The sequence below is a fragment of the Rhinolophus hipposideros genome (assembly GCF_964194185.1).
Source record: "Rhinolophus hipposideros genome assembly, chromosome: 7".
In the NCBI taxonomy this organism is placed as follows: Eukaryota; Metazoa; Chordata; class Mammalia; order Chiroptera; family Rhinolophidae; genus Rhinolophus; species Rhinolophus hipposideros.
The window spans coordinates 14,360,140-14,428,731 of record NC_138053.1 but is presented as its reverse complement, the minus strand read 5'-3'; the positions used below and the strand labels follow the sequence as shown (position 1 = coordinate 14,428,731).

At 37.8% G+C, this 68,592-nt stretch overlaps 1 pseudogene across 1 annotated transcript; it reads right to left on the bottom strand.

Moving 5' to 3' along the window:
* Positions 1-28,552: 28,552 nt before the first annotated feature.
* On the bottom strand, positions 28,553-47,652 carry LOC308499495 (elongation factor 1-alpha 1-like; annotated as a pseudogene). The gene is made up of 3 exons: positions 47,118-47,652; positions 45,992-46,914; positions 28,553-28,599 (listed from the first exon to the last, which is right to left on the bottom strand). The product of its transcript is annotated as an elongation factor 1-alpha 1-like (transcript).
* Positions 47,653-68,592: the final 20,940 nt, after the last annotated feature.

The following is a 68,592-nucleotide window of genomic DNA, read 5'->3' as shown; positions in this document are numbered from 1 at the left end:
AAAAGCAACAAATCTCATCCCTTTCATGCCCAGAAGTTCTAGAGAACGCAGCAAAATATTGCACGACAGCACATTCTTCTAAAGGAAAACAGTTGTATACTGCTCACATTGAGAGAACTGCAATGTAGGTCAGTGTTAAGTGTCTGAAATCTAACCTCCACGTGGCCCAGGCCCTTGTGGTGTGGTATGCACTACTATATCTGAATGGGTGCCCAAGCAAGGTCTGCGAATTGGTTAGCAAAGTAAGGCAATTTACATCGCATGTAATGAAACCATTTCAGGAAAAGGATTTTTCTTTTATGCCAGTGGAGACGGGGTGCGTAAAGAAGATCAAAACACAAGCTACATTTTTTTAAAGCTACTTATTGGAGATTGCTGTTGCTGGTTTTATTACAATATGTATTTTACAGATTTAGGTAATAGCCCTGATTTTTCAAATCGACCTCTGTTTAGACACGTTTCACTTTGGGCTGTTTCTTGTCTGCAAAATTACAGTCATTTGCACGTTATTACAGTGAGTAGGAGACAGATTGTATTTAGCGTTGGGTGGGGGAAGGGTTATTATGGGAAGTGATCTGCTAAGGTCAGCACATAATTTCAGCCTGAAGAAAATTGCTTCTGAATGGCTGGTCTGTTAGCTAGCCAAAGAATGGTCACTGGGAGAGACTGAAAAATACTCCTGCTTAATCTGCATTATAGAATTATTCTTATTTTCAGAAAGATGGTCTGTGGAAAGAATGATTGTAAACTAAATTGAAAAACTTGTAGGTGAAATGTTGTCACTGCTCTATTTGGCTCTAAAACAACAACTACAACAACCACCAAGCAGGAGAGGGCCAAAAGGCAGCAGGATACAGCCTGTATGTTCTACTCCTTCTTTCTTCCTTGCCTCCCTTTCTCTACTTCCCCTTTGGTCATTTTTTGAAATCTCTATGACGTAATGACAGTGGGTTTTTGTATACCAGGGGTGCCAAAAAAATGTATGCACATACTTTTGTTCATCTATTGTTATCGGTATATTGAGTATTACAATTTTAATACAGCTTTCTTCCCTTTCTTAAAACATGTATACATTTTTTTGGCACTTGTATATGTAAAAATGTGTGAGAGTAATACCAAATGCATTTCTAATTATATCTGTAGCTTTCACACATATATGACTGATGACTGCAAGGAAAAAAATTCCTTATATGACTTCTTTTGGGAGGGTAACGGAACCCCCTTCATTGTGAAAGTATTTCATATACTATTGGCACTACAATTTAAGGATTTTTCCACACTTTATAAACTACATTCTATTTGTAAATATTTTCACAAAGCTGACAGATTAATAGAGCAAAAATAGTAACTCCTAATTTATAATTTAAATCAAAACCCTTATACATCTCCTACGATGTCTTAACATATTTGGTTGAAAAAAATCAGGAGACTAAAGTTTATTTATTTATTATTTATTTATTTATTTATTTATTAAGTTTATTGGGGTGACAATTGTTAGTAAAATTACATAGATTTCAGGTGTACAATTCTGTATTACATCAACTAAAGTTCATTTTAAAGAAAAATTAAAGAGTATCATTATACGCAGCTTCTTTGGCTGCTAAATATCACTTTTGTTGAGAACAACTGTGCTTCTTTTGTTTTCAAAACAAGCTTTCCTAAAGGATGAATCATACAATCATTTGGAGAATATGCAATAAACAACAGAAAGGCAGAAAGTTGTTTTGCTATTTTCTCAGCCTCACAGTTCCTCCCCATCCTCTCAGCTCAGCTGAGCCTCCAGTCCACCAGCCAATCATCATTAGGGAAATGTGTTTCTCAGTGTCTTGATTGGCTGACTCCTGGGCCATTATGTTAAGGTTTCTACAGCTCAAAGTACTCTCCATGCCAGCCTGTTCTGTGACCTTCCAAAATTATTTTAATCACTTTTCTTTTTCCTCTTTTCCTTTTCCTTTCTTCTCTTTTCCCTTCGTTTTGTTTCTCTTTTTGCCTTCTGTTTTCATTTTTAAATATTTTTTAAATCAGCTAAGGAAGCACCTTATATTTTTTTAAGGCACCTTTATGGGGACATTTCTTCTAACCATATTTTAATATTTTCTGCTTTTTTGGGTTCTCATGGTATTTCCTTGGATTTTAGAGGAATCCCACAAAGGTTAAATGAACAAATTGTTCTAACACATGCTTTAAAGTTTATATTCTAAACATTCTTTCCCAACTAGAATTTCTTTTTCTCTTAGATTTTAAAAATTTAGAACATTCCATTAGGACACTTTTAATGGAATATTGAGAAACAGTCATGTCAGACCATTTTTAGGAGCACAGCGGACAATGTATTTTTCTTTATAATTAAGATGTTGCATCATATCTATAATTTTAAAAAGTGTTTTAAAATTTTAGATTGTTATCCTTAAAGAGCAATACCTATCTTAAGGATGCATAAGTCTTTCAAACTTAAAAGAGGTTTGTAATTCAAGAAAATAAATAATGGGAAATATGTGCGTGACTTTCTATGTTCCAGAAATTCTTCTTAATTCTTCATATGTATCCACTCATTTAATCTTCATAGCAGCCCCATGAGATAAATACAATTATCATCAGAAGAGAAAACTGTGACACAGAAATGATAAGTAGATTTTTCAAGGATCACAACAAAATGTTGGTGGAGCCAAGAATTAATGCAGAAAGCCTAGCCTGTGCCTAGAAGCTTACCACTGCACTGGACTGCCACTAAAACATGACTCCAGACAACAGTTCCATCCATTTTGTCCAGCACAGAAACATTAGCAGTTCACTGATGACTTCTCTTCCTTAAAGAATAATGAACTTAACTGCTTTTCAAAGAAAAGCCATGTGGTCATTTTCCATCAGAGATAAATACTATGCCAAGAAAAAGTGGCATTTAAGACTCAGGATTTTTAAAAAATCAGTTTTTGTTATTACTCAATTGAAAATTTTTACACATAAAAAAATTACCATAATGGGTAGCAGAGCAAAGTTAAAAGGGACATGAATGGTCATTATTAACACTGTTAGTATGTACATTGGGATCATAACATATTCTTCACATAATACACACATATCTATTTGGAAAATTCTACATTAAAAATTGCAAAGAAAAAGCTACTAGGTCTTAGAGAAGGAAGTAGTTATTCAGAAACACAATTTATCCCTTGGCTTTGGAACATTTTTGGCATTAGCCCAATAGGGTAAAATTGTCTCAAATGACATGCCTGTGTATATAAACAAGCAGCAGATTACCCTTGCTTCCTACCATGTGTTTACTCCAGGTTTTATTTGTTTATTTGTTTGTTTTAGTTCAAATTCACTCACTGACCATATATGGTGAAAATCTGTAATGTTCTATTTATAGTTTCAATATGTACTTAGGAGACTCAATTGAACACTTCATAACTTTCTGATATAAACTATATTTCAATCAAGAAGGAAAAAATCAATCCCATGTAGAAATATATTCAATAGAAATTAAGGAATGAAGATTCACTATTTCATTATAAGTATATTACACGTTGGAAGAATGAAAAAATATTTAATAATTTAGATTTCCTCAGTGTATGTTTTGTCTTATTCAAAGAAAGAGTTATAGAAATGAAACTAACATTTCAGACACAGTGAAATGTTTTTAAATTTATTAAATTTTTTATATAAAACATACAGTGAAAAACACTATGTAATATAAGCAACATCGAACAAAATTAGCTTAACTAAAGAGAAAAAAATGTTTAATCTTTTTACAAAGAAGGCTATGACACTGAGATTAAAAAGAGCATTAAAGTAGATGAAATCATGGTAACAGTTACTATTCTTAACAAATAGGATATAATTTTGTGAAATAATGAGATTATAACACAAGCAGTCACTGATAAAACTGTTATAGCAGAAAATGGATAAATCATTAAATACAATGAGATTTAACTATCACTGTGAGAGAAATGATATGTAATTAGAAAAAGGAATACAGTATAAAAAGAAAGCAATGTTTCTGTCCGTGATTCCACATTACTAAAAGTCTAGTGATAAAAGAGGAAAGTATTTCTGAGTCTATTAATAAATTATGGACACAATTACCATTCATTATAATAACAATAGTCCTCTCAAATCCAAAGTCATGTCCTATCAACCTTTCATTTTATTTAACAAACACCTGTATAGCATTTATTCTGTGAAAGGGACCTTGTTAAGTATTTTACAAATATTGACTCATTTCCTGTGATTAAGCTGAGATTTTTCATTCAACAAACCTCTATTGTGTTCACATGTTCACAGAAGATACCAAGAGGACTAAGACATGATCTCTGCTCTCGAGATGCTTCAACTTTTGTAGTTGAGATAAGACACTTGCCAAACTCAAAAAGGATTTGATTTATGATAATAAGTATAAAGAGTATTACTTTGAGAAAGTAGAAAAGCTAACTTTATCTAAGGAATCAGTCAGTATAGGCTGTAGGGAAGAAGTAGGTTAAATTGTTGGGTCACATTTGGATGGAAATAGAAGGAAGGTCACGCCAAGCAGAGGAATGAGCACAGGTGTGGAGGTAAAAAAAATAATAGGTCAGCGAGGTTGGTTCAGCTTAGGTAGATCATAGGGACCCTGAAGAGGGAAGAATGGTGGTCAGGCCATAAGATGAAGTTTTATTGTAGACAGGGCCATTAGGAAACCTCACAAAGGTGTTTTGGTGAGGGAACAATGGAAGCTGACATCCTGCCCATGCTCTGCTCACCAAGCTATGTACCCTGGCTCTGCACTGTATCAGCCTAAGAAAGGGCGGCCGTTTATAATGTATAAAAGGGTGCTCTCAGCCTGAATGGATTAGAGAGCTATCTTTATCCCCTATGAAGAGGAGTTTGGTTTTATTACAAGGCAATGAATGGACTAGCTCTAGTAGGACTAAGGAAAACTTTTGAATCTTTTATAAGTTAATTTACAGCTATATATATATATATATATATAGGACCTTTTCTGATATAATATATATAAATATTTATATATATAAATATTTTATATATAAATATTTATATATTTATATATATAATATATATAAATATATATAAATATATATATAAATATTTATATATATAAATATAAATATATATATTTTATTTTTAGGAGGTTTAGGAGATAGTAAACCTCCTAAAAGGTTTAGGAGATAGTAAATGAATTATATCATCTATTCATCCATGCCTGGCTGAGTTCTTGGAAATTGTAATGGTCAAAAATATTTGTTAAATTAATGAACTTATATTGAAAGTCCCTGTATGAGAATAATAGAAAGGAGTTCCCCAAAATATAGGGGACAATAATGGTTAATGAGCAGCTCAAGGTGTATTGAGATACGATGTTTCCCCGAAATTAAGACCGGGTCTTATATGAAGGTTTGCTCCAGAAGACGTATTAGGGCTTATGTTCAGGGAATGTCATCCTGAAAAATCATGCTAGTGCTTATTTTCTGGTTAGGTCTTATTTTCGGGTAAACATGGTAATATTCAAGCCAACAAGTATATTGAGTGGACAAGCAATAACAGTAAACATGTAATAACCCAACTCAGAACTCAGAAACCCTCAACTTAGAAAGAACGAATTCTACATGAATATTCTACAGCCAAATTAAATAAACTAACCAGAGCAGTAAGAGGTCTTTATGAATGAAAACCTGTTGAAAGATAGGTCTTTATGAACAAAAACATGTCAACTGAAGCAAAAGTTAACATCAACAAACAGAACATAGGGTCAAAAATGGGGTCCCTGGAGAACACCAACATCTAAGTTTGGAACAGAAAGTATAACTACTTGAATGATGAATGAGTGAACACAGAGATTAAAAAACAAAAACAAAAAACCAACTAGGTAAGGGATACCTCTAAGAAGGAGAGAGTAATCAAACAATTCCAACTGCATCAGGGAAATCAAGTAAGTTTAGACTGAAAAGCCTCCATTGGTTTTTATTGGGGGAGAGATTCTGTGATCGTGCAGGGAGCAACGTAAGTTAAATGGCAGCAAAAACCAATGAGTTCAAGGTTGACACAGAGGGGAGCAAATGGAGAGATGAAATTACACTCCTTAGATGCTTATTGTTGAGAAGGAACAGAGAAGGGTAGTTTGAAGAAAGAGTCTGGGAGGAGAATTTGTTCATTTGTATTTTTCTAATATGAAACAGCCTTCAACATACATTTTGAGAGAAAGGAGTCAGTAGACGGAGTAATTGAAGTTTTAGAGTTTAATTGATGAACAAGGATCCTAGCTGAGAATGGTGAGAAAGGGAAGAAGATCACTCAGTTGTGTCTACAGTGAGACCATTCAGTCATGAACGAGCATTTCTAACATAGGAAACCCAAAATGGAGGGAGTAAGTGGAGACTTAGGGAGCTGCTTCAACAGAATGACTGCCCTTCACGCAGTAGGAGCATAAGGACAGCGGTGAAACCCCAAATAATTTCAGCAGACAGAAGTGAGATAGCTAATATGAATAGAGATCTAGATAATTAGAATTTTTTTTTCAGACACCTAACGCTCTTAATAATTCAGTATATCCAGTAACTTTCTGGAAAGCGGATGCATTAAAGGGAAAGAAACTTAACTTGGGATATTAGAACAGATTTATCTTGTTGAAGTATTAAAAAATTGAATGTTTTGGTCTAAACAGGTTTTAGATGACAAAAATAAGAAGGAAATTCAGGGGGTTTCTTTACTTTGTAACTTTACATCTCACTAGGTCAAATTTGTCTAAGGTCAAATGTTTCTGTTTTACCCAGATAGCTATATGTAAACCAAAAGTGAATGTTCATCATTGATCCACATTTGAGGCACTTGCTTCAGTGCAAAGTGGAGCTGCTCACATTAAAATCTCATTTTATATCATTATTTTATTCATTCACTTAAATAAGATTTATTAAACACCAGTGATATTCCACATACGGTGCTAGATTTGATGATACAAAAGAAAAATCTTTATTGGTTAGTTCTTGAAAAGGACCCACTTTATATATTTTATTTTCAATGTATTTTTTTAAGTTGGATAGTCACTTAGGGATGAATGTAATTCTACAAAGTCATTAACCTTTCACTCCAAAAACAAGAAACTAATTAATGGACTTCCTGCATCCCTTAGCTTAGGCATAGGTCAATATCAGAAAACAAGGTCCAGGATGTCCAGTTTCAGGATCCAGGTTATCAAAACCTCAGGTAACCCCAGGTCACAAACAAAACTTCCAAGATAAGAGCGTTTCAAGAAGAAAACAAAAATATTTGTAACCTCAGCAGCCAATCTCAGAAATTTAATTTAAGTTCAATAGAAGAAATAGTAAGAAAGAGAAATTTCTTCGGATGATAAATATCATTTTGCTGTCAATAGAATCGAACTATATACTAAAGATGATTATGCAAATATTCTAAAACTCTTTTTCAAAACATTCAGATATTCTAATGGAAAAAATAATTGGGAGTGGTATATTATTCTCAAGAGGAATCAAAAAAGATTTATGGAAGTCATGAAATACTGTAGCTCTACAAATATAGTATACAAAGGAACAATATACGGACTGGATATATATGTAATATCTGATAACAGCATTAAAACTATTAAATGAATTAGCAGTGGAAAACAGGTTATCTAGCATTTTTCAGACCCTTGACTATATATCTATTTTTCCATTTAAAAAGTTTAACATATGATTAGTGTCTGATTTCTTTTTAAAGTTTATTGGGGTGACATTTGTTAGTAAAGTTACATAGGTTTCAAGCGTACAATTCTGTAATACATCATCTATATATAGTGTCTGATTTTAAGAAAAAACTTCATCAGGATATAATTTCTGTACTATAAGATTTACCCATTTCAAGTGTACAATTGAATAAATTTTAGTGTATTTAGAGAAGTTTGTAACTATCAGCACATCTAATTGTAAAATATTCCTATCACTCTAAAAAGTAAAAGGTATAGTTACTAATGGGGTTTTCAATAATAATTTTAGAAGCAACATTTAATGATTTGGTACTCTACAAAATGGTATTCACATAAAAGTCATGATTGGAAAATGAGTTTGATATTTAAACATATGACCATTACCATCTAAAATATTCACCTTTTACAAACATCTGATAATCCGTTACAGAAATTGATATTAGACATTCAAGATATGATAAAGTGAAATCCTGATATATAGTAAATAGTAATTATGACAGTTATCTAGTCATCTTTTTTCTTTTTTTTGGCCCCTCATCTCCGAATTCACCCTTTTGGCCTGCTTTGTAAAAGTGTATCTGATTGCTTTAATTACTTTTCTTTGCCAGCTGGCACAACGTTCGTTAAACTTTGTTAGTAGAGGGCACTAAAGAGACATTGCACAAGGAAAGGGTTTTGCACCCTGGTTCTGGTATCTTTACTTGGTAGGCTCCTGCAGCATAACACTCTATTCCTGTAGTATATAGTGACAAGTGACTTCCTTTGGCACCCCTTTGGCCTGTATTGCAGCTAAATGTCTCTTATGAGACACCTCCCAGTGTAAAGTTTTCTCCAACATACTAGTGGGCAGATTTCCTACAGTTTCTGAGGGGATTTTCCTGCAAATTCTGCCAGCATTGCCCCACAATGACTTCTTTGCCATCCAGTGATCCAAGACCATATTGTCTCCAAAAAGGTCTGGATCTCATTTCGGGATGTGTGCGGGAGACAACTCTTCCTTGGGTATTTTATCTCTGCACTAGGAATAGTGGTTTTATTATATTGTATTATTCTGATATGATAGTAGATACCTGTTATTCCTATATTCCTTAAAGTTCTCTTCTTACTAGCCAGTCCCTCATTACTAGGACCCTCTGTTATACTTAATAATTATTTATATTAAACTTTCCCTCTTCAAATTACTATTTGGTTTCTCTCCCTGATTAGATGCAGACTGATATAAAAATATACCGTAAGCCAGAAATACCTGCTTTTAACAAAACCTTTATAACCATCCCCTTATCAAAAGACAGTTTAATATCCACTTGCTATAGACCTATAATTTTATGTGATATCTAGAAAGCTATGACTCAGTTCAGGAAAAGAATTTACACTAATTTTGAAAGAAAAAAAAGAATGGTAATGCTGAGTCATGGTAGACCAAACATTGGAGCAGAACTGAACTGACCTGAGAATCTTGATCATTTCAGCCAGTGTTCTAATTATCTACAGCTATGTAGCCAGCAACCCCTAACTGAGTGGCAACCAATTGTATATGTTTCCTGATTTGGAGGGTCAATAATAAGAGCAGGCCCTGCTGATGAATCCTTCTGCTCCATGTGGTATCAACAGAGGTCACTTGTGGTACTCAGAGGGAACATGGGCTGGTATATACGGTCCAGGACAGCTTCACTCACATTTCCGGCACCTTGGGGAGATGCCTGGAGGGCTGAGCTCAGCTGGGACTCAGCTGAAATACCTACACATGGCTGTTCCAGCCTGGTAGCTTCAGGACAGACTCTTTATGTGTTATCTCTGCACTCCAACAGTGAGTATGCTAGTGCCCAAAATGATAGCTGCCTGGCCTTTTATGATCCAACCTTGGAAAGGCACATACCTCACCTTTCTGATAATCAACGGTCCTAGTTTGTCTGGTTCTGAGGACCTTCCTGAGGGACTTGTGGTACTAAAATCAGGACAACTCTGGAAAACCCAGAACAGTGGGTCACCCTAGTGCCCTACTGTATGTATCAGTTAAAAAGGTCATAGCCCACCCAGATTCAAGGGGAGGGGACACAGACCCCTACCCCTATGAGGTCTATGGGAGAGTGTCAAATATTTTGAAACTATGTTTTGAAAAACACCCAGCCAGTTAGTCTCGCTGAGATTCATTTTCCTTATTTCAAAGGAATAAGTGATTTATAGAAAGCAGCTTCTAAACTTCCATCCAGTTCTGAACTTTGATTCCATCAAAGGGAAACAAAAAAGGCAGCAAGAACTATCGTTGGGCTGGAACAAACTCACTGTGCATTTAGGTTGCAAATAGATGATTGTATTTTCAGATTTGTTTATTAAATTTTGCAATGTGTGTACTGGTGGATCTTTTTAAAAAATGAATCTCGCTCAGCAAACCTGAAATTCTTTTAATTAGCAGTTTGTCTTCAGTTCTGGGAATTTTTCTTCATTATATTCTTTCTTCCATTATTTCTGTTCTACCTATCTAGAGGTGTTACTGAATAAATGTTAAAAATTCTGGATATATCTCCTGTGTTTCTTAACTATTTTCTCATACTTCCCATATTTCTGTCTGTATTAGTTTGCCAGGGCTGCCATAACAAAATACCACAGACCAGGTGGCTTAAACAAGAGAAATTAATTTTTTCACAATTCTGGAGACTGGAAGTCCAAAATCAAGGCCTCTCTCCGTGACTTTCAGATGGCTGCCTTCTTGCTGTGTCCTCACATGACCTTTCCTTTGTGGGCATGCTTCCCTTCTATGTCTTTTTGTGCATCCAAATTTCCTCTTGTTATAAGGATATCTGTCTGATTTCATTAGGGCCCACCCATATGACCTAATTTAACCACAATCACCTCATTAGAGGCCCTTTTTCCAAATATAGTCACATTCCAAGGTACTAGGGGTTAGGGTATCAACATAAGACTTTTTGAGGAACACAATTCAGCTCATCACATTGTCCTTTTGCCCTACATTCTGGTAGAAACACTGGGCTCCGTTTTCCTGCCCATTGATTGAATCATATCATATCCACTCTGCCATTTCTATTGAGGATTTTTCTTTCAATAATCATAACTTTTACTTCCCAAAATTTGAATGTTTCTTTTTCATGTCAGCTTATTCTTTCATGTACACAATATTCTCTTGACCCTTTCACAATAACATTTTTTTTCTAGTTTAAATACATGATTCTATTACTTGAGACTTTTCCCTCCTGACTTAGTTCTTCTGCATCCTGAATTTTGAGCCCCTTTCTCAAGTGTTTTTCTTCAAATGTTTGGTGGTAACTCGCCATCTGAGAAGGAAGAGTGTCTCCTGGTTTATTTTCTGGGTTGGGAGCTCCCCTTGGCATTTGTAAATTATTGGGAGGCTGCCTCCACTGCACACCTGTAAGAACCCCCACTTCAGAGGCCCGTATTCAAGGTTTTATCCTAGAAGTAAATGCTACATAAGAGGGAATGAGGACAATTGAATCCAGCAGATATTCCCCCCAGTAGACCTTGCGTCACATTGGGCTCCTCTCCAACTTGAACTCATATGCTAGAGGCCTTCACCATTCGCTTTTTATTTTGTTTCAGAAGCAGTTAGGGTAATAATCTGAAAGTGGAAAGAATTTGCTCTGGCTATTCAGATAATGTGGCAAAGGAGCAAGGAGTTGGACTCTACTAGTACAGCTTTTTAAAATGTGGTTCTTCAGGTACCCTGAGGGTTACACTGGGACCCCTGTTGAACTTGATACACAGTAGACCATTGTTGAGATTACCAATATCACCTTTTTAGTAGCTCTCTTCTATCCACGTTTTTCTCCACTGGTTTCTATCTTCCAGAAATTTCTCAAAATATATGGTAACTGACATTGTTTTGTAGCACGCTTAAAGGTGACTTTCTGGCACTTCAGTGGCGTTTTGGGTGTAAGGGGCATTACATAAGTATGATTAGGCCAATATCTTGCTATAATTCCTATTGAGTTTTAAATGGAAGAAATTAAAAGAATCATGCTCATCAAAAAGTGCTTTTTAAATAAAAGGATAAAATACATACGTACATAAAGCAAAAAGGCATAAGCTTCCTGTCACTCTCTTCCTAATCTCACTTTTTCTCCAGTAGAAACTTCTCCTGATAGTTTATTATGTACCTTTCCATATATTTTTACCATGCATTTACAAGCATATACATGATATGTAGAGTTTCTTTCTTTCTAAAACTTGCATTGTACTATTACAACTTTTTTGCAATTACTTTTTCACTTAAGAATAACTGATAAACATCTTCTCAGGTCAGTACGTATAAATGATCTCATTCTTTTTATGGCTATATAATATCTTGAGGATGGAAACACTATATTATTATGTCAATTCTCCAATTGATGGGTACTATGGACTGAATATTTATGTCCCCACCCTCAAATTCATATGTTGAAATTCTAATGCTCAATGTGATGGTATTTGGAGATGAGATCTTTGGGAGGTGCTTAGGTCATGAGAATGGAGCCCTCCTGAATGGTGTGCCCTTATAAGTGCCCTTATAAGAGAGACCCCAGAGCGCTAGCTAGCTCTGTGAAGTTACAGCGAGAAGCCAGCCATCAGTGAGGAAGCACTTCAATGAGGAAGTGAGCTCTCACCAGACACTGAATCCGGTGGTGCCTTGATTGTGGACTTCCAGACTCCAGAACTACAGGAAATACATTTCTCTTGTTTATGAGACACATAGTTTATGGTAGTTTGAACAGACTAACAATGGATATTTAGGTTGTTTTCAAAAAGCTTATGGTTTGATTTCAAGATCTCGGAGTTATTATATGTAAATTGGGAGTATTAAATAATATTTTATATCACTACATCAAATATTCTGAAAGCACTATTAAATATGGAAAATGGAGATGATTCCAGGAAAAGTAATTTAGTTGTCTCTCATATGCTTGGGATTAAAATTATTAGACAGAAAATACTAACAGTGACCATGAAAGTAAATATCTCATCAAATATTTGCTTTACATGGGTCATTTGAAGTTGTGTCGACTCTGAACACATTGCCTTAAACTGTTGAAAATCCAAAAATAGTGTACTACTGCTCTCCTTATCGTTTCTTATTCAGCCCGTATCAGTTTACTGCTGTGAGCTGTTTTGTCCTAATATTTATTTAAGTGCTCTCTGTGTGCCAGGCATTGTACTAAACCTTTAGCCAGAGTATTTCATTTAACCCATAATGAACCCAGAAAAGTATTAACCCCATTTTTAAATTAGACAGACTTTGTTCAAATCCCAATTTTACTCTTTGTTAGCTGTGTGGCTTTGTGCAAGTAATTATAACTTCTTTGAGCCTTGGTTTCCTTATAAATAAACTAAGGACCATACTTCAGTATTAAATAATTTAACAAACATTCACTGAGCTCTTACTACGGACCAGGCAGGCATTCTCTCAGGCACTAAATAACAAGGTTGCTTGGAGGATTAAATGGAATAATCCGTGTAACATAACACCTGGCACAAACAAGGCATTTAAATGATAACTACTATTATTGAGGCTAGAATGACACCAAGTTTGAATTTGAACCCAGGTCTTTTGACATGTGTCCAAAGTCCCTCCTCTTGCCCTTTTTTTAATGGCTCCATGCTATCTTCCTAAAACTTCCTAATTATATGACTGTACCTATAATTCACTATTCCTGTCACTGATTTCTGCAATCCAATTCATACAATTCTCCCAAGGTTAAAAAGTAAACCTAAACCTACCGTAGTTCCTAGCTCAAATAATTTTTTATGTCTCTGATTTCATTGTATCTTTGCACTGTGTACTGCGTGATCTAGTTTTCCATAGGTTGTTACCTATTTTTTCTCTAGTGCCTTCTTAAATGTACCTGTCTTTCAAAACTTCAAGTAAACAGATGGTACTTTCTACTTCTGTTATGTTTCTTTTACATACAGGTCTTAAGCTGTGACTAGACACATGGTAATATACAAATGAAATATACAATATACAAATGAAATCTGATTTTACAAAATTTACAAATCAAAAGGAATAGGACAATCAGTATGACACAGATTTACCTGTGTGAAAGAGGTGAGTGATGAAAGATTGAAGAAGAGACAAAATTTAAAACATGTAGGTGTTTTGAAGTTGAAGGAGAATAATACCAATGCCTGTGAGGTTACAGAAAAATTGGGAAGTGCAAGTCAGCAAGAATAAACATCTAACGTAATAGTTTATTTAGGGTTGTAAACAGAAAGAACTTCATGGTTCAAATGGTAAGCATTTTTCACTGCTTTCCATAAGCAACAATGTTACTCACCTTTCACTAGAATCTTAGAGTTTGCTTCTTAGGATACACAGCAGAAGGGAACATAGGGTAATAAATCCAAGCATACCCAGAATTTTTATCTCCAGCAACACATCACATATAAAACTAAAAACTGGAAATACCTATATTAGCTTTTCATGTGTATGTATACATATATATTGCTTATATAAACATACACACGTATACATATACATATGCTTTGTCTTTTAAGACGTCAAGTGGACAGATGGTACTTTGTACTTCTTTTTTTTTTAAATTTATTGGGGTGACAATTGTTAGTACAATTACATAGATTTCAGGTATACAATTCTGTATTACATCATCTATAAATCCCATTGTGTGTTCACCACCCAGAGTCAGTTCTCCTTCCATCACCATATATTTGATCCCCCTTACCCTCATCTACCACCTCTCCCCCCTTACCCTCTGGTAACCACTAAACTATTGTCTGTGTCGATGAGTTCTTGTTTCTCATTTGTCTTGTTCTTTTGTTGTTTTTGGTTTATATACCACATATCAGTGAAATCATAGGGTTCTCTGCTTTTTCTGTCTGACTTATTTCGCTTAGCATTATACTCTCAAGATCCATCAATGTTGTCACAAATGTTCCTATATCATCGACTTTGTACTTCTTTTATGTTTTTTTATAGCGCTTAAGCTGTGACTAAACACGTTATATATATATATATATATATATATATATATATATAAAACACATTTTATATATATAAATTATATACATATAAAATATATATATATTTATGTAATGAAAATATATATATATATATTTTCTACTTTTATGTAATAATTCCTTGACTAATTCTGCCCAAATGAAGCAATGTGGTTAATGGGTAGATGAGACGTCTTACAGCAGTAGAGGATTTGGTGATTTGCACTTAGTGGAATGAGAAAGCTAACTGAGGATGGGGCAGACACCATGAAAAGAACCCTAGATTCAGAGTTAGAATCCTGAGTTCTTGTCCTAGATGTCACTAATCAACTGGGGTGCCTAGGGGAAGCCACTTAAATGTTCTGCTGTGCCCTAGTTTTTCTTGTTATAAATTGGGACCATAAGGCTTGCTCTACTTACCTCATTAGTTTGTTGTGAGGGTCATAGGAGTTAATGTGTATGAATGTACTTCTAAAACATAAAGCCATCGGCAAATGCAATGCATTTTCATTTTGTATCTTGACTAGTGAAACTATCAAATATATATATTTCTGTAGCTGGATCTTGACTGTTGTGGATCTTACAAATAGGTATAATACATTTGCTAATATTTACATTGAAATTGTATTTCCAGTATAAATTGATAGAGGTATCAAAACAGTTGTATACATATAAGCCTAAGAATATATTAGAAACCGATGTATCAGGAACTGATAGCTATAGGAGACGTTGGGATAAAGACATAAGAGTAAATGTATGAGCTAGATCAGTTAGTTTACCATTTGATAAAATAATAACGAGGTTGAACATTTTGCTATAGTAGTAATTCTTTGAAAATGTAACCTGAGCAGGTATGGAAGAAAATATTGCATAATTCAAATCAAATATTATTACTTGGAAAAGACCTCAGGGAACATTCTGATCCAACTCCCTTAATTTTGAAGCTAAATCATGGAACCTCAGCTTGCATGTGTTTTGTCCAAGACCAGAAATCTCAGATGTGCCGAGATTACTCAGAGCTACCTTTGAAACCATTTTCAAGTCTAAAGGGAGAGACTGGCTCAAGGTGGTGGCTGGATTAAGAATCTGGGGTCCCAGAGATGGGCAAAATGGATAATGCTGCTGATAATGATAATGTTAGGAGACTAAATGAAGCTCATGGATAGGCATGAGTAGAGGTAGATTTGTTGAATGATCCATTCTAATAGAAGAGCAGAAGTGAGCCAGGCACATTCTAGAGGAAAGAACAGGCCACTTGAAGGGACACTTTGAGCTGGAGATAATGTAGACACATGAGTAGATTCCAGAAGTTAAGAGTGGCTAACCAAAATGTGCTTGGGAATAAATAAGAGAATAACAATATCACCCCAGTCGCTATGATCACTACTACCACTTATAGCTAACTTTTATTCAGTGCTAGATACCAGGCATGGTGCTAGGTGTTTTACATAATTCTCTTTTTTAAAATCTCTCTTACACGCACAATTGAGGTAGAACTATTATCCCATTTTAGGAAGGAGGAGATGAAGGCATAGTGGGAGAGTTGGAGCTTCACTTGCCTAAGTCCCAAGTCCACATGGTCAACTGCTGTGGACCATGACCTCCAAAGGAAAAGACAGTAAGAGGACATGTGCTGGATTTAGCAATGCCAGTCCTTGATTCATAGACTAATGGGTAGGGGTGCAGTGTATGATTTCCACAAACTATCAATGAATTTAAATACAATAAACTACCCAGAACTTACACTTAAACTTTGTTTCAGAACTATAACTTCACTTTAGCATCTTGTGCTAATTCTGTGTCATTCATATGTACACGATTTTTCATTTTACTGTAGTTATGATAAAGTGGATCTAGAGAGTCAATGGACATTAGCTTACAATTAATTCTAGTGGATTGATTTTATACCAAACCATAATCAAAATAATCAGGTCATTTATATACTAGGTAAATATTTATGGAATTATAGAATCAGAAATCTATAAAATGTTGGCACATATATTTAGAAAAAGCTATTTTTGACATTCACAATATTACCAATGTTCATTTATTAATTCATCCCTTCAACAAATATTTATGGAGCTTCCATTGTGTACCAGGGATATCTGTTACATACACACCAAAGTCCTGCTGTCATGGAGTTTATATTCTAGTGAAGTTGAAAAATAAGTAAGTAAACAGGTAAACAGATATGATAATTTCAGATAATGAAAAATGCCATGAGGATAAGAGAAGAGGTTGATATGAGGGAGCATGATGAGGGCAGGAGGAATTTTAACTTTCTGACTGCCTCTACTCCTTCATTAAAAATCAATAAAGATCTCCTTTCCTAAATGTAAAATATTCCTCTCAATTGGGTTTAAAATAAGCACCAAAATATGCTTGCATTAAAGGGAATAGTAACTAAGCAGTGCCCTTTGAAACAGAGCCAGACCCAGAAAAATCATGTCCTGGTTCTGTGTGACCCAGGGTTGCACAGGAATAAGGCTCCCCGGGCATTTTCCAATCCATCCTTGGCCACTGGCTGCAGTCTCTTTCAGGGTAACACAATGCCAAGATTCCAGTCAGCTATTAAAGATTGATGAAATAACTGACTGTTGTGGTCTGGTTAGTTCACAAATAAAGGTACAGTACATACATTTTTCCTTTTTTTTTTTTTTATCATATCCATCAATAACATTAGGCTAAGTTGATAATACAAACTGGCATTCTGAAGTTATCAAGAAACTCCTGATATTGGCTGTATCCATTTCATAACATTGCTATTTCATTTTCTTAAGCCAAGAGGCTCCATCTGGGAAATAATGCCTGTTATGCCTTATTACATACAGTAGCCCCCACTTATCCATGGGGGTACATTCCAAGACCCAAATGGATGCCTGAAACTGCAAATAGTGCCAAACCCTATATCTATATATCTATATATCTATATATATATAGATATATATATCTATATATATATTGTGTTTTTTCCTATACATAAAGATCTATGATAAAGTTTAATTTATCAATTAGGCAGAGTAGGAAATTAACAACAATAACTAATAATAGAATAATTATAACAATATACTGTAATACAAGGTATGTGATTGTGGTCGTTCTAGCTCTCTCAACACATTTTATTGTACTGTGCTCACCCTTCTTCTTTTGATGATGTGAGATGATATAGTGCTACGTGAAGAGATGGAATGAGGTGACATAGGCCTTGTGACAAAGCTTGCATGCAAACACTGCGATACCACCACCGTCAATCTGATAACCAAGATGGCTACTAAGTGACTAACCGGTGGGGGGCGTGTACAGTGTAGATACTCTGGAAAAAGGGATTCACTTCAAGAGTAGGGATGGCACAGGGCTATGCAAGATTTCATCATGTTACTCAGAATGGCCTGCAATTTAAAACTTAGGAACTGCTTATTTCTGGAATTTCCCATTTCATATTTTTGAACTGCGGGTAACAAAATGCAGAAAGCGAACCCACAGGTAAGGGAGGACTATTGTCAATGAACACCATCACTGAAATTCAGAAGCATAATGCTATGGAAATGTGAACATCTTATCTTTATAAACTGATAGCCCCTAGTGTGTCTATATGGTTAATAGGGAAACGATGAATGCAAACTTTATGATCTTATTTGAGATAAACTGCAATAAAAAAACTGGCTCAAGATATTGTTTTGCTGAACAATAATCTTTAAAAATCCACCATTTGGGAGAATAAGAATGGAATGGGGACAGAGAGTGTGAGGTCGGAATAGGGTAGAAATGTAAAGAGGAATACAAAACTCAGCAAAAATCAGGGGACTGTCAGGAGGTGAAGTTAATTACTCCAACTGGAGGCCGTGACCATGTACACATACATCTCTTACGATTAGGGAAGTCTCCATGTCAGATTTACATAGAAATCCTGACGGGTACTACAGTCTTCAATGGAAGCTGCTCCTCCTACTCACAAAAACTGAACTCACAAGGATTGTCCACTTTGAAAGATTTCATTTGGTTTGGGCCCAAATCACCTAGGCTCCATTAGGAGAACTGTCCCCAGTGTTTTTCTTCAGAACCAGCACAAGAAATGTATTTTCTTTCAGTCAGTCCAAACTCCCTATGGGACGCAGCCACCATCAAATGGGGATTGACATCTATTTGTAGCACAACTAGAAAAGGCAGTTTCATTCTGCATTATTTAACATGGCAACATTTTGCACATATAAATCATGTCCAGCTTTATTAGATTAGGCCAATTGAAGAAATATATACACCTGCCTGTCATGTAAAGCCCTTCATCTTGGGGAATAGACTCCCCAGGGGGACATCTCAGGAGGTAAATTGAATACTGAGTGGTTTATCTTGTGATGGGGTCTGAGTTGGAAATTGAAATTCCTGCATGGACACCAAATTTCACATCAAAAATGAGAACCTAGTTTATCTCTGGTGGTTACCAGGGTACTAATCACTCTAAAAATTTAGATTTACATGACTATGGCTGTCTTGTGTCCTTTATGTTGGGGGGGGGGGACTGTCAGTGTGATAGGCTCTTTGAGGTCTTCAGATGAAAGGCATTCTACAAACACAAACTATCACTTGCATAAATCAGCCAAGTAGCTGGATATTATTTCTCTCCATCTCTGGGTTTGCCAGAACAGGACAGGAGATAGCAAATAGTATACAGTGAGATGAAAGGATAGAGATTAATAGGCGACTGCTTTTTAATCAGATAAGGCCTGATGATGCAGTTGATCAGCCTGATTTCTATTACAAGAAAAAAAAAATACAACAACCCAGGGTTGTTCTCATTGTACTTAAAATCTCAGCGGAAAAATGTCTTTCATAAAAACAGGCTGCAATCACAAATGCTCTTCCTATTTTAAGTTCAGGGGGAAAAAAAATCCCTTAGTGCCACAGATGGGGATAGCACTAAGAAAATGGGATTGCATTCCTTCTTCTCCCCCGTGGTCCCCCTTCCCCCCCTTCCTTTTGAACCTTGTTAAAGGGGGAAACTATACATCTGAAAAGAAAAACATGATGAGGAGATCCAGTGCCATTACTTTGGAGAGCTGAGAGGTGGAGAATGAAAAAGCCATTGGTCTCAGTTTTACTGCCACAATGGCCTTTTATGAGAGGGATTAGATACGCCAAGAACGGGTGCAGCATTCACTGGTGCCCCAACGACAATCTGGAAAAAGGACGATAAAAATCAGTTTGTCGTAAGGTTAAATCACCAAAGACTTCCTAGATTGTCTTTTCAGATTGTTTTTCCTTTGGAAAGAAGATGAAAAAAAGGAAGAAATATGGGCAAAAGCTGATTTTTTTTTTTCTCCTTTCCCTTTTTTCCCCTCAGTGCAAGATGTAGCATTCAGAAAACATGTTGAGCGAGTTGAGGCATTAAAAAGATCAGTCTCTGGCTGTTGAATGAAAGGCTGTTGTGCGTGTGACTCACATACTAAATGGAAACCTGCCTTCAAAGCCTATTTTACTGCCTAATTATATATACACAAAATGTAGCTGTCTGTTTCAATCAAATCATAGGAAAAGGAATAAAACTCCTCTAAAGATGCAATTTTCATGGTTTGTCATAACCTTAGAAACACTGCTAATGCAAAAGGAGGAAGTACAGCTGCATGGTCCAGATAAGGTTCCAGTAATTGTTTTTCTTTTAATTATTACTTTATAAAGACATTATACCTCCTACTCCGCAGAAGGAAAATTAGTGTCCTCTGTCTCCTCTTTTTTCCCCCCTCCCTTCCCATTATCACACCAAGCTTGTTGATATGCATTTCAGCTGTGGCTAGAAGCCAGCGTAGCTATGGAAATAATATTTAAGTAACCACCATAACTACAGCTTTCAGAGGGTTCCAGGGAGGAAGCCGTTTCCAAATTTATGTTTTGAATTGAGTAGAGCTTTCCAAAGCACAAAATAGAGTGCCAGGGATCAAGATAAAGTGCTTAGACCTAAACAACTATTTGTACTCGGCTTTCAGGGAAATCGGTTCTATTCATAATAACTAACACATTTATTTTTTAAAGTTATTAATTGCATGAACATTTTTATTGTTGTCATTCTCACTGAAGAATGATGTCATAAAATACACAAAAGCCTTTTCTCCCTAACATTTTATATGTACAGATCTTTTTTGTACAATAATCCGAAACTGTAGAGTTTAATAAGCCATTACTAATTTACATATTTTCATAGATTTAAATCATTAAAATGCAATGATATTTTAATGGCTTAATATATATCTAATTGCGGATTAAAACTTTCTAACACTGGAGATGGCATTGAACACACCATCAAGGGATTCCAAGTGCTTAATTCAGGAAGCATTGGCAGCTACTAACATTTCTGAGGGAAACAGAGTTTATCAATGGACGAGCACATTGATTATCTTTTAATGTGTATGTTTTTTAAAAATCATAATTTTAATTACACCTACCACTCTTTTTCTTAATCTCTTCCCACCTACCCCCGGTTCTATCTCCAGCCTACTGAGTTTTGAAACCGCTGTATGACTCTATAGAGTAAATCTGATCATGAATTTTATGAGGATTAAGCAGGTATATACATAAAGCTACTCTCAATGACTCTGAGAAATCCTGGGACATGAGAAATACGTAGAAAATCAGAAACAAGCAAAAACAGAATAAGGCTTATGCTCTAAAAATCACTGTGTATATCCCAAATTCCAAAATAAATGGAACTCGTGACTTGTCAAAAACAAATGTGCACAATTGTTCGTAGTAGCACTATTCACAATAGACAAAAAGTAGAAACAACTCAAAGTCCATTGATGAATGGATAAACAAAGTGCTACACAGACACACACACACACACACACACACACACACCAGAAAACTATTCAGCTATAAGAAACAAAGTACTGATACATGTTACATTGTGAATGGACCTCTAAAATATAGTAAGTGAAAGAAGCCAGACACAAAAAGTCACATAAGGTCTGACTCCATTTATATGAAATATCAAGAATAGGTAAATCCATAGACACAGAAGGCAAATTGGTGTTGGTGGTTGTCAGGGGCTGCAGGATAGGGGGAGAGAATGGGATGTACCTGGTTAATGGGTAAAGGGTTTTATTTTGCAGTGATGAAAATGTTGAATGAGATAGAGGTGGTGGTTAACAACATTGTGAATATACGAAATGCCATTGAATGATTCACTTTAAAATTATTAATTTTATGTTGTGTGCATTCACCTCAGTGGGAAAAAAAAACCTATAATTGTATTATTCACTCAGCTCACTCATTTGTGACTTCAAGAAACATCTATTTACCACCGACTATGTGTAGGCATGAGGAATGTAAGGTTGAATCAGATAGGCAAGCTGGCATGGCACTTGCACAGTGGTTGGGGAGGATGAAGAAAACAAACAAAGCAAACAATCTCAATAATTACACACAGCGTTATCTGACAAAGAATGAGCCAGTCAGTGGTGTGGGTACTTCAGCTGGAGGGGTTCGTGAAGGCCTTTCTAAAGAGAAGACATTTAAGTTCAAACTTGAAAAATAAGAAGTCATATATGGGAAGAAAATTACTGGAAAAGAGAACACTATACAAAGGCATGACTTATCATGTTACAGGAACAGAAAGCAGTCCAATACGGTGGCCAAAGTGAGTTGGGTAAATGTACAAGGTAAAGTCAGGAAGGGAAGCAGGAGCCAGGTTATGCAGCACCTCGTAGGCCACATTCAGAAACCTGGATTTCATTCTAATTGTGATAGGAAGGTACTGAAGAGTTTAGAGCAGAGAAGTGATGTGCATTTTCCAAAAGATCACTGTCACTGACAAATGGAGAATCAGTTAGAGGGGGTGCCCGTGTAGAATTTAGCAGGCTGCTGCAGTATTCCAGATATACGATGACGAAGACCTAGACTAGCCTAATGGCAGAGAGAGTGGAGAGAAATGGGCAGATTCTCTCCAAGATGAATTTTGGAGGTAGAACTGTCAGACCTGTTGCTGGATTAAGTGCGTAGGAAGAAGATAAAAGGGAAACATAAAGAATGACCCCTAAGGTTTGGCCAGGGCAATTGGGTAGATGTTGGTGCCACTTTCAGAGATGAGAATTGTATTACGTTTCTATTGCTGCTGTAACAAATTAGCACACATTTAGCAGTTTAAAACAACACAAATTTATTATCTTACAGTTCTATAGGTCCGAAGTTCAACATGAGTCTCACTGGGCCAAAACCCAAGTGTCATCAGCACTGTGTCCTGTTGTAGAGGCTCTAGGGGAGAATCTGTTTCCTTGCCATTTCTAGCTTCTAAAGACCATCCACGTTTCTTGACTCATCTCATAAGGTCCTTTCGCACTGCATCTGTCTGAGCTTCCTTCTATCATCACATCTCCCACTGTCCACGGCTGGGAAAGTTTCTCTGCCTTTAAGGATTAGACTGAGCCCACTTGGATAATCAGTCTCTATATCTCTAGTTTCCTTTTCCATGACCACACCTCTCTTCTGACTCCTTCTTTCACTTGAAAGGAAACTTGGGAATCTGTTGGGTTCAACTAGATACTCCAGGAAAACCTTTCCATCTCAAGGTCCTTCATCTTAATCACATCTGTAAAGTTCCTTTTGCTACATAAGGTAACATATTCACAGGATCCAGGAATTAGTATGTAAACATCTTGGGAGGCCCTTAATTCTTCTTACCGCAGGGATAATTGGGAGAGGACTGAGTATAAGATGACAAATAAAGATTTAAGTTTGAGATGATTGAGAGACATCCAACGTGGATGTTGAGTGTCCACTTGCATATACGTCTAAAGTTCAGGAGAGAGGTCTTGGCTGATAGGTATAGATGTGGAAGTTGTGGTATTTAAAACCATGTCACTAGGTAAGACCACCTAGGGAGAGAATGAGATAGAGAAGGAAGTCTCAATGCAAACTGTGAAGCACTCCAGATTTTAGAATTTGGGTAGTGTAGGGGGAGCTGGCAAAAGAGATTAAAAGGTAACCAGTGAATTAGGAGGCAAAGCATAAAAGAACATGGTATCTTGGAAAGTCATGGAAGAAGAAAAGCATTTTAAGAAAGACCTTCTTAGTGTAGTGGAGAGGTAGAATAAGAGTGGAATAGAGTAGAATAAGATAAATGACCTTTGGATGTGGCAACAAGAAAACCATTGGTGAACTTGCTAAAAGATGTTTCCATGGTGTCACAGGGAACACGAGGTGAGAAACTGAAGCCTGCAAAGTTAGATCAAGTTCTGAAGAAGTTTGGCAATGAAGGGGAAGAGAGTAGTAGAATACCATTTTGGGGGATGTTTGTGAAATCAGAGGAGAGTTTTTGTTTTTTGTTTTTGTTTCTAAAAGAGATGGAATATATTAGGTTAATGGTTCTCAAATTGTGGTCCCCAGACCAGCAGCAGCATCAGCTGGGAACTTGTTAGAAATGCAAGTTATTGGCTCCTACCCCAGATCTGTTGAATAAGAAATTCTGGGGGAGAGCAACCTGTGTTTTATCAAACCTTTCAGATGATTTTGACACAAAATCAGGTTTAAGAACCACACTGGCTATGATCTAATGAAGAAGGAAGGCTGATGTTACAGAAGAAAGGGAATGCCTGAAGATTATAGGAAGATATGAGGAAATAATAGATGTCCTAGTAGAAGGATGGAATATTGATTGAATTAGGAATGTTTTCCCTTGGAAACATCCTCTTTATAGAGGTAAGGTAAAGAAGATGGGACCTACCTGGTGGCTCAGGTGGTTGGAATGCAATATTCCTAACACAGAGGTCGCCAGTTTGATTCCCACATGGGCCAGTAAGCTGTGCCCTCTACAGCTAAGATTGTGAACAATGGCTCTCCCTGGAGCTGGGCTGCCATGAGCAGTCGGAGGTCAGTGTGAGCTGCCACGGGCTGCTGTGTGCTGCCAGGAGTGGCCAGTGGCCAGTATGAGTGGCTGGCAGCCATCGTGAGTGGCCGGCAGCCAACGACAGCTGCCGTGAGCTGCTGTGAGCAGCCGACCAATGAGTGGAACGCAAGGTTCATAATACCAACATGGGCCAGGGAGCTGTGTCCTACACAAGCAGACTGAGAAACAACGGCTTGAACCAGAGTAGGGGGGTCGGGGAGGCGGAAGAAGGTGGGGAAAAAAAAGAAGATGGATCCAGGGGTAGGTAGGGCTGCAGATCAGACAAGAAGATGAAAACAAGACATGACCAACTATTTTTTTTTAATTAAAAAAAAAAATAGGATTGGTTAAATAGGTAAGTTATAAAATGGAATGCTAGGGCCGGCCCGGTGGCTCAGGCGGTTAGAGCTCCATGCGCCTAACTCCGAAGGCTGGCGGCTCGATTCCCACATGGGCCAGTGGGCTCTCAACCACATGGTTGTCAGTTCAACTCCTCGACTCCCACAAGGGATGGTGGGCTGCACCCCCTGCAACTAGCAATGGCAACCGGACCTGGAGCTGAGCTGCGCCCTCCACAACTAAGACTGAAAGGACAACAACGTGACTTGGAAAAAAGTCCTGGAAGTACACACTGTTCCCCAATAAAGTCCTGTTCCCTTTCCCCAATAAAATCTTTAAAAAAAAAAAAATAAAAAATAAATAAAATGGAATGCTATAAACAAACATTTGATATCGTAATTTCAGCAAGACATATGACAAATTGCCAATATCATGCTCAGAAAAAATAGAGATATGAAAACTGGAGATGGGGAGAGTTGAGTTGGTATGTGGTTCGTTAAACCCAGAGGGAGATTTTTAGTAGTGTAATAGTTGCAGGTCTCCATATTAGCACTTCCCAGTCCAACATTTTGCCACCTACTTTGCTGGAGACAGAGGAAGTATACTTACCAAACTGGAATTTGGTACAAAACTGAGAAGACTAGCAAATATATTTGATGACATAATATAGACTCATAGAAATCTTGACAAATTAGAATGATAGGCCAGAAACTGAAGATAAAATGAAACAATGACATCACTTATGTATTTATGCTATTTAAAAAATTAGTTTTGGTGACAATTTTGGGATAGAATAAGACTAAGATTTGAATTAAGAGTAGTTTGTGGGAGGAAATTCTTGGAATTTTAGTTACCTACAAGTTCTACATGGGCCAAGAAAATCAATCTTAGCTTGCATTAATAAAAGTGAAGTAACCAAATCAAGAGATACTTGTACTTTTCTCCAATTGTCATACACCTGGGATTGTGTACAGGGCTAGAGGGCATTGACGACAGGGGGACATCGTGCATCTAGATATGGGTGAGTGCAGTGAAAAGTCTGGAAGTCATATTATATAAGAGGAATTTTGAAGTGAGAGGACTACATTTAATCATTCAGCAAGTATTTCTTGAGCCAGACAAAAGTGTATATGCTGAGGACAGAATAGAAAACTGGAGAAAGTTCTTATTCTGTCTCATGGTTCTTATAATCTAGAGGATAGACGAAAACAGATCATAAACAAGAAAATAAATAAATGAAGCCGATAATTTTAAATACTGATCATTTGCTAAACACATTCAGATCGTGTTATTCAACTTGTACATGATGCGCAAGTTCCCTTTACTGGCTAAAATACATACCAACCAGTGTCTCAACTGAGCATAGAGAATCCTTCATAATGAGATTTGAATTTACTTTATCCCACACTCTTTCCATTTCTATGCCCTACTGACCTAGCTAACAAAGAGGAGGGAATAAGTTTAGTTTTCACAATAAAGTTATATTGCACATACTATTGTCCCCATTTCATAGAGATAGAAGAAAGTTTGTCTTCCAGATGGCTGCAATAATTTCTCCTACTCCCATACTCATGCTTTTTTGCAATGTGACTTTGCCTTTCCTCCCATCCAGAGGTACAATTTATTTCTCCACCCTTTGAATCTGGGCATGACCATGATACTTATTTTGGCCAATGGGATATTACAAATGAGCGCAAAGGTTTGAAAAGTGCTTGCATATGGGTTTGCTTTGTTTGGGTTGTGGTTGCAACCCTGAGACCATATGTGAACAAGCCCAAGCTAGCCAATTAGAATAGTTATGGGGAGGGGAACAAAGTTATCCAGGACAGACTGTGGCCTCCCCATTCGAGCCACTGTATGACTTTATCTGCATGGCTGACCCAGAAGAGACCAGAAGAACTGCCCAGTAAAGCCTCCCAAATTTCTGACCCATACAATAATAAGCCAAAAAAAAAAGTTATTATTTCAGTCCTACTAAATTTGGGACTGTTTGTTACACAGCAATAAATAAATAGTTGCTAGGAGGAGGTTCAGAAAGTTGCTAATAACCTCACAGGAAGTAAAATGTTGGAGCTGTCATTCCAACCCAGGTCTGCAAATTGCACTTCCTGTTTCACAAGAAGTAAAATGTTGCAGCTGTCATTCCAACCGAGGTCTGCTAACTGCACTGCCTATTTGCTTGCCAGTACGTACACTACTTCCCCCAAAGTGTCCCAAAAGTGCCACTGACAAGGTTAAATTATATGTGAGTGAAGAATGCATAATCGTGTATTTAGCAATGACCTAAACTTAGGGAAATAGTTCTCAAGAACTGGATATGTGGCAATGTGGTTTGCATGTTAAATTGAGAAATGCCTTATAAAGTCCTTAACCAAAAAATAGTTTTGCCTTAGATTTAGGAAAAAAAACCTCTGACCCACTTTTTTCTGCCTCTAGAAAACAAAATATCTTTGCCAGAAGCCCTTTTTCATCCTTTTTTAGAAGTCTCCAGACAATCACATAAGATTTGAGCGGGGAAGTGGCCCTGGGCCTTCTGTTCTCAAGACTGCTGGTCAAGATTCCTCTGGGGTGGCTCAAATGGAAGCACAGAGAGACAGAAAGAATGGTGAATTCTATAATAATGATCAGCATCCTGAAAAACCACAAGTAATTTGCATTTGTTTATTTATTTATTTTTTAAGCAGGGCCAAGCTCACAGTGGCCTATGACCACGCTCTAACCGATCTAACCAACCACCCCTGCATTTATTTATTTTTAAAAGGGAGAAGAAAAGGGATTGTAGAGGGCAGAAGAGGCAGAGGCAAACTCCATCTTGTTCCTAAAATTTCCACTGGTCCTACAGGTTGTTGAAGAATGGCCATGGAAGTTTGTCAGCGCTCAGGTCTAAGGGAACCTAGATTCCTTCTGAGAAGCCAAGGATATCATGTATTCAGCGCAAATGTATTGAGCATTTAGTGTGTGCAAATCACAGCAGGCATTCTGATAAATGGCACTCTGTGTACATGTGTGTTGGATGTGTAATGTGCTCTGGCTTGGACACAGGGAGCTGAGTCTCCAGGTGAGACTGTCACTTAGTAGGTTTCTGGAGGGCAGCCCTGCGCCAAAGATTTAAGTGAACCATCCAGCATCGACTGGTTTTTGTATCAGCACAACTAAAACATAATTAGAAGGATACACTTATTATGCTGGAAAATTGAAAGCTATTCAAAAACTAGAAATGGGTTTATGGTTAGATCTTCACTGATTTCGAGTATCTGGAACATCCCCACATGGAAAAATGGGAAGAGCGTGTGCTCTGGGTCAGAGAAACCTGGGAGCATATCCTAGTTATAATGTCATGTGATCTGGCAACTCTGGCTATTTGAAAGTAACATAATTCTTAGGATTGTGAATACTAAATAATGTCATGTCTGTAAAAGGCTTAGTACGTTGCCTGGTCCCTGTGGGTCCTACATATGTGTCAGTTCCTGAGCATGTTCTAGTTTTTTAAAAAATTAACCCAATATTTACATGCTATTTTTTGAGTAGCAGAAATTAAATACTCTTAGGGGGTGTAAGCAGGAGGAATACATATAAAAGGAAACCTTTACACTAACATGGATGAAAACACTATGCGGAGTGAAATAAGACACAAGAGATCAAATATTGTGATTCCAGTTATACCTATGATAGAGGTGCCCAAATTAGGCAAATTCATAGAGATGGGAACTAGAATAGAGGTTATCAGAGGCTGCGGAGAGAAGGGGGAATCATTATCAAGTGGGTACAAAGTTTCGGTTTGGGATGATGAAAAAATTCTGGAGATAGACAGTGGTGATAGTTGCACAACATGGTGAATGTATTAATGCCACTAAACAGTACACTTAAAAATGGTTAAAGTGGTAGATTTATGTCATGTGTATTTTACCACAATCAAAACAATAAATATTTAAGCAAATTTTTATCAAATATCACATCAATGCTAAGCACATTCCTGTGTCACTGAGGATATAAAAAAAAATCTAGAGTCGAGTTAGTTTGGGAGGCTAGCTTTGAATGTTAAATACTTCCTTTTAATATCCATTCTCTTTGTCATCATCTCCACATCAGGTTGAGTGAGAATTGATGTATTGGGAAGCAGGTGGCTCCACCTCTGCACTTAGAGGTCAAGATCTCAAAGAGGCTGAACTTATCCATTCTTCAGACTCCACTGGGATCCGTCTTACCCTCGGCTGGAATACAATTTGGAGAACATGACCAGTAGATACCTGACTAGGCACAATCATTATATATAGGGGAGGTGTTAGTGTTGGTCACTATGTCAGGATTCTTGCAATTGTGACAAGAAATCCCACTCAATAGTCAACAATATCATAATAATTTTGTATGGGGAGAGATGGTTAGTAGACTTATTGTGGTGATCACATAAAATGTATAAATATTGAATCACTATATTGTACACTGGAAATTAATATAATATTGTATGTCAACTCTATGTGAATAATAATGGATAAATACTTAAATAATGTTCCTCACAAATTCCACTCAATCTGGTCTAAGCCAAAAAGGAGGATTTATGTGTTTATGCAACTGAGTTAGTCCTGGCTTTCTAAGAGGCTTGCTCTACTGCTCCCATGATGTCACTAAGGACCTGGGGGCTTCCTCCCCCTATTCTGCCCACATGACGGATCTCAGCAACTCCAGGTTCATAGCTCCTAGTGGAAAAACACCTTAGGCAATTCCTGACCTCAGCCTCATACCCCTATCATCCAGAAAGAAAATGGGCTCCTTTTGGTAGCTCTCAGGGAGAGGGAACTTCTTTTCCTAGCAAATATCTCTTCACATCTCCTTGGCTCTGTAAATATCTCTTCACATCTCCTTGGCTCTGCGTGGGTCACATGCCCATCTCTGAGCTAACCATTGTGACCAGGGAAATGGGGATGCCAATGGCTGGGTTGGGGTCACTCCAGGGCTACACTGTAGCCTATATGTGAATGGGTCCCTTTGGAGTTGTGCAGAGCCCAGCCTGCACAGCCAATCACAATAGTAAACTGAGAATATATCTCATCTTCTCACCAAAGGAATTAATTCCTCGAATGCAAGGATGGTGTCACCATCTCATATCCATTCGTAGAGTGTGGCACATTATAGCTAGCTGCTTAGTAAGTTCTTATTGAATAAATGCATTATTGCATGAATGAACAGAAAACCAGTTGGAAGGCATAAACCTCCCCCAAAATGGTGTTTCCGAGTTCTACATATACTAGTGATTTTTCCGAAAACTTGTTGCTACTGGATGACAACCAATTTTTAAATTTTCATCATTACTTAAAGGTGAGGCCAAGAATAGATAAATACAATTTCAACCTTCTGCTCGATTAGAAAGTGACTTTTTTATATCTTACATTTGTTATATCTAGGTTGTTAGGAAAATTTAATCTTTGAAATGCAAGACTCCATGAGCAAAGACTAAGCTCTTACCTGGACCTTCTCTCCATGCTCTGTACTGGAAAAACAGCCACCAACTTTGATTTTTTTTGGGAGGGTGGGGGAGCGGGGAGTGGGGTAGAGTACTAGTTAGACTATAAACACTAACTTTATATTTTTATGATTTAATTTCTCCTTTTATGGGAATATAAAATGTATTTCTAAAAATAAATAAATCTTTAATGGAAGTATACGATGATGACATGGGAAGTATGTGAATGTGTCACATATAATATAAAAACATATTTAAATATGCCTATTACGACCATGTAAAGCTCCAATAGTTCGAAATAACATTAGCCTCTTATATGAAACATTACTCTCTAAACATAAGCTCACTAGCATCTCAAATACAGATTGCATTTTATATATGTAAGCAACCAGTGGTAAAATATTTTAGCATAAAGTACACGTTCAGAGGCTTTTGCAATCTGGCTCCGACTTACTGTACAATCTCATCTTCTCCTGCTCCCGTCAGCACTTCCTCAAGAGCTTCTGCTCCGGCCCCGTCAAATCACTGATTAGCCTGAGAACACTCCCTAGATCTTTCTGTCGTTCCCTCTGCCTGGGCCACTTCTGCACCTTTCTCCCTCTGTAAAGTTAACTTCAGTCAAGTCTTTGCCGACTTCCCATCACAATTAATCATCCCCTCCACTATTCAGACGGTGCACATCTGGAACCGGTCTTCCTGGGTGCTTCATGCATGTCTTGGAGGAGGTGGGAGAGGAAGGACTGTGTCTCATTCATCTTTGCATGGACAGATTCAGCCAGTGCCTGGCAGTTAGCATGTACTAAAAAATGTTTAGTGAATGAGTCTTCATCTTGAATGCTCAGCAAGACCTTAAATTTAACTTATAAACTCTCAGAAATAGGAAAAGGGAAGCCTGCAGATTCACAGTGGTTGTATTAACCACAGGCAGTAAAAGGAAGCGAGGTGAAAAGACAAGCAACAGCAGAGTAAGCCCATGTGCTACAGTCCCTTCTCTGTCTTTTAAGAAATGTCTAATCTGAGATCCCTTTCACGTGCTCGCCTTCCAAGGTTTAATGTATGTGATTAATCTTGACTTGCCTTAATACTGCTAGGAATGTGGCAATGACCTCAGCTGAACACTGGCAAAGTGATTAATGTTACATGAACTGGACGAGCTTTTTTTCCTTTTTTTCTCTCGATCCTGAATAAACACATTCATGCAAGATTCAGTTGCAGACCTTTGCTCGATAGAAAATGTACCATGATTTCAAAGAGTAATGTTTCAGATGCAATAAACAACGTTAAAGGAAACATGGCTCTTATTAAAGAAAATGCTGTTTCAGGTTAAAGTCCCAGTGATCATAAAAGATATATGATGCAATAAACAAAATGAACCACAGGCAGACAGGTCCATTCCATGACTAACCACTGATTGAATTTTCCAACACTCCTGGACTTTCCGAGAGATAAACTATTCACAAAAGGTCCATGTTAAATATAAGGCTGTCATTTCTTTTTTATGTTTCTAGTGAGGTCCAAGAACAGTAGATGATTCTCCCCCCACTTCTTTTCTTTCCCCGTATTGGTTGTTTGTGTTTTTGAATTTTTTATGATGTGGGAAGACTGGCAAACAGTTGCTATGATTGTCAAAATGCCTTAAATCAAGAAGAGAAAATGCAATAAAACACAGTTTCCATGGTAACACATTGTAACCTAGTACCTCTGGATTATGAGCCAGCTCACATCTATGATCATTACTTGTTGACAGGCATAAATTGAGCCTAAAAGCATTAATTTTAGAGATAAAACTGGAATGTGGAGCTCAGTTATAAAAATGTTTAAGTATTTCCAAGGTAGTGGCGACAAATCAACACTGGTTATGTCACTATTTAAATAATGTTAATATACTCAGCATAAACACTTAAAAAATTTACAAGCTTTTCTCCAAGGATGGTATAACAGATATTGGTATACTCTAGAGGCTGCAAGTGGTAGCTGACATGTTTTAGGTGGGGTTAAAAGAAATCCAATGTCAGCAATTGACTGGAATGATAGATAGATGTTTTAATGAAGGAGTGGTTCCAAGATGGAAATGATTTTTTGAAATCTTGGTAGTAGAGAAGCTCCTAAAACTGTCTTAGGACATAAATATACAATGTTTCTGGGTGTTTCTCAGTAGACATACTTTCATTTTTTTTAATTAGAAGAGACTCAAATAAAATATGAATGATCACATTAGAATGTTTTCATACATACTTTTTTACGCATTCACTCCCATGTTCTCATTAGAAGCACTCACACTTCTGTCAGACATTTTAAGGTTTTTAAGAAAAGATTGATTGTCTTGTGTGTATGGCTGCCTCCAGCTGGCTTCAGCAGTTACCCATTAACCAATACAATCAACAATCAAAAGACAATTTTTTACAAGGCCATTTGTAACACTTCTAAATATACTTTTATGACAATCAAGATAATCTGATATGGTTTACTAGGATATGATGATAATAAAGGATTGGTTTATTTTCTCAACAACTATATATTATGTAAAAATCTACTTTATTTCTCTGGTAAGTTCTTGGCTAACACTTATGCAGTGAGAGTGGGAAAAGCAAGGAAAAGACAGGAAACTCTTCCTCAAGGCTCACCTTTTACTGCCTTGAGTGTCAGAAGGGACAGCGAGAGTGACAAACATGCTTCCATTTCTGCTTCTGGTCTATGGGGTTAGACCTACTTCATGAGGTTGTTATCAGCACTTACTGAGATGGACGCAGGTAGGGAGCTCAGAGTGCGTGGTGCACAGTCAGCCCTCTTTAAAGGTTAGCCCCTGTGGCCACCATGGTCATTGTCACCTTATAGCCCTGTGCCTGGCACTGTGCTTCACACTGAAGGGTGCCTAGTAAATGTTTGTGAAACTAAATAATCCTACTGGATCAATTCGATATTACAAGAGAGTTTATCATAACTACTTTTGCTAGAATATGTAACATTTTCAGGGAATTGGACTAGATAGCTCTTATTCATTTGTACTGAACTGCTCAGAGATTCACAAAACTTCTGTTAAGGGAACTCATGGAGATATGTAAGAATCCTATTGCCAGTGTTACTAATTGGTATGATTAAGCCCTTGGGAATACAGCAGTGTATCTAAACCAATGTAACACAGACTTGTGCTTAACCTGTTGACCTGGGAAGGGCATGGATTTAAGGATCTTCCATACTTTCCAACAGTGGCTCAGAGACATGCTAGCAACTTCTATTTTCTCAGTTCTTCTTTTCTTTTTTCTTTTTTCTTCAGCCTAGCTTTTTAAGAATATAAGTATTTTAAGAATGAAGAAATTTGGGGATGCCAGATGGCTCAGTTAGAGAACGAGCTATCAACAACAAGGTTGCCGGTTCAATTCCCGCATGGGATGGTGGGCTGCGCCCCCTGCAACTAAAGATTGAAAATGGCCACTGGACTTGGAGCTGAGCTGCGCCCTCCACAACTAGACTAAAGGACAACGACTTGGAGCTGATGGGCCCTGGAGAAACACACTGTTCCCCAATATTCCTCAATGAAATAAAATTTAAAAAAAAAAAAAGAAAGAATGAAGAAAGCAATTTTCTACCATTCTAATTGTTATAGACCCTGGATTATGTCAACATGACAGTTTGTCTAAATAATTAAGACATTGACCTATGCATGTCTAGCTCTCAATATTCAGTACTATTTGGCATTCCTCTTTTTTATTTTTTATCCCTACTCATTTTCTTTTCACCTTCCCCAACGAATACCCCCAGTTGTATTCCTCTTTTAAATCTGATCTCTATTTTTAAAAATCTTAGCCAGTACCCCTGTCCTGTAGACACAAAGAAAATAAAGGCTGTCATGAGGATAGCCTGTTCTCTTTAAACAGCATTCTAACTTATGAGAAAGTGCTGAAACATTATGCTAGGTAAGTGCAAAACCATCAATAAATGTTGGTTCCCTATTTCAAATGAAAGAGTTTCCTAGCTTAGAGCAAGATGTTTACTAGTTTGAGGAAGAGTGTCCGATTTTCCTTTTTCTCATGTTAACCCTGAAACCTACTGGGGGTGCCAAAAATATGTATCCACATGACTTGTATTCATCTTTTGTTATCGGTATATATCAAGTATTATAATTTTAATACAGTTTTTTCCTTTCTTAAAAATGTGTATGAATTTTTTTGGCACCCTCTGTATATGCTGAGTTGGTCTCTTACTATGTCCTCTGGGTCCTGGCTCTATCTGTTCCCATTTCTTTGTTTTCAGGATGTTTTTCTTTTTTGATTCTTTCTCATTCATAGTCTTTCTCCTCCAAACCTAGTCTTCCTCCAGAGTTCTTATCTTAATAAAAACACCATCATTTCATCCAGAAATTTAGGAATTTTCTTTGATATATTCTTTCCTATCATTGCCCCTCCTGCCCATATGAAATCCATCTTTGTTAGTCTTTCTTCCATTCACTTCTCTCTGTCTCCGCTGTCATTGCCCTAATGTGGCTTCATGGGATGGGGGGGGTCTGTGGTTGAAAAATGGCTAGTGCAATGGTTGAAAATGCTAGCACAATGCTGCTTTTGTTTGTGTGTTAGTCTTAATTTAGAATATGTTCCTATGGTTTTGGGAAATGAATACATTTAGAATGCAGGGGTGGAGCATTGCAAGAGAAAGATACCTTCCTAATTGCATTTTTGTTTTTAGGATTATTGTTATTATACTCTCACCTTTGGACAAATATCCCTGGAGAAATTTCCCTCATTGTAGGAGCTACATTTCCTTTGTAGCTATTGTGTAGTGGGCACTAATGTTCCAGTAGAGAAACACGATTTACTTTATGAGACTGTGACAGGGTGTCATTATTCAGCCTGGCAGATTTCAATACCAAACAAGGTAACCACCCTGGGCTGGCATAGGGAAGCAAGAGTGCGTTAGTAGCCAACTGAGAGTATTGGTGTCTCTGGATGACCTAGAGCAGAGTGACTTCACATTTGGCATGTTGTTGCTCACTCTGGAGCTCTCTTTTATCCCAGGAAAGTACTTGATCCAAAGGGCAGCAGGCAATAGATGAAAGGTTGCTAAGCCTTCCCCAGTCAGGTCACCAATTGAGTGCCTCATGTTTCCAAGCTACCTTTAAAAAATGTCCTAGGTAAGTCAAAGCAAAATAGTCTTTCCTTGTGTATTCTTATACTCTTTTCATTATATAAGAATATTTATACTTGGTCTATATTATCTACATCGATGCAATGCAGATCATGTTGTCACTTTCCCATATTTTTCCTAGAAGGACACAGTTTTCTTGTTCTTGAAACTTTTGGAAGCTTACAATAAAGGAAGACGAAGGCCAAGTTAATTGTGCAGTTTGCAAGCTAGAGATACCTAAACTCATGACAATGCTCAATTCTGCTTCTCAGCTTCAGAGCCCAGTGCGGGCTTCCTGTCTTTGACTTGTCCTAGGGAATACTGAATTGCTGTCCACTGAACACTCTGGGTAAATCCTTACATTTACCTTGTTGAAAAAGAGACAGCAGGCCCAAAATGGAGTCAGTTGTGCTAGGCCCCACGTCAGCAAACCAAGATTTAATACTTAACCTAATTGCAGTTTCAGCTTCTCAGGAATGTAACCTTTAGCTGGTCAACATGGACTTCCCTGGTCAGCACTACTGAGGTAATCCACCCGATAGACAACACGTTCTTTGCTAATAATTTCCTTTTTCCTGCGGCCTTTCCACCTTTAAAAACCTTTTCCTTTTCTACAGCTTGGCAGAGTTCCTTTCTATTTGCTAGATGGGATGCTGCCTAATTCACGAATCACTGAATAAAGCCAATTTGATTTTTAAATTTATTCAGTTGAATTTTGTTTTTTGACAACCTAAAGACAAAACAGAATTAGATGTCACCTCTTCTCCTTAAATTTAGCCTATATTTCTATGTTTTGATGGCTCCATTACTCTAATCATTAACTGAAACATTTTTTTGAATCACAATTTTCTAACTTTCTATTCAGATTTTTGTTTTTTTAAAGGACAACCTTGGGGAGGCCGGATGGCTCAGTTGGTTAGAATGTGAGCTCTGAACAACAGGGTTGTCGGTTTGATTCCCACATGGGCCAGTGAGCTGCACCCTCCACAACTAGATGGAAGACAATGAGCTGCCACTGAGCTGCCAGAGGGGCAGCTGGATGGCTCAGTTAGATAGAACATGAGCTCTAAACAACAAGGTTGCCGGTTTGATTCCCACATGGGATGGTGGGCTGCGCCCCCTGCAATGAAAGATTGAAAACGGCGACTGGACTTGGAGCTGAGCTTCCCTCTCCACAACTAGAAAGACAATGACTTGGAGCTGATGGGCCCTGGAGAAACACAGTTCCCCAATATTCCCCAATAAAATTGAAAAAAAAAGCCATGAATTGTTAAAAATAAATAAATAAATAAATAATAAAAAGACGACCTCTGTGTTGTTATTTCCATAGTACCTGGAAAACAGCTGATGCTTATTGAGTGATGGCTGAATTAAATTGCCCTCAATTTATTAACCGACAAGTATATACAAATAGCCGGAATAGAACAGCCAGTCAGCATGATGACATCACATTCCTTATTTGAATGGTACATAAAAAAAAATCTGTAGAACTCAATTTGCAGTGTCCTAACCTAGCTTTGGAAAATGGTCCCACCATCACCATGAGAAAAAAAAAAAAAATGAGATGGTTGAAATTCAGATCCATCCAGATTAGGTGAGAAAAGGAAGGGCTACTTTGTTTTCTTGCCCTTGTGCTGCCTCCTTTCATCATTAGTAATTCTATCCTGCTCTTATCTGATCATGCAGGGACACATTATCTCACTAGCAAGTGAATACACTGTGGAAAAACTCCCCAAATGCAAATGAACAGGAAGAACGTGCTGATACTGAAATTAAAGGAGCTCTTCCCCCTCCCCCCACTGCCTGTGGATGGAGAAGTTATGGATATTCTGAATCAGGTAAAACTCTGTCAAGATAAACCTTTTGTCTCATTGTTCTAGCACTGTATAGAGGAGACAATTTACATGACAGTAATTAGGTTGCTATATTTAGTAGTGTGCTCTCTGCCCATTTCCGGTAACTTGCCTTTATATAAAACACTGAATAGGCTTTTCAAAACTAGGAAGGTATGTGTGATACTATTTAAAACGTGACAGCTAGAAAGCAGTGCAATTTGGGTAGATTTTGTACATCTCTTAGCTTTGGGGGAAGATCAAAAGAGGAATAATAGCTCTAAAGTTCTTTTTTACACAATGTGTACTATTAGAAAAAAAGTTACTATGAGTTTTATTTGCTTTTTCTTCTCCCCACAAGCCAATGATTATTTTCATTTTTTATATATTGTGTTGAGCTGAGCTACCAGAGCTTTTTTTTTTTTTTTAATCTGACATTGATTTATTTTTCTTCATCCCTCAGGTTAAAACAATGAAAAGAAAGAAACTATTCTGTTGGTCCAAACAATTTATTTGAAACTTTGACTGCAGAGAGGCTCAAGTAGCAGTCTTTCATTTGTTTCATGGTGTTAGTTGGTTTAACCCTTTTTGACTTGTCCAAACAAAGTGATTTCACTGCCAACAGGGAGTTTGCTGGCCAGCTGCACTATGTCATGTAGAAAAACCACGGGGCTTTCCATCCTTTCCTGGTGTCCACAGTTCCTGAAGGAGTTAGTCAAGATAATGTGCCTCCCATTTTGAGTTAACCTGTCTGAGTATGAGAGTTAACCAGTTTCTTCAAATTTTATTTTAAGAATGACTCCAGATTAATATTTTGGGAAGTTATAAAGCTTTACCAAGTACAAAGTTGAGTATAACCTGACCCTACATTGTCTTTCCACCAGCAGAGTTATCAATCTCTATTGAGTCTCACAATCTTCCTAGAACCACCACAGAGTTCTCCACATTTCTTTTTTTACTTCTTTTTCACGTTTCATTTTAGTGGCTAAACTAAGCCTGAATTGGCATTTTCACAAATTTCCCTTTCAGAATTGTAAATCACTATATCTCCGTTAGTCCAATACATTTACAATGTTGTGTTTTAAAAAAATAAAATAGAAATGACTTTAATATAGGCTTTCAGTTGATTGTTTTTGAAAGTTTCTCAGGTGATCCCTGTTCACACCAAGCCCCCACTGAGATACTTTCCCAGATATCCATTCAAGAGTCAGAAATCACAATGAAATGCCATATTCCACAGGAAGCTATGTCCACTGTAGAAAAAGAAACTGTGCTTAATTGGGAACCTATGTATTGTCTGCATATAGTACACCCTCCCTTCCTGTTATCTGATTCTAGACTTTCATTGTCTTTGAGCTATTTTACAACTTTCTGTATTATAGGTAACTGACAGACATGCAAACACTTCCTGTCTGGTAGAGGTTCAATTGACTTCCCTACAACCCCGCCCCCCGAAAAAACCCAGCTTTGTTTCATTTGCATACTCATTTCAATATTCCTGAACTTTAAATGTGTGTCTTCAGATTCTCTTGATCAGGGTATAACATCTGTCGATTTCATCTTTGATTAATGAGCAGAAACAAATCTTTAACATGTATTCATTTTATATCTGTATGAGGGTCATGATTTTACCCTTCTTTGAAAATCATCTTTTAACACCATTCTCTCCAGTCTTTACTCATCATTCTTTTCCTACCTCCGATGGTTCTTTTTATTTACAGGTAGGATGATTGTGATTCTTGAATTCAGCATTTGATGAACATAAATATTTTTATAGTCACTCCACCATATTTGAAGTTAGGATATCCCAGAAAATCTGGGATGTACGATTGCCCAACAATATTTCTTATAGAACTACATAACTGGAAAAGGTCTTAGGTTCATCTAGTTTCTTCCATTATAGGAACTAAGCCAACCAAAGCCCAGAAAAAATGGAGATTTTTTTTTTTTTCAAGATTGCACAAATTTTTAGCACACTAGTCTCCCCTCACGCATGGTTTTGCTTTCTGCAGTTTCAGTTACTTATGGTCAACCATAGTTTGAAAATTTTAAATGGAAAATCCAGAAACAAACAATTTATAAGAGCTGCATTGCCAGGGGCACTCTGGGTACCTGGGTGGCTGGCCCCACCCCACAAGCTGTGGAGGCCTTTTGTAGCAGTGGACAGCCCGCGATGGCCTGGGGAGATTTTGGTGGTGGACAATGACCCAACACTTGCACCGTAGCCACTCTTGTGCAGCTCTCAATGATTTATAAGCCTGAGGCAAGCAGTGGCTGGCTGTGGGTTCTCAGGATGCTGTGCGAAGTGGTCATAGGCATAAGAATTAAACCTGTTTTAAATTTGTAAAAACCACTGGCCATTTTTCGTGACTCCCTGGGACACCACCCTGTCCAGCTAGTGCTGCATTGCCAAGGGCACTCTCAACATCAGGTCAACCAGCCCGGCCTGCGCACCAAAGGAGGCTCTTTAAATGGCTGGGCCTTACAGGCAGTCGGCAAGTGGCAATAGGCCTAGGGAGCACTGAACATTTTGCTCAACTGCCCCAGGCTCGCTGCTGGTGGCAGCCAGCCTCAGTTCACAGCAAAGCCACTCCTAGATTCCTCTAGGTCCAGCACAGGCAGCAGCCAACCACATACAGCTTTGTGGTTCCTACCATATAGCTGTGGACAGGAAACAGGCAAGGCTGAAATTGGCCTGCCCAGGAACCCCTCCCAAGAGACTCCAGAAACAACACACCCAGAGGCCCTCTTAAGACCACAACGAAGCACTACCTGGTTAGCCCGACAAGCAGCACACCCAAAGCGGGGTTCTCAACAGATACAAGAACCTGCGAGGGCAAAGCTTCCTCTGAGGGGTCCGTCCCCACACAGCAGCTCATACACTGTGGGCATAGCCAATCCTCACAGTCAGTCAGCCTGGAAGTCAGTCACACCCACTGACATGCCAAAAGCAATCAAGGCTCAACTACAACAGAAGAACACACAACATACTCAGAGGACACTCCTGGAACACACACAGGAGATCAGGGAGACTGTGCCATTGGACTATACAGGAAACACACTTCATAAGGCCACCCAGCAAAGACTGAGAGACATAGGAGATCTACGTAATACATAGAAGCAAACATGGAAGAGCAGCCAGAAGGAGGGAACAAAAAAAGCATGTCCCAAATAAAGAACAAGAGAAATCTCAAGACATAGAACTATATGAAATGGAGGCATCAAACCTACCAGAGACAGTTTAAAACACTGATTATAGAATGTTTACAAAACTTCCGGAGAATTTCAACAAAGAGATAGCAAGCATAAAGAAGGACATAAAAACCATAAAAAAAAGAACCAGTGAGAAACAAAGAATACAATAACTGAAATGAAGAATACAGTAGGAGGGATCAACAGCTGATTAGATGAAGCAGAGAATCGAATCGTCGATGTAGAAGACAAAGCAGCAGAATTCACCCAATCAGAACAACAAAAAGAAAAAAGACTAAAAAACAATGAAGATAGTTTCAGGGACCTGTGGGACAACACGAAGCATAACAACATTCACATCCTAGGAGTACCAGAAGGACAAGAGAGAGAGCAAGGGATCGAGAACCTATTTGAGAAATAATGACTGGAAACTTTCCTAACCTGGGGAAGGAAATTGACATAAAAGCCCAGGAAGCACAGAGTCCCAAAGAAGATGAATCCAAATAGGCACACACTAAGACCCATCATAATTAATGGCAAAGGTTAAAGACAAAGAGAGAATCCTGAAAGCAGCAAGAACAAGATAACTAGGAGCTCCCATCCGACTATTAGTTGATTTCTCAACAGAAACTTTGCAGGCCAGAAGGGAGAGGCAGGAAATACTTAAAATGATGGAAAACAATAGCCCTACAACAAAGACTACTCTACACAGCAAGGCTATCATTTAAAATTGAAGGAGAGATAAAGAGCTACCCAGACATGAAAAAAATAAAGGAATTCATGATCAAGCCAACTTTACAAGAAATGTTAAAAGGACTTATTTAAGCTGAAGAAGGGAGAAAACAAAGAAACAAAGATCAAAAATATGAATAATAAAATGGCAATAACTATGTATCTATCAATAATCACTTTAAAGGTAAATGGATTAAATGCTTCAATCAAAAGACACAGGGTAGGTGAGTGGATAAGAAACAAGACCCATGCATATGCCGTCTACAAGAGACCCACCTCAGAGTGAGAGGCACACACAGACTGAAAGTAAAGGGATGGAAAAACATATTTCACGCAAATAGAAATGAGGGAAAAGCTGGGATAACAATACTTACATTGGGCAAAATAAGCAATACTGATTTCAGATTTTAAAGCAAAACTATAATAAGAGACAAAGAAGGACATTATATAATAATAAAGGAATCAACCCAATAGGAGGACATCACCCTAGTAAACATTTATGCAGCTAACCTAGGAGCACCTAAATATATAAAACAAATACTGACCAACATAAAGGTAGAGATCAACAGTAACATAATCATAGTAGGTGACTTTAACACCCCACTGACACCAATGGACAGATATTACAGACAGAATATCAACACGGAAACAGTGGTCTTAAATGACACATTAGATCAGATGGATTTAGTTGATATTTTTAGAGCATTTCACCCCAAAGCAGCAGGATATACATTTTTTCAAGTGTATATGGAATATTTTCCAAGATAGACTACATGTTAGGCCACAAAACAAGTCTCAATAAATTTAAAAAGACTGAAATCACATCAAGCATCTTCTCTGACCACAGTGGTATGAAACTAGAAATCAATTACAAGAAGCAAAACTGAAAATCACACAAATACATGGAGACTAAATAACATGCTATTAAATAATGAATGACTCAACAATGAGTTCAAGGAAGAAATCAAAAGATACCTTGAGACAATTGAAAATGAAAACACAATGATCCAAAATCTATGGGACATAGAGAAAGCAGTTCAAGAGGGAAATTCATAGCAATGCAGGCCCACCTCAAGAAACAAGAAAAATCTCAAATTAATCGTCTATCTTTACACCTAAGGGAACTGGAAAAAGAACTGACAAATAAAGCCCACAGTGAGTACAAGGGAAAAAATAATAATGATCAGAGCAGAAATAAATGAAATAGAGACTAAAAAAACAATATGAAAGATCAATAAAACCAAGAGCTGGTTTTCTGAAAAGATAAACAAAATTGACAAATCTTTAACAAGACTCATCAAGAAAAAAAAAGAGAGGATCCAAATAAATAAAATCAGAAATGAAAGAGGAGAAGTGAAAACCAACATCACAGTAATACCAAAACATTTAAGAAAATACTACAAGCAACTAAATGCCAACAAATTGGACAACCTGGAAGAAATGGATAAATTCCTAGAAGCATACAATCTGCCAAGACTGAATCAAGAAGAAACAGAAAATCTGCAGACTGATTACTACCAATGAAATTGAACCAGTAATCAACAACTTCCCCCCAAAACAAAAATCCTGGACCAGATGGCTTCACAGGTGAATTTTACCAAACATTCAAAAAAGAATGAACACCTATTCTCCTCAAATTTTTCCAAAAAATCCAAGGGAGGGAAGGCTCCCAAGTTCATTTACGAGGTTACCATTACCCTGAATCCAAAACCGGACAAGCACATTCCAAAAAAGAAAACTACAGGCTGATATCCCTAAGCAACATAGATGCAAAAATCCTCAACAAAATATTAGCAAACTGAATTCAGTAATACATTAAAACGATCATACACCATGATGAAGTGGGATTCATTCCTGGTATGCAAGACTGGTTCAATATCTGCAAATCAATTAACATGATGCACCACATAAACAAATGAAAAATAAAAATCATATAGTCATATTAATAAATGCAGAAAAAGATTTAACACAATCCGGCATCCATTTATGATAAAAACTCTCAGCAAAACAGAGGGAACATATATGACAAACCCACACCTAATATGATACTCAATGGGGAAAAGCTAAAACCATTCCCCTTAAGATCAGGAACAGGACGTGCTCACTTCCACCACTTCTATTCAACATAGTGCTGGAAGTTCTAGCCACAACAGTCAGACAAGAAAAAGAAATAAAAAGACATCCAAATGGGAAAGAAAGAAGTAAAATTATTATTTGCAGATGATATGATGCTATATATAGAAAACCTTAAAAATTCCACCAAGAAACTATTACAACTGATAAATGAATTTAGTAAAGTAGCAGGACACAAAATTGATTATTCAGAAATCAGTTGCATTTTTATATACCAATAACAAATTATCAGAAAGAGAAATTTTAAAATATCCCATTTACAATTGCATCAAAAGAACACTTAAAATTAAATTTAATCAAGGAAGTAAAAGACCTGTACTCAGAAAATTGAGACAGTGAAGAGAGAAATTAAAGAAGATACAAATAAATGAAAACATATACCATGCTCACAGATAGGAATAATTAATATAGTTAAAATGTCCATACTGCCCAAAGCAATATATAGATTCAATGCAATCCCTATACAAATACCAATGGCATTTTTCACAGAACTAGAATGAATAATTCTAAAATTTATATGGAACAATAAAAGACCCCAAATAGCCACAGCAATCCTGAGAAAGAAGAAGAAAGCTGGAGGTATTACACTACCTGATATGAAATTACACTACAAGCCTATAATAATCCAAACAGCATGGTATTGGCATAAAAACAGACACATAGATCAATGGAACCGAATAGAGACCCCAGAAATTAATCCATGCCTATATGGTCATTCAATTTATGACAAACGAAGCAAGAATTTACATTGGGATAAAGGCAATCTATTTTATAAATGGTGCTGGGAAAACTAGACAGATACATGCAACAAAAAAAAGAAAGAAAGAAATCGGATTACCTTCTTATGCCACGTACAAGAATAAACTCAAAATGGATTAAAGACTTAAATGTAAAACTTGAAACCATAAAACTCCTAAAAGAAAATATAGGAAGTAAACTCGCAGACATTATCCTTAGTAATATTTTTACTGATATATCTCCTTGGGCAAGGGAAACAAAAGAAAAAATAAACAAATGGAACTACATCAAACTAAAAAGTTTTTTCACAGCAAAGGAAACCATAAACAAAAGAAAAAGGTATCTTACTGGGCATCCTACTGAATGTTAGAAAACATTTGCCAGAGATATATCTGATAAGGCGTTAATATCCAAAATTTATAAAAATGCTCATATAACTCAACACCAAAAAACCCCCAAACAATCCAATTAAGAAATAGGCAAAGGACCTGAATACACATTTCTCCAAAAAGGACTTACAGATGGACAATAGACATATGAAAAGATGCTCAACAAACTAATCACCAGAGAAATGCAAATTAAAACCACAATGAGATATCACCTCACACCTGTTAGAATGGCTATCATCAATAAATCAGCAAAGAAGTGTTGGATGTGGAGAAAGGGAACCTTGTTGGTGGGATTGCAGATTGGTGCAGCCACTATGGAAAACAGTATGGAAGTTCCTCAAAAAATTAAAAATATAAATATCTTATGCCCTAGTAATTCCACTCCTGGGTATTTATCCAAAGATATCCAAAACACTAATTCCAAAAAATATAGGCACCCCTATGTTTATTTCAGTGCTATTCACAAGACATGGAAACAACCAAAATGCCCATCAATAGATGATTGGATAAGAAATTGTGGTACATTTGTACAATGGAGTATTACTCTGCCATTAAAAAGAATGAAATCTTACCATTTGCAACAACAGGGACGAACCTAGAGGATATTATGTTAAGTGAAATAAGTCAGACTGAGAAAGACAAATACCATATGATATCACTTATATGTGAAACCTAAACAACAGAATAAACGAGCAAACAAAACAGAAATAGAATCATAGATACAGAGAAAAAAGCTGATGGTTGCTAGATGGGGGGCGTTAAAGGGATGGGTGAGAAAGGTGAAGGGATTTGGAAGTACTAATTTGTAGTCACAAAATAGTCACGGAGATGTGAAATACAGTATGGGAAATATAATCAATAATGTTTTATAGACCACGTAGGGTGTCAGATGGGTACTGGATTTATCAGGAGACTGGACTTCATAGATTATATAAATGCCTAACCACTGTACTGTACACCTGACACTAATATAATATTGAATGTCAACTATAATTAAATATATATTTATATCTCTATACATATATACACACACATACAGTCATACGATGTAAAGTACAGTATAGGGAATATAGTCAACGAAATTGTAATAGCTATGTACAATGTCAGATGGGTAGTAGACGTGGTGGAATTATCCCTTTGTGAAGGGTGTAAATGTCTAATCATTATGTTGTTTTGTACACATGAACTAATGAAAAGTGTTTAAAAAAAAGATTAAATAAACTTACTCAAAACAAAACAAAACAAAAATGGAAGGAAAAGTGGTTCAGGAGGAATTTTTTTTTTCCTCATTAAACTTCAGTTTAATGGGTCTCAAAATTCAGATTTTTGGTCAAGTTGTTTCCATTAAAAGGTACTGATTTTAAAAACTAATAACTTAAAAACTGCCACACACACAAAAAACCAAATGGTCCACAAAACATTCTCCTTTCCTTCTGAAGGTTTTATGGTATGTTGTAATCATTAACCAGTCTTTTACTATTAAATTTAAATGGCCAATTGAGACAAACAGTTCTGAGACTGTTCTCCCACCACTGATTAAGACTGGAGTGGCAGGTATTGGGGATAATATTCGTTTAGACTTCTGAGCTTTCTGGGCAGATTTGGTGACCTTGCCAGCTCCAACTGCCTTCTTGTCCACTGCTCTGATGACACCCACAGCAACTGCCTGTCTCATGTTATGAACAGCAAAATGGCCCAGAGGAGGGTCATCAGAGAAGTTCTCAACACACATGGGCTTGCCAGGAACCGTATCAACTATGGCTGCAGCACCAGATTTCAAAAACTTCAGGCCATCATCCAGCTTTTTCCCAGAACAGCAATCATTCTCCTTCAGCTCAGCAAATTTATAAAGCAGTGTGAGCTGTTTGACAATCAAGCACAGGTGCGTATCCAGCACTGATTTGGCCTGGATGGTTCAGGATAATCTCCTGAGCCATGAAGCCAGCTGCCTCCATTGGTGAATCATTTTTGAGGTCACCAACCATACCAGCCACACTGCCACGATGAACATCTTTGACATTCTTGACCTTGACATTCTTGACGATGACATTCTTGACGTTGAAGCGCACACTGTCCCCTGGAAAAGCTTCGTTCAAAGCTTCATGGTGCATTTCAACAAACTTTCCTTCAATTGTAACATTGACTAGAGTCAACGGGGCCACCATGCTGGGTTTGAGAACACCAGTCTCTACTCGGTCCATAGGGACAGTAACGATACCACCAATTCTGTAGATATCTTGGCAGGGCAGACACAAAGGCTTATCAGTTGGATAAGTTGGTGGCAGGATGCAATCCAGAGCTTTAAGTAGTGTGGTTCCACTGGCATTGCCTTATTTATAGGTGACTTTCCAGCCCTTGAACCAAGGCATGTTAGCACTTGGTTCCAGCATGTTGTCACCATTCCAACCAGAAATTGGCACAAATGCTACTATGTCAGGGTTGTAGCCAATTTTCTTTTCTTTTCTTTTTAAATTCTTTTTATTTTATTTTATTTTATTTTATTTTATTTTATTTTATTTTATTTTATTTTATTTTATTTTATTTTATTTTAACATCCCTCACACCGTGAACCCCCCTCCCCCCATCCACCACCACCCCGACCTCACACCGAGCCATCACATTATACACATAAAATTATAGTTGTGTAGCCAATTTTCTTAATGTAGGTGCTGACTTCCTTAACAATTTCCTTGTATCTCTTCTGGCTGTGGGGCAGCTCAGTGGAATCCATTTCGTTAACACCAACAATTAGTTGTTTCACACCCCGTGTGTAAGCCAGAGGGGCATGCTCACAGGTCTGCCCATTCTTGGAGACACCTGCTTCACATTCACCAACCCCAGCAGCAACAATCAGCACTGCCCAGTCAGCCTGAGATGTGCCTGTAATCACGTTTTTGATTAAAGTCTCTGTGTCCTGGGGCATCCATGGTGGTCACATAATACTTGCTGCTCTCAGATTTCCACAGTAAGATATCAATAATGATACCACGCTGACATTCAGCTTTCAGTTTATCCAAGGCCCAGGCATACTTAAAGGAGCCCTTTCCCATCCCGGCAGCCTCCTCAAATTTTTCACGGTTCTTTTTGTCGATCCCACCACATTTGTAGATCAGGTGACCTATAGTGGTAGACTTGCTGGAACCTATGTGTCCAATGACAACGATGTGGATTTAAATCTTTTCCTTTCCCATTTTGGCTTAAATTTAGTAGTGGTTTTCATGACACCTGTGTTCTGGTGCAAACCCATAGTGAAATAGGAATTTGGGGATTTTTTAAATTTATTTTTATTTTTTTATGGAAGCGATATCTATGAGGCGTGGCAATAGATTCTCACTTTAGAGCACCTCAATTTTGAGTGCACAAATTGCATCCTAGTCAGTCAGCCACTGATGGGTTTCAGCACCAAGGAGGCTGTCCCCCGCAGCACTCTATGTTCAGAACCCTCCCAGATCTAGCCTGATGGTCTTCGGGAGTGCATGGCTATAACTTCTTTGTTGAGGATGCAAGATCCTGTGCAAGGACACAGGCCCACGGGAACTGCCTCAACAAGGATCAGGTGCCACCCTAGTAAAAGCTGTCTGTGGTGGTGTGCAGCCAGACTGTCCCTGCATTTTGGAAATGTTTTCAGGTTGTAAGGGTGTAAAGCATTAATACATTTTATTTCTTCCATCAGTTCAATGCCAGCGAGAGCTCTTTGTGTCAGATAGGGTCAATGGAACCAAAACCAAATTTCAAAGTCGAAATGCTAAGTCCTTAGTTCTATGCGCCTTCCATGTTAAACGTCCTTTTTAAAAAAAAAAAAAAAAATTTAATGACTACCACAGAGTTCCTTAATCTGACCACTCTTCCAACAATGCAATAGCCAGAGCCACACTGCCATAACACACACCTATGTTCCTTTATCTCTCCAGGTTGACTTCTTAGTCCTACTGATGCTCAGGCCACCTTCCACTCACTTCTGACAGCAGGTATTATTGGGACTTACCCAGTCAGTTTCTCCTCGACGCTTCCCATCAATCCTGCCCACATCCCTGTTCATGAAGCAGCACTGACAGCTTCAATGTTCTATTTCTGACCCTGTTGGAAAGAAGCAGATGGAGAGCGTATGGGACAGTGTTTACAGCCTGCAGCAGTGTACAGTCATGTCCTAGCCTTCACATTCACTCACCGCTCACTCACTGACTCACCCAGAGCAACTTCCAGGCCTGCAAGCTCCATGCATGGTAAGTGCCCTATACAAGTGGACCATTTTTTATCTTTTATGCCGTATTTTTACTGTACCTTTTTATGTTTAGACTTGTTTAGATACACAAACACTTATCATTATATACAATTGCCTACAGTGTTCAGTACAGCAACATGCTGTACAGATTTGTAGCCTAGGAGCAATAGGCTGTACCATAAAGCCTCAGTGTGTAGTGGACTGTACCATCTAAGTTTGTGTAAGGGCACTCTATGCTGTTCCCACATGATGAAATATCCTAACAACACATTGCTCAGAATGTATCCCTGTCATTAGGGACACATGACTGTACATATGGGGTTTGGCACTACCTGTAGTTTCAGGCATTCACTGGAGGTCTTGGAATGTATCCTTCATGGATACGGGGGGATTCTTATAGCAACAGGATTGAGTTTAAACCCAAGACTGGCTAATTCCAGATTCCAAAGCCTTTGTTACTACAGTAAATCTACTCTTCCTAAAGTGGGGATGATAATATCAACCTGAAAATTAATGTAAGACTTAAGTGAAAATTGGAATCTAACGGACCAAACATTAAGCCTCACTTGTAGCAGGCCCTCAGTGCTCTCCTCAGTGAATGAAATTGCATGTCAAAGCAAATGGTACCATGTCTGATTGGTCGGCCAGTCTCATTAATTCATAGGCACACTTAGCATGTCATTTATGTTCCCACAACTGCTTAGACACATAATAAATGTTCAATAAAATTTTGTTGAATTGAATTGATTGGAGTAGAACTAACAGATATTCAAAGGAACCACAGCTGATTTTAAACAAAGCCTCCTTTTAACTGAAAGAGATGTTGATTTCATTGTGAGTTGTACCCTAATCCTTCCGATAACCACAAATTCTAAAAATAACCCAACCAGGTTTGCAGTGAATAATTTATAATATAGAAAAATTGTTGTAACTAAATATCCTGGCCTACTTTTTGCTAGAAAAATCACTTTACATTCCTATTTACATAAGAGTATTATCATAAACCCTTTTGAGTGAGCGGCAGGCTATTTTAGGAAAGCAGGCGCTGCACTTACTTTGGTTACTGCTTCCTTCCTCAGCAAACCTTCCCAGGTTGATCTTCAGTTCAGGCAGATAACACCGGGTAGTATTACGTAGTACAGTCGCTCTAGGCATACATGCCTGAGAGCTCTTTAGACTGTGTGCTAACAATATTTTTATATATTCTGTTTTCCCCCCTTAGCTGTTTCCTTTGCTGCCAGAGCTGTTTGGCCACGTCTGAACTGCTGCTGATGAAGCCTTTTCTGGCAGGTTGCCCAGGGAGCAGCTCTCCTGTAGATTCCGCCTCTCTCCAGGAGTTGCCAGCCTTCAGCATAATGGGCAACATTGAAAGCTGCAAGGCGTTTGGTCGACAAGGTCAGAGTGCCTTTCATTCCTGTAATAATCAACCAGTGTAGCTCTTCCTCAGACCTGGGGAGAGATAGGATAGAGGTCAAAAGAGCAATTACATTTCACATTGACTCCAGAAAAGGCTTGGATCACAAGACTGAAAAAGAAAGACGGATTCTAGCCTCATTCTTATCCATTCCTTTTCTGGTCATCTATGTTATTAATGCTGACCTGAAACCATAGCAAGTTTTAGCTTGATGACGTGAAAAACGCGTTTTCCGCCTGCGGATGAGATCTTTCTTCTTAGACATTTAGCACTGTCAGCATATTGCAAAAGAATGCAAATGAGCTGCAGGATCTATAACTAGAGACAGTAAGCAAAGGCCATTAATTATGTTTTTAAAAAATGTTAACCCTAGCAGACTGTATAACAAGCAATTGTGCTAATTTCAATCTGTAATCAGCCCCTACATTAGCATAACTTTATTTATTTAGCATTAAGGCAACAATTTAGAGAATATAATTTAGTTGGAAATGTCAGTAATTTTGCAGTGGCAGATTGTTCTTACAAAGCTACCTCTATTTGACCTTACAGCTGCCAGGACTAATTACTTTAATTGCATTAATTGCACTGACCATTCTGGTCGTTAGTGTAGTTGTTGTTCCTCTTTAACCAATGAGTAAATCAGCCTGGCTGAATTCTCAGTAAACTGGGCCAATATTTCATTCTACATCTCCTTTGATTCTTTTCTGCACTGTGAGAACCCAGATAAGTCAGATTCAGATTATCAGTGCTCTCACTGAGATCAAGAATTTTGAGGAAAACCCTTGAAAGGAAAAAAAAAAATCTCTATTTCCTAACTGATCCTTATTGCACATTGATGACTCGATTATAGAACAATCAGCTTACTAATGACCAGGAAGTGTTTAAAAAAGTGGTTGTGGCAATTTGACAGTAAATTATAAATCTCTCATGTCACATTTTGGAATGACGTCCTATTAAAAATATTATGTTCCTTGTTTCCGCCTTGTAGACTGAATACATAGCTTTCCCTGGGATTTGACTCAAAACAAATCGAAATATACAGTTATGTCCTAGCTTAAGACCTATCATCTTATGAATCTAAGAAATAGATATTTTCTCCTGACAAGGAAAGCTCCACAGGACATATAATACATAATTTGCTGCCAGGAATACATCTATTAGTTGAATAGATGTATTATACTCCTGGAATACCCAATTCTCATACATGAAATTATGAAATTTGAAAGTCAGAAAGACTAGATGTCATCCAATTCATCTGCCCACTCAAGGCAGGGATCAGCTCTTCTTTGTTTCTTCCAGATCATCTAATATCTGGTTAAACACCAGGTTATTTTTCATATAAATCAGATTACTTGGTTCAACAACTTGGATAGCTGTAACATTCATATATATATATATATGAATGTTATAACTTTTACTCACTAGGTAATAATAATAGCCAACATGTATTGAGTGACTGCTAAGTTTCCTGGCACTCTCTTAACTCTTGACACGAATTTATTCATTTAATCCTCCCAACAGTCTTTTACAATATGTATTATTATTGTTATTATTGTTGTTACACATATGAGATAATGTAATGCATAGCAAAACCAGGATTGAAATCAGATACTTGCGCCTGGAGCCTCTGAGTTTGACCTCAATGTTAGATTATCTCAGAATTAGATAAAATTCTTCCTCCGAGGGTACGTAGGATTGATAAAACTACTTTCCCGGCACATGGGTGACTCCTGGTTAACTGTCTCTGGTTCCTCATATGGCAGAGCTTCAGTGTGGTAACATTTTTCTTTAAAGTGAAGCACCCAAATCTAAAAAAGGCTGAACATTCTCAATGCGTGCAATACTTCTTCAGGTTAAGTTCTTCAATTCTCTTCTGCAAACTCTCAGCCCATATATATCACGTCCTTGGGGAAGCTTTCCTTGACCCTGGTCTACCGTAGGAAGCCTTATTATAAGTGCTGGTGTGAACACGAAGTTTTCTTTATTCGCATTGACGCCCTGCAATTCAACAATTAAGCAGCCCAGATACCCTGCCTTTAATAGAGAAAAGAAGAGTGTGTACTGTTCATTTCCAACAATTTTACTATTAACCAGTCAATCCCAAACAAAGCACAAATTCACAAAACTCTTGATTCCTTCAGGTTTCAGCTACGAGTATATATTCCAGTTACATCATGTCCACGGGAGGAGATACATCACTAGCTCAGTTACTTTCTTTCTTTTTTTTTTTCAATTCATCCCCAGCTTCTCATCAGGTGTGGAGCCCTCATTCTAGACTTTTTGATAGGTAATACACTCTTTGGACCTAGATTTTATCCCTTTCTTCATGGCTCCTCTCTATCCAGCTCTTCCCTGAACATAACCTGTGATTCTGGCACACTTGGACTCTCACTATGTCTGAAACATACTCCAACTTTCTACCTCGGTGACTAGGCTCCTTTAGTGCTCTCCATTCACATTCTCCACTCCCCACATCCTGTGTGCTTTCTGCTTCCACAAAAGACCTGTGAAATCCTTTCCTTCTCTATGTTCACCTCCAACAGCATATCTAAATCTTTTCTAGAGCCTGTGAAACAGGTTGTTTGGTTGGTTCTATCCTCTCAGCCTCTCTCCACTTTACCTTCTTTCTCTGTCCCTTCCGTGTTGCCTCACGTCAGTCCTTCCGCATCTCTTGTGTGGGTCATTGCGGGGGTTGCCTAGCTTCTGGCTGATCCCACCTCTACGATACCTCCCCCTGCTGCATTCCTCTATGATAAACCATTAAGGGGCTCCCTACCCAGCATTCGACACTGTGTTTTTTAGTCCTTAGGCACATCTGCCAGCCATCTTTCCATTTTCAGTCTGTAGGTCATTCTTCTGGTGGGGAAGGCAGAGAAAAGAGGAGCTGAGTAATTCTATTTTCTCTTTGTCTCGTTAACCTTACATCATAATCTCTTAGAAATGTGACCAACAGTTTCTTGTTCTCCTTGCTCCTTACACATTGGTAAAAATGACATTTCTAAAAATTAAATTTATTGGGGGTGACAATGGTTAGTAAAATTACGTAGGTTTCAAAAGTATAGTTCTATAATACATCATCTATAGATCACATTGTGTGCTCACCACCCACAGTCAGTTCTCCTTCCATCACCATATATTTGACCCCTTTTACCCTCTTCTACCACCACCCCCCTTACCCTCTGGTAACCACTAAGCTGTTGTCTGTGTCTATGAGTTTTTGTTTGTCTTGTTCCTTTCATTGTGTTCAGTTTTATGTCCCACATATTAGTGAAGTCATGTGGTTCTCAACTTTTTCTGTCTGACTTATTTTGCTTAGCATAATAATCTCAAAAAAGTCATTTTTTTGTTATTCTTTTTTCCCCCAGAAGAATTGAGCTTATTTTTTGCTGTATTTTTTATGACACCATTCTTCTAGGTTTGTGGTATTGCACTGCTTTTGTTCTTGGCTACAAGCTCTTTGATCTTTCAAACGTGCTTTCCTTTTAAAATCTGAGCTTAAAGGAGAGTTCTCCAAGCAACCATATTGATTTCTTTTGTTTTTCTTCCATATTCAATGAATTTTTATTATATAGTTAGAATTTCATTGTCTACTTCTTCTGGACCTATCTATACCCTTTAAGAAACCCTCTGGCCATGAGACCAAATATGTATTTTCTTTGAACTTTTTGAAATTTACTTTTTCATAGTCTGAGATTCATGTCAGACCTTGATTAACAATCTTGTCTTTTACGCATTAGAATTCTAAGAAACTGTCATTTTCTCCCAAGGTTCTCAGCACTTCTTTGTTCTCACCTTCCCTTTCTTGAAGATCAGAATCAAGTTTAGAGGAACTGTCCTCCAAGTCCAAGGAGGCAATCTACATCTCTTTACCTGCTGGGTGGAGGACCTCTGTCTCCTGAGACCAGAGAGGCCCCGAACCACACTTGCCTAATGACGATGGGAGGTCTTACCAAGCTTTGGCTCTGGTGCATTGGCACTAGCACACAATGCTAGGAGTGGGATGATGGCAGCCTCAGAAGAGGTTCCCAGCCTCCCTCAATGGAGGGAAGGCTACCAGGTCCATCTCTTATCCAAAGTCATTTAATACCAACATCCTTGCCCAGAGGTGTTCCTCTGAAAATACAGAGTGGAGATGATAAAGCAGAGGAGCTAAGAAAACTAATATGTGAGAAATGGAAAACAAAGAAGCACAGAGTGGGGAGGTGGGGGAGTGATATTTATTGAGACTCTGTTGTGTGTGAGGCACTGTGCTAAGCATTTACACACACCTATCCTATTCCTCCCAATACCATTTTAACATGTGTGGAAACTGAGCATTATGTATGTTTATTGGCTTCTCTCAGTCACAGAGACAGGGAATGCAGAAACCAGGAATTGAACCTAGATTTGAGGATGAGAGAATAATGAAACTAAACAAAAGAGAGAATTATAATTTATTGCAATATAGGTATCTCAGTCATATACATTACAAAAGGAATGACATGATAGAGGAGATATAGGAACAAATCAATGCCTATTACAACAAACTTCAAGAAAATAGCTATTTTGTTGCACATTACTAATAATTTTGATGTATGGCACTAGAATTTTTATCATATCCACTTTTTTGAAAAATGTAACGTTTATTTCAGTATTTTTGCTAGGCAGAGTGTTTTTCTTGTGGGTTTTTTTGTTTTAATTTTAAACTCTATTGGTGAAATTTCTTGGCAAAATGAAAACAAAATAACACCATCAGATAGTCACATAATATGTGATCCTTAAAGGAACTAGTCTTCTTGGTACATTACTGTCAGCTAAACATATAAATGTTCTTTGAAAAGTATGCTTCTAGACATTAATGGAAGTATTGATTTTCACCTCTGTCTCTTTTTTTTTTTTTCTTAATAATGTTTATTTACCAGGTTACCTCCTCATCTCCATTCTGAGCTCTGCTTCCTTAAGTGTCAGTGTCAGAGGCAAGTGTGAAAACCAAGGTGACTAAACGGGTGTCAAGCCAGCTGCAGAAACAGAGAGAAGACTTAACTAATGGCATAGGTCTACCAAGTCAATGGACCCTGTCTCTCCTAATTTCATTATCAATTCACCACAGGAACCTGACAGAGTCAGTATGTTAAGTCAAATTCAAAAACTCAAAAATGAAAAGAAAAAAAAATCCAATTTCAGAGTCAGGTAAAAACATCATAATTCAGAGAAAAATCTTTATTATTGATTTATAGCTGCAGACTCTTGTCCAAGGTTTCCTCTTTAAATTAAGAATACTAATGATTTCCCATTCTGAAATTAATAATCCAAAAACTGCACAAATTCAAACACGGCACTAATTGTACTTCAACCAGGAAGTCTCAATGAGCAGATGGACGCCTAGCTTGTTCCCTTCGGCAACTGTGGTTGATGACAAGCCATGGGGTTCTTAAGAATCACACACTTCCTTTGGAGTTATTCTTGTGTGTGCCAGGAGGCCATCAATTTGAAATGGAATATCCTGTTGGTTGAGGCTTCTATACATGCAATCCAATTGCTCTCTGATATACAGATTTGTTTGGGACAAAAGTTCCTGACTAAGTAGTTTGGAGACTTAATTGTGCTTGTGGAAGAGGCAACACAGACCCCACGTGGAGACAAGTCAGGCAGTCTGGGGCCTGCACAGGGTACTCACTCAGTTCCAGAGGAAACACAGCCTTCCAGATAACCACAATGACTTAAAACAGAATTGAAACCAGGAAAAGGAAACAGCTATATGTGGGGAACAGGAAGTAGATATTAAGAGGACATTGACATAGATATAGTTATTTTGTTACCGAGTATTTTTATTTACCCTGTGTTTCTGTATGTATTTTTATAAACCATGTGAAATTATTTTTAAAATAATGTGGGGTATGAATGAGTAAATGAAGTCTCTTTAGAACATTTTAAGTTACTTTATTGGGAAAAAAATAGCTTTTCAGAAACCTTCCCAAAGTTCCCTAAAAGAAAAAAAGATGAAGAGCAGCTTACATTCCTAGTTAATTATCCATCTGTCTTTAGTAAGATTGTATCAAAATATTGGAATCCTTTGCAACTACCTCAGAATTTGTCTTTGGGGCAAGACTACCATTTTGATTGGTACATACATTAAGAAATTTAAAATTTTAAATGCATGTTCCTACAGCCTTCTGTTCATATATCTATTATGGCACTTTTCTGTTTTTATAATTAGGCATTCATATGTTTCTTTCCCACCAGACTGAGTTCCTGGCAGATCACAATGTCCTCAATGCCTACAAGGGTCCCTAAAATAAAGACACACAGTAAACACTATCTGGGGATTAATTTTAAGTAATCAAATGTCACTAATTTGCAGGATGGTTAAGATAATCAAATGAGATAACATAAACATCCAACTTGTGTCTGAATCACAATTGGAACTCAACTCATTTGTTCTCTGGCCCCTTCTTAGAACTAAAGAAAATTCTCAATGTTCAAAGCAGTGCTGAATACTAAATGTCAAATTTCACTTAATAAAAAATACGTATTCTGTAGAACTTAAGTTTGTTCTTAAGAATAATTGTATTTGGTATATTTAGAAATGTAAGGTCTAGCTAGATGGATGACGAAAAATGGGAAACAGAAAGATTGGCTTCCTTCCTATCAAAGATTCATAGGGAAAGCGGACTTAGGAAAATGTTGGTTTCCCTTCTTTTACCTTCTCTTAATCAGTTTCTGGAAATAATCTGGATCTTTTGTCCATCTTGAATGAACCCCCAGGCCTAAGCCCAGGCTAAGGCTAGGCCACTTAAAGGGAGCTGTAGAAAATTTGGTGCAGGATGAAAATTTCCTCAGACTGAGGCACTCAGTACATTGCGCAAATTTCATAGGTGAGACATCTTCTGAGCTCTTCTGAGAGCTACATGGTGTTTGCATCTTGCAAATGGACAAGTTCTTTCCTCTGAAGTTAGACTGCTGAGGAACACCTACATGCGCATTGTAAGGAGAGGAAACCCTGCAGGAAGAAAGTGCAGTATAGATACACAGAGGAAGAAGCACTTTGTACCTAAAAGGTTGTTAGTCAGTTCTTTAGGCAAGCTATGACTTTGGCTTTATAGGAGGAAGGATTGCTCATATATGCTGTACCTAGAGATTGAGGTGCAGCTTAAAAAATATGCTGTATGAAGCACAAGTGAAGGAGAGAATAATTGCTGTGTCCAGAAGTAGTCTGGTCTATTCTTGTGAAATAGGAATAACTACAAAAGAGTTAACAAGGGATGTCCCTTTTTAAAAACAATGCCTACCATTTTAATGATTTCTAAACACATCTCTCTATCAATCTTCTAATCTCTTTAAATTGTTAGTCAGGTCTTTAAAACATCCACTTAGTGATTCCTGCTTCTTAGGGTTGTAATTCAAAGAGGAGCAGTGCCTCTGATTGCTGAGAAGAGATTTTGAAAAGAACACCTACAATGTGATCTTAAAATAAACAACATTGTCTTACTCTGGTCTCTGTCATTGAGACGTGTGCCAGTGGATGAATGAGAATAGCATGGAGCTGATTCAGCTTACAAGCTATTCTTCTGCTTACTCTTTCAAAAGGAAGCTGAACAATTTTCTGTGGAATTCAAGTTTTCCGTGTCTGTCAACAAAACTCTCTGGTCATCTACATTTCTTCATTTCAAGAAATAGGGCGAATTTGAGACTCTGTGGTCTATGTGGAAACCAGTAAAGAAATGAGTCCAAGACTCTGAGTCAGGAGTTACCACTGACCCCCTCGTTGGTCTCAGTATTTTCATGAACGAGGCAAAATATCCCACTATTCCTGAAGACTCAGTCTAAATGCTTTTGGTGTCTAGAGTATTCAATCCAAAACTTGCTATTTGACAATATGGGTGAATAGTTCTCAGCCCTGGCTGCACCTCAGAAACATTAGGGGCCTAAAAGAAAAGAGAAGGAAAGGGAAAGGGAAAGAATAATATACACATGTTAAACCAAAAAAAAATTCAAGCCATACAAAAAAATACATAGTGGAATAATGTGCACTCCCATCCCAGCCTTCAGATTTTCCAGTCTTCAATTCCGTCATCCAGGATTTAAAAATATATAGATGTACAGTTCTCATCTCCTGCCTACTGTATCAGTGTCTCTGGTAGGTGTACGAGGTCAGACAATTAAGTTCGTGAACTCATCCTAGAAAAAGTGCTACATACCTCATTGCTGAATATCACTATGGTCCCCTTTGAAGTACTCCCCTTGGGAAGCTATGCACTGATGCCAGCGCCTAGTCCACCCTTCAAAGCAATTTTGGAACTTTTTTTCTGGAATGGCCATCAGAGCTCTTGTCATATTACCCTTGATGTCCTGAATGTCATCAAAATGTCTTCTTTTCAATATTTCCTTTATCTTCAGGTAAAGAAAGAAGTCACTGGGGGCCAGATCAGGTGAGTAGGGGGGGTGTTCCAATACAGTTATTTGTTTACTGGCTAAAAACTCCCTCACAGACAGTGCTGTGTGAGCTGGTGCATTGTCGTGATGCAAGAGCCATGAATTGTTGGCAAAAAGTTCAGGCCATCTAACTTTTTCATGCAGTCTTTTCAGCACTTCCAAATAGTAAACTTGGTTAACTGTTTGTCCACTTGGTACAAATTCATAATGAATAATCCCTCTGATAGGAAAAAAAAAGTTAGCAACATTGTTGCAACAATTTTGCAAACTTAATTGTCACACCCTGTATTTTAAATAAGCTCAGGTGATCCAATTGCTTGGTCAGGTTAAGAACCACTGATCCTGATGAAGTGACAAAAATCGCAGGACCTCCCACAGTAGTGGGGGCACTATCTGACATGGGGGCTTGTGACTGAGTGGAAAGGACTTTAGAATTGGAAATCCCTTATTGTATGCACTTTTTGGGGAAAGGAAGTTTTGTACTACTTGTTTAAGAGGCAATATAGTATAGTTAACACAAAACACAACAACACCTACTCCCTGGGACTTACTCCCTGGGACTTAAGAAAACTGTCTAAATCTGACTTTGCCATTGTCCCCACAGAGGAAAGACTAGCTCTCAGAAAATTGTACATTTTACCTCTATAATCTTCTGTAGTTAAAAGGTTGCTGACCTAACCTGGACCGATTCATGCTTTCTTTTTCCTGATAAATCCGTTTTGTTCAGGTATCCAATCCCCGCGACACAGCCCAAATTCCTCAAGGGAAGCTGATTCCCCACACAGCCCAAGAAAGGGCCCGATTGGTGGAGGGATGAGTTCTTCTCGTTCCAGAAATGGGTATGTGACTCAAATCCAGTTAATATCAAGCGAAATATTTGCTGGAGGTTTCTGAACTGAGAAGTCTGTTCCTCTCTCCCACAGCATGTGAACAAGAACACACCCATAGCTCTGACGGCTACTGCAGCGATCCTGGGATTACTGGGGAATGAGCCCTAGTGCTGAGTTGACATCAGACGGCAGAGTTGAAAGACTAAAAGAACATAGACCCAGGTGGATATATCGAAGTGGGTATATTGAACCACAGGATCCAACAGGGCTGAAGCCCTCACTATATCTGGACTTCCTAATATATGAACCAATAAGTCTATTGTTCAAGCAATTTTGAGTTGTGTTTTCTGTTACCTGAAGCTGAAATCTTCCTCAGTGATCCATCTTCTTTAAATCTAAATCTCTCAAGGCCTTGACATCCCCTGCGTTCAGGTATCTTTCATTAACTTCTTGGCCCTTTACTTTTGTCTTTCTGTGTATCTTTTTCAGCTTTGTGACCCTCGATAACTTAGTTACTATTAATTTGTCATGTTTATTGTTTCTTCTCTCCTTGGTTCATCACAAATTAGCATTGAGGATCATCAAGTGTATATATAATAAGTGCAGCCTAGTTCTCGTTTACAGTAAGGGGATACTTTAGCCAGCGACAAGTGGAGAAGAAGCCTACACTCAGAGGGTAACCTGTTTTAGAAACCTAGGGTATGTGTAAGAGATATCATCAACGTCCCCTTCTAGTTTTTACTAAGAAAAAAAGAACCATTTGCATCTTAATGTTAAATGAATAAGAAATAGATTGTTTCCTACGGAACGTAAAAGTTCTTTCGTCTTTATCTTGGCAAAGTGATTTTATAGAACTCAGGAAAAAAGAGGGAAGGAAAGAAAGCAGCAAGTAAGGAAGGAAAGAATCAAAATTTTTCTAATCTAACGTGCCAGGGTACTTGCAAATATGACTTCACTTAAGTCATACAACAAGCTCGCAAGGTAGTTTATTTTTATCTCTACATTTGGGGCAACAGTAGCTTAAAGGAGTAATTTTCTCCAGGCCACTCAAGTGCATGTCAGAACTAGATTCACACCAAGAACTATATGGATTCCAAAGCCATGTATTTTCTACACCATACACCTTTTCAACCCTTTATCTATCCCCCTGGGAAGGTTTTTAGAATTTCACAATCCCCTCAGATTGTCTCTTTGCGGAGCAAGCGATCAGCATCACTGGGACAGCCTTCTGGCATCAGGATGTTAGGGCTTCCATCTCTGGGTATTTCCTATGCTTCTCCTCAGGCCATAGGAAGCCAGTGATATGTTGGTAAACCTAAGGTCACTGAATACATGGCTGATAAACAAGACTGTGTTCCTGTCACATATTTCCCTGGCTTGCTTCCTCTCCCATGCTTTGGTGGTCTTGTGGTTACCACGTGTGAAATTATAGTCCTGGCTGCAGCCACCGAGCTGGTCTTGCGGATCACTGCAGTTTACTGGACTGTTCACAAATGCCTACTGCCCTTTCTCTATGCTGCATAGTTTGCTCTTCAGCAAGCTGTCCCAGCTCTTGGTGAAACCTGCCCCAGTGCCCAGAAACAACATTTATAGTACTCTCTGACAAGTCGAGCTCAGAGTATGATGAATCACCCCGATTGAGCAGACCGGAGCTGCTCCCTTTTCAGAGCTATCTCCAATCATGACATCAGAGCTGTGTAATAATATGGAGAGAGAGTGTGGATAGGAAGAAATGTTGGCAAGAAGGAAAGAAAGAAGGGAGGGAGTATGGGAGGAAGATCTGGTCTGGCTGAACTGGGAACTGCTGATAGGATTTTGACAAATTCTATCTACACAGAGATTGTTAAGGCTTGGTGATGTCAATATCATCGCGTTAGAAAACTATTTGGAGGACAACAGCTTAATAAGATCCAGATATTAACCCAACTATACTCCCAGAGTTCTTTTCTTTTTGGTGTTGCCATGTGTAGGTGGTCATTCTTCTGATTGAAGTAACAATTTCCTGATTATCTTGTTTCCCACCTCCGGTAGTCTGAAGAAACAGCACGGATCCCCACATTTCACGAGTTCTTAGGTGGCAGGAATTTTTGTGTTTATAACTAAATTTATTCATCACGAAAATCTCTTCAGTGAAGGTAGGTGGAAATTATTGTCCCCATTTTTGATAGTTAAAGCAACCGAGGGTCAGAGAATTTAAGTAATTTTCCTACAGTCACCAGCACGTGATAAGTGGCGACCAGGCGCTTCATGAGCGTTATCTCACTTAATCTACGCAACACTTTCACGAGGTAGGTACTATTGTCTCTGAGTTTTGGAGTCCAGAAGTCCGAAATCAAGGTGGCCTTAGGGTCATGCTCCCTTCAAAGGCTCTAGGGGACAATCCTTCCTTGCCTGTTTCGCTCATGCTGGCTCTTGGTGTTCCTTGGCTTGTGGCAGCATAACTCTAATTTCTGCCTCTGTCTTCACATGCTTTCTTCCCTGTTGTCTGTGTGTCCTTTTCTGTCCCAATAAGGACACCCATTGGATTTAAGGCCCATCCTAATCCAATCGAATCTCATTTTGATCCTTACCTGAACCTGATCTGCAAAAACCCTGTTTCCAAATCAGATCACACTCTAAGGTACTGGGGAGACATACATTTTTGAGGGCTACTACTCAACCCACGATAGCAGGTCAGGAAATAGTACACTTGAGATCACACAGCTCTGTGGGCTCAAGATCTAATTACAAACTCTATTTATTTGACACTAGTCTTGTTTATAAGAACTTCAGAGACAACTCTTGGAGGTGCCCAGAGTTCAGTGGTAGGCTTTGCATGGGGCTCTCGAGCTCCTAATAGCAGGTAGAAAGTGAAGTAGTGAAGTTAGAAAAACAACTGATTATGATGAATGCAGCTCCATTTGAGGTCCCCCACCTAACAGGTAGTGCAGAAGTGATAAAAGCCACATGGACATTTTTGGTGGAACAACTAGAGCAGAAGGACCTTGTGTTAAGCGGTTCTTTTAGGAAAGAGGTTAATGTATTGTGTCACATAGGACAGGAAACACATGAAGGGTGAGAAGGGATGACAATGACAATATACTATGATGCTAGAGAGCTTAATGTTGGGACAATGAAGAGAGAGGCTCCCAGGAGTTTATAGGCTTAGAAAATATATAAATACGAGAGTAGGAGATTTTAAGTGAATTGACATTCTTAAGTGTTTCAGAAGGATATCAGTAAAGATTAGAAATTACTGTTTTGACTATGCTTCCTTAGTTGAGATATGTTGGCAAAACTGGTCTAAGTGTTGGTCATGGATTTATAATATTATACATACAATATACTGAAATCAGTAAAAATAGTTGGCCATTCTCCTTGAAGTTTTCTATATTCTTTCTAAGTATTACCCAAATTTTGGGAAGAAAAAGCATGGTTCAAATTAGGTAGTGAAGGGATCAAGAAAAGGTCAGAAAGAGGGGGGAAAGAGCAGCACCCAACTAATCTAACTAATGAAAAGCAACGACAAGAAATCTGATAACATGAAAATCAGATTTACAATGGTGAATTAAGTTTAAAATTCAAAAGCAGTCTTTAGACTCTTTGGTGAAACATGTTTTTCTTTGACTTTCTTATAAACGACCTTCTGTTGATGAAATGCAGTGTTTTCACTACGGAACGGGTAAGCGCTACATTTGGGCCATCCATCACTAAGCAAGTCATGGAAGTCTAACAAAATGAACATGTGGCAGTACTACTGCAATTAGGAAAAGGGAAGATTTCCTTGTCAAATGTTTGTAACCAATCAAACTAGGTTAACTAACTTCCTTAGGTTAACAAAGGAAATTCCAGATTGCATTTATGAAGTCAGAAAAACACTTGATCAAAAAAACTCCAGATACATTAAAAAAGCTCATCTTTCATTAATATGCTTATATCAAAAGAGGAGTGCAAGGGCTTTAAGTCTGTGTCTACTTGTGAGGCTGAGGGAAAATGTGTTTTCCTTAAGACTGTCATTTAAACAATGGAGAGAATAAAATACCAATTAAAAATCTGATTTCATCGAAGTTGCATCACGTATGAGAATATATCTTGTCCCTTTCACATTTGCACTACAGTCTTGATTTTGCCCAGCAATTCGTTGGAGACTTTTGAGTGTCTTGAAATGTTCTTAGTGTTTTCAGAATGGTGCTGAATTGTTTCCCTTGCAACAGATTTAACAAGTGAAAAATGAAGGGTTTTTTCCTCGTCATTTTCAGACATAATCTTGGCAGAATGTTTAAAAGAAAGATAAACAAAATGTCAGGAACACTTATAAAAGAACACTTATAAAATGGAGAGGCAAGGGGTGGCCGGGGACAGAATGAATGGATATTGTCATACACACAACGGCCACTGCTAGAGTGGCCAATGCAGTGATACTGACTTTTCTCTTGTGCGATGATTGACACTGAACTCACTTCAAATAGTCCTGACAAGGCAGAAAAGTGCAAAGGAAGCTCCGCTCCCTTTCCTCTCTGTAACATGGGGTAAGTCATAAAGTCGTCCTCCGGACCAGAGTCATCTGTTTGCAGAGCGGTTAAGAGTGTAAGTGGGAAGAGAAATGCTTAGCTTCCCAAATTACCTGTTTCTTGGGAGGCTTCATCGAAACCTAACAGAATCTGTAAGGGTGTTCCAGATCTGCCTGTTCTAAGCACCCACAGATGTTTTCTCTTGGCACAGATAATAAGGATCTAGGATTAAATGTTACCATTTAATAATTAATACCATTCAAACTCTCCCTCCCTTCTGTTGAAAGTTGGCACTGTGGCACCAGTGCTGATGTGCTGACATCCTGGAACACTCGACGTGCTGATTTCCTGCTATTGTAACGTTACAGTCAGGACAAAAGTACTTTCATTTCCCAAGATGCAGTAGTTGTAGTTTTCATAAACTGGGCCATATGATGGACTCTTTCATATATCTGCAGTTACCTACATTTATATATAAAAATGGGAAAATTTTCTTTTTCTTGCAAAGAATTCAAGAATGTGGATTCTCTAACATTTTCTGGAATATTTTAATTGTGAAACCTCTATGCTTTTATCATATATACATATATGATATACATAAAATAGCATATACATATACATAGATATATGCATAAAATAGCATATGCATGTGTGTGCATATATATATATATATATATATATATATATATATATATACATAAAATAGCATACTGTCATGGAATTATATAAGACAATGTCTGTTTCTGAACCTGGAATTACCATGCCTCTCCTTTAAATCACACTACACATCAATAAAATGGTAACATTTCGGGAATCTGAGTGAGAGGTATCCAGTGAGAGGTATCTTTGTAATATTCTCTCCACTCTTCTGATATTCTGAAATTATGTCACCATGAGACATTTAAAAAAAATCTAAACCATATCTGAACTAGCTTTATACACTCTTTTTAAATAAGCGGAATCTTCTATTTTATCTCCAAAAACATTAACTGAAGGAAATCCATCCTTCTGTATACAGAAAACATTTAGATGAAAGGCTCTGCCCTCCTACCTATAGAAACATAAAGAAACAGATATGTTTGTTGTATAACTAACAAGGTCACAGGCTGTACAGCTGCTGGAGCAAATTCGATTAAGACCGTGATAATCTTTTGAAAGATTGTAATTTATCTCCATTTGAAGGGCATTATCTTAGTTCTTCAGCTATCATAGGGAGCAAGGTTCACAAATATTCAGTGATGAATTTTTGAAAGCTGTAGTCAGATCATGTTCTCTTAAACCCTTCTGAAGGGATGTCAAAGGCAGTGAAATAAAAATTGTCAAATTTGTACACAGACTTACCTAATGGCTGTTTATCTGAGAAAGTGGTTTATGATTCATACAGTCACTACCTTTACTTAAGCAATTTCTCGTTTGCTTTAGATTTCAGACAGTCTGTTCCCATTGCTCACGTGGGAGAGATTACCACAAAAGGCTCTTGTTTACTTGAAGTAAGAAGCTATGAGACACAAAATCCACCCAGAGGGGATCTGTACTTTCAAAATAGTCTTTCTTTTGCTAAGGGTCAGCATTGTTGACTCTCTTCTTACTAAAGGTATGTGACTTAAGTGTGGATTTGGGGCCTATAAATAGCCTTGAATATTTCAAGCATGTTTTGATACTAATTTTTAAGGAGGAAGGGAGGACGGAACTAAAATGATCCAGCATCTTTGGTGTGCTAGGGAATCTGCTTGGTAAATAGGTTATTCTCATTGAATTCTCCCAATAACCCCACAAGATGTGTATTATTTACATTTTATAGATGAGCACATTCAAGCATGGAAAGATAAAGTGTGCAGCACATAAGGAGTCACCGGGAGCTGAAGTGGGGAGAGAGTCACCGAAAGGTTTTGTCTTTCCACTATTATCCATGCCTGCAACTCTTTGCTCTTTGTTTTTGCATAATTTTTGCCTGGTCATTTGCCCACGTGACTGGTTACTTTTCCCCTATGCTGGGACCAATTTCTCTGAGATGGAGTACTGCTAGGAAATAAACATGGAACATGCCTGAAAACCCTTAATAACATGCAGGAAGATGGCCTCACTTATTTTCAAGAAGGGGGAAGTGGGAACGGTTGGTAAGGAGAAACTGGTAGGCCATTCCCAGTAACTCATATATTTGGAATACACAGACCCACTAGCTTTCAAATATTACTTCATGACACTTAACTTCTTGGAGCTGATGAGGAGAGAAGTGCGTAACATGAGGGCAGTGCAAGAACAATCAAATTCAACTTTCTGCAAAAAAAAGGTTATGTGCATATGCTTTATTTTCCACAGTGTTTTAGCTGTCCACTAAACCTACCACATAGTTAGGCCAAGTCCTCATAGCACAGTGGACCGGGAGCACCTCACCTTTTTGGTAGCCCTGGTATAATTTTAAAAATGAAGAACAGACAAAACAGGCTTAAAAACATTCAATTATATTTAGAGACTTTGACTGAACAAATTTAATGCTTCTACCTACAAAATATGAAATGCAGATCATATTTATGCTACGTAAGATAGTTGCTGGATTGAAAATATTTTCAGTAACGTGATATAAGCTTAAAGTAGTGTGACAGTAGTCATACATCTGTATGTATTTGTCAAGATTCATCAAATGTACACTTTAAAAAGTGACTCCTTTTTTTTGACTTTCAATATTATTTTATATTAATTTCAGGTGTACAGCATAGTGGTTAGACATTTATATAATTTATCAAGTGACCCCCTGACTAATACCCACCTGTCATTATATATAGTTATTACCATATTATTGATTATATTCCCTATGCTTTACTTTACATCCCCGTGACTACTTTGTAACTATCAATTTGTATTTCTTAATCCCTTCACATTTTTCACCTTGACCGCAACCCCCCCACCCATCTAAAAAGTGACTTCTTTTTAAGATAAAAAATTTGCCTCCATACACCTGACTTTGTAAAAAACTTGCCATCTTGGGTGGCTGGTTAGCTCAGTTGGTTGGAACATGGTGCTGATAGCACGGTGCGTTCCATGCATGGGCCACTGTGAGCTGTGCCCTCCTTAAAAAAAAAAAAAGAATAAAAGAAAAGTTGCCATCTTGTCAGTGTATTCCTGTGACTCTACGACATTATTTGAAGATATTGCTAAAAGCTTATGTTTGAGTCCTTTCAAGAATGTTAAGTCCAGGTGGAATCTAATTGTCTCCCTGAGATGCAAGTTAGCCAACGGTAGACATACTTTCATAAATGTTAGTTGCCCACCAAATTTCTAAAATCCTTTGAAGTCTCACCTTGATCATCTGGGTACTTTATCACTGAAAAATGTGCCCTGCTCTTTTTATATATCAGACAGATATCTGCCCTGAGTTTTCTGTCTTTTTTCAGTCCAGGCATGATAACGGGGTTGGCCTAAACCAGCTCATTCACCAGTAATTTTTCCAGTGGGAGAGGTCTGCCAGGCTGCTACACAGGCTGGGAGCATTCCAACCAGGGCAACCGATTGATTCTAAGAACTGATTGTTTAGTGTTCAGGATTTTGGTGAGCTGGCTGTGAAACGCAGTCATTCTTAAAAATTAAATTATACACATTTATAATTAAATAAATTATATTTAAACAAAGGTGAGACATCAAAACTTACCACTTCCTAATTATGTCCTATTACTTATCCTTTTGAGGTTATTTACATTTATCTTATCTGTATGATGGAACTATAATAATGAGCTACTTCATCTCTTTCTAATTCCATGTTCAGTGGCATTGCATTGGTAGCTTGAAATTGGCCACCATGGGAAATAAGCAAACACTATAACTCAGGGCTGCCTACCTACTCCCTCCCCCAAACACCCATTCTCTCCTGCCCCCAAGAGTCATTAAACATTTACTAGTATATTTGACAGCCTTCTTTTTGAATTAAAAAAAAACACACAAAACAAAAAGATGGGAGCTCTGTGCCTTTAACCTTTCCTACCCACACCATACGCATTATCATTCTAAAACTGTACTTAAAGAAATGATCTACTTATCCCTTCATTTATTCAATCAATATTTACTTGGCGCTGTTACGTACAAAGCACTGTGCTAAGCATTGTGGTAATGGGTGTAAATCAACACTACACAACTAAACAAAAAAATGCTGAATGATAGAAAGAACACATGCCTTGGATTCAAAAGGATCTGGAGTCTGAACCCAACCATGTAGGGTGACAAAACCCCCCAGTTTTCCCAGAACTGTACTGGTTTTAGCATTGAAGGCGCTGCATCCTGGGGAGACTTTCTTCCCCAAATGAATTGAAACATTTGGTCATGTTATAACTATGATTCTTAATGGTTTTGAAAACTTGGGCTAATTACTTTGCATCTCTGAACCTCAGGTTTCCCATATCGGATGTGAAGGTGAGTGTTATAGGGACTCTTTATATAGGCAAGCACCCATATTACGTAGGCATTTAGGACAACCCCTTGCATATGTAATGCATTCAGTGAATGAGAGCTTTTATAATTGTTCACCACATAATCCATTATAAAATGCAGAATAAAATAGGTAGAGAACTCTTTTTTAGGAGTGGGGATGTAAATGTAAATTCTAACTGAAGGTTTCAGAATGGTTTGATGGAAGAGGCACTGTTTGATTTTTACCCTATTAAAATACACGTTGCCCTTACCCCATTATCCAACTGAATCTTGCCTTCTGATACTGCTATATTGTTTCTCGGTACTTGGCATCGTGATTTTCGGATCCTAGCCAACCTTACTGT